This window comes from Pelodiscus sinensis, chromosome 9 (assembly GCF_052426305.1).
Source record: "Pelodiscus sinensis isolate ZL-2025 chromosome 9, ASM5242630v1, whole genome shotgun sequence".
NCBI classification, from domain to species: domain Eukaryota; kingdom Metazoa; phylum Chordata; order Testudines; family Trionychidae; genus Pelodiscus; species Pelodiscus sinensis.
Genome location: NC_143060.1, coordinates 41,002,428 through 41,073,809, shown reverse-complemented (window position 1 = coordinate 41,073,809; position 71,382 = coordinate 41,002,428). Strand labels below are relative to the sequence as shown.

Sequence of the window (71,382 nt, the reverse complement as noted above, 5' to 3'; positions counted from 1 at the left end):
GAAAGCTGGGGAGGGTTAGCCTTCCACTAGTTCGAATTAAGGGGCTACACACCCCTTAATTCGAACTAGTAAGTTCAAACTAGGCTTAGTCCTCGTACAATGAGGTTTACCTAGTTCGAACTAAGCGCTCCGCTAGTTCGAATTAAGTTCGAACTAGCGGAGCGCTAATGTAGCACCTATCAAAGTTAATTCGAACTAACGTCTGTTAGTTCGAATTAACTTTGTAGTGTAGACATACCCAGATAGTGTTTCCCAGGCATGCCCTCCTGCTGCTCCCATTGGCAGTGAGCGGAGCTGCTTCTAGCTCTGTTTCTTCTCCATGAGACAGATCTGGCAGGGAAGCTTGGGGCTGCTCCACCCGACCCAGCAGGAAGCCATCGCTGGCACTCCAACCTTGTGAGGGGAATGCCAACTAAGGCTCCCTGCTGTGAGGCAAGGGAGGGGGTTGGGGGGGCCTAAGTTTGAGCCACAGCTCACCTGCAAGGCATCCGTGAACCCCAGTTTGAGAACCACTGATTTAAATGAAGAAATAATAAAACAAGGCTGAAAGAAATACATCTAAAACATCACACATCAGTTAAACTCCATGTAGACTGATTTCCTAAGATTTCAAGCTAACACCTTTTTTAAAGGGAAAATGTAGGGTACGTCTACACTACAGTGTTATTTTGAAATATCTTATTTCGAAATAGTTAATTTAAAATAAGATATTTTGAAATAACACATCTACACACAAAATGCATTTCAAAATAGCTTTCTGCTATTTTGAAATAGCACATCCACACTGATTGGACGCTGAATCGCATTTAAGGCCAGCTGAAACCAGTTCCAGCAGGGTATCAGGTCAGTAGTTGCTTTGTGTGGCTGCTGCCTGGGGCTATCTGAGGCTTGTGCTTAAAAGGACCCTCCTGGACAGCCAGTTCTCAGCTTTCCTGCTTGCTTGCCAACCTCGCTGAGGGACAGCAAAGCATTTTTATCTCTGCTTCCTTCGGTTGCACTCACTCGGGACACCACAACACTCGGCACCATGGAGCCAAAGCTGCCCCTGGGCACTCTGGTCCTCATTTTGGATGTCTTGCTGCAAGCCTGGCATCAATTGCTGAAGATTGCCTGGCAGCCCAACCCCAAGGCCCTCTTCTGGAACTCTCTGGGGGCCATAGAGGAGCAGCAGCAGCGTCCAGATGCCAGCATGCCCCACTGCATCTGGCGTCCGGACACCAGCAGCGATTGTGGGACTGCATCGTCCTGGAGCACTGGGGTGACCAACAGTGGACCCAGAACTTCAGATGAAGAAGGACACCTTCCTTGAGCTCTATGAGTGGCTCGCCCCTGCTCTGCGGTGATGGGACACGCACATGAGGCCCGCCATTCCCCTCCACAAGTGTGTGGCCATTGCCCTCTGGAAGCTATCCATGCTGGATGGCTGTCGATCCGTGGTGAACCAGTTCGGCATGGGAGATCCATCGTTGGAGAAGTGGGCATGCAGTTATGGCAATCTCCGGCCACTGTGCCAGGAGGGGGTGTGTGAGGAAGGGATGGGCTGCCCTAGGGAAAAGAGGGGGAGGGAGTGCAAGTCCCCTCCACGGGAAGGTTTGGTCTGTCCCACCTGCACTATGGACTGCCTGCAGTGGCCAGGATTGCAGAGGGAGTTGCTCCTGGGAGTGGGGGCGCAAGGCAGTGGCGGGGAAGGAGCACTGTCAGCCACCCTGGCACCCCAATGACTCTCAGTGGTTTTGTGCATCCCTCTGCAGGTGGTCAAGGCCATCAACAGAGTGCTGCTCTGCAGAGTCATCCACCTCACTGATGTGGACGCGGTGATCGAGGGGTTTAGCCCTGCATCCTCCTGGTGCCTCCCCCTTTCCCAACTGCGGGGGGGGGGGCAATCAATGGGACACACATCCCCATCCGTGCCCCGGATTACCAGGCCTCCCTCTACATCAACTGGAAGGGATACTTCTTGGTAATCCTACAGGCTGTGTCTGACCACCAGAGCCAGTTCATGGACATTAACATGGGCTGGTCCGGCAAAGCACACAACGCACGGGTTTAGCGCAACTCTTCCGTGTGCGAAAGGCTGCACGCTAGGACTTTTTTCCCCAACCGCCACATCAGGGTCGGGGACATGGTCATGCCTGTGTGCCTAGTGGGGGATGCGGCCTATTCCCTACAACCCTGGCTGATGAAACCCTACATGGGACACCTTAACCCCTCCCGAAAGGCCTTTAATGCCAAGCTCGGCAGAGCCTGCATCATGGTGGAGGGGGCGTTCAGCCTGTTGAAGGCCCGTTTTAGATGCCTCCTCACCCGCCTGGACCTGTTCAAGCGGAATATTCTGCATGTGGCAGCGTGTTCTGTGCTGCATAATTTGTGCGAAAGGAAGGGGAAGGTTTACCTGCCAGGCTGGATGGCAGAGGCCGACCACTTGGCTGACCTCTACGCGCAGCCCTGCATGGCTGCCAGCTGGGAGGCCCATCAGGGGGCTGTCCATATCTGGGAGGCCCTACAGGAGAGCCTCCACCCGGAGGAGGAGTGAAGTCTCCCTGGTGTGCCCCAGTGGGGCTTTGTGCCTTATTCCACCCTCACATCCTTCCGCTTTTCCCTCCATAACCCCCCTTCCTGATGTAAAATAAAAACACATGTGTTGCCAAAAACAAACTCTTTCTATTGACCATAAATGGAGTGGGGGGGGGAATGAGGCTGGGAGAGAGGAGGGGGAAACCTGAAATGAGGGAGCTGGCAGTGGGAGGCAAGGGGTGGAAGCGGGAGGAGAAGTTCAGGGTTGGAGGTCTTGCCGGTCCACCTGTCTCCCAGCACTGCGGGTGCGGGGGCCTCAGCGTCCCCAGGTGGGAGCAGGTATGGGGGGGGGGGGCGGGAGAGGAAGAAGCGGGAGGGGAGCAGAAGTGGGAGGAGGAGCGCTAGCTGGGGCAGCCTCAGGGGCTGCAGGTAGCAATCTCTGCACCAGGGTCTGCAGGTGGTTGTGGATGGCACGGCCCTGGTCAAGCAGCTCCCACAAGCTCTCCTGCCGCAGCTGCAGGTCTTCATGCACCCAGTACTCCTGGCTGTGGACCTGCCTTCTCAGTAACCCCAGGTGCTGCCACTGGTACTCCTCCTGGTTCCAGGTGAGCCTGCTGGCCTGGGTGCGGGAGGATGTCACGGGTGGGGTGGTGCTCCCTGCACTCGCAGCTGGTGCGGCTGTGGAGAAACAAGAGAAGTGTTCAGTTATCCCTGGGGACACAGTGGGTGAAGCCCAGCCCCACTCTGCAAGGCAAGGACGGCAGGTTTCCACACCATCATGTCCTGCTGTCCCCGGGAGTGTGAGCTGGCCCAGAACTGCACCCATGCCCCTGTGCTGTACATAGTGTGGGGGTGGAGGTGGGGGCGGGGGAGGGATGATGTGCCCTGCCTCTGTGTAGAGGGGGCTTCTGGAGGGAGGGCAGAGTGCAGTGTCCCTCCCCAGGGTCAGGAGCATGTCATGTACCTTCATACATACATGCGTGTGAGAAATGGGCCAGGGCCCCTGTGTGGCACGGCTGTCACGGCACATGCACAGGTTGCTCCGTGATCAATTGTCAGCAAGGCCCATATGCGTGATCCCTGGGTTCCCTCTCCCCTCCTCCGCCCCCCGGTGACATGGCTGCTGTGATGGCTCGGGGGTCATGGGTGAGTGCTATGCTCCCTCCAGGCTCCTGCAACTGCTGGCTGTCGTCCTCCTCCTCATCCTCTGTGCCCTGGTCAGGGCCCTCTACCCCAGGGTTGATGACCACCTGGGGGGCACGGACTGTCTGCCCCCCCCCCAGGATGAGGTCCAGGGCAAGAAAATAGGGGAAGGGGTCTGCCTCTGGTTGGATCTGCCTCCTGTGGTCCTGGCATAGGCCTGCCGCAGCTCCTTTATTTTCATGCGCACTTGCTCCTGGGTGCACATGTAGCCTTTGGTGGCCAGGTTGTCAGCCATCTGTCTGTAGACGGCCACGTTCCTCTGCCTAGTGCAGAGATCATGGACATTGGAGGTATCCCCCCAAACCTCAATCAGGTCCATGATCGCCACACTGGACCTGGAAGGCTCCCGCCTTTTCTGGCCCCTGGCAGGCTCCTGGGAGCTCCCAGAGTGCTCCTGGGGAGCAGTGGAGGGGTGGCTGGCACTGCCTGGCTGGCTCATGCTGGCAACCGGGTCAGGGGCAGCACCTGCAGGCTCTGGGCTGGTAGGCCTGGAGCTGGCACAGGCCCTGTGGCCAAACAGACTCTACCCCTTTAAGGGCTCCGGGGCTGGGGAGGAGGAGAGGAGTTTTCCTGGTTTGGCCAGAGTGGCCATCAGGGCACTCTGGGAAGGGCTGGAGGCCCCTTATTTAAAAATAAGCGTCTACACAGTGCTTATTCGAATTAGCTATTTCCAATTTGGCGCTATTCCTCGTAGAATGAGGTTTACCAAATTTGAACTACGCACTCCACTATTTGGAATTATTTTCAAAATAGCGGTTTGGCTGTATAGATGTTAGGAAAGTTATTTCAAAATATCTTTGCTGTGTGGACATACCCTTAAAAAACAACAATTTCCTGTTACAGACTAACTCGGCTACCCCTATGAAACTTTTTTTTTTAGTTTGTGTGCACACTAAGACCTGGTCTACACTACAAGTGTTGGTTGAACTTAGCCACATTCGACCACCTAGGCCATCTCACTGACTTTAAGTGCCATTAAAGTCGATTTTGATGCTGTTGTTTTTCACAAAAAGTAATGGTAAATTCACCCTTGCATGATCAACTCTAGGGTAGTGCAGATGCAGCGCTGTGAAAGTCAACGTTCTTGGCCTCCAGCAGGTGTCCCACAGTGCCCCGATGTGACTGCTCTGCATAAGCGTGCACAGCACATTTCATTAGGGTGTGCACCCAAATGTACTTTAACCCCCATTAGCCACACCCCTGACCCCTGTTATCTACGCCCCTGACCCCCATTGGCCACACCTCTGGAGGTAACACTCTTGGGGCAAGATGCACACATGACCAGAAGTAAAATGTGTCATGTGACCCCCTCCCCCAGGGCTTTTCCCACCATCCTCCTACCAATAGGGATTAGTTTGGCCCCCACCAAACCCCGCTCATGCGACTATCCTGCAAATGAATTACCCCAATGTGTGTGACATTAACGTGGGGGTGGAGAGGCTGGGGGAAATGTTCCCTCTAAGAGTTTCCTCCCATGAGCAGAATGAATTTTGTGTTGTGCACCAGTACTGAGTTCATGTGGCTTGTTTGGATGTGCCACTGTGACACATAACATATCTCATAAACCTCTACCTTTTCCCTTTGCTGCCATGTCGCCTCCCCTTGCTCCATCAGCTCCCTTGGTTCTTGCTGCCCCTCAACCTCTCACCCTCCTCTGTTGTCCTGACTCCTGCCCTTCTCACTGCCCTCAGCCTTTCTAAGACCTGCCCCCCTCTACCAGCCCTTCTCTCCCCCTTGTGCCCACTCCTCCAGTAGCCCCACTCTGATCATGTGATCTACCCCTCCTCGTCCCCTCTCCTAACAACTTCCTCTACACACCTGCCCTGCCTCTCTCTTCTGGTGCTAGTCCCTCCCCTGCAGGTGTCTGCCCTTCTGCTTCACCCCCAGAATCCCCTGGCACCTGCACCTTCCCTTAGCCCTGCACCCTCCTGGTGTCTCCCCCTTCCCTCACTGCCCCTGCCCCCTTTGCCTTCTTTTTCCCTGATGCCCACCCCCTCACCACCCTCTGCCCCCATTCCCCTCATGCCCCTGTGCCCTCACACGACTTGCTCCATCCGTGCCTTCGTCATACCCACCCCTTCTTTCAAGCCTTCTCCCAGCCCCTCCCCTTCCAACTCCCAATGCCCTTACCGTCTCTTCTCCCAGCATCACCCTGTCCCCCCTCCCACTGACACCTCCCCTCCTGCCCTTTTCCTCATTGTCTCCACTTGACCCCCTGGCATTTGTGTCTCCTCTACCCTGTCCCTTGGTGTCTTCCCCTTTCTTCTCCTGACCTGACCCCCTCCCCTCAGCACAAGCTCCTTCCTCTCCTATCCCTTCCTCTTATTTTCCCCTCCCCTCCCCTCCCCTCTCCTACCTTACTTTTGGCTTCTGCCTTCCAGCTTGCGGGGCTGGGGTCAGAGTTGGCCCAAGCTACAGGCCGGCCAGGTCCTAGCCCGGGGTGCCTCAGGGGTGCTGCACGGTGCTGCCGGGCTGGGCAGGGGCGCCACTGGGTGCATAAGAGGTGCCGTGAGGTGCTGCTGGGATGGGTGTGGGGGGGGCCGGGCTGCAAAAATGGCTTGGGCCGGCGTCTGTAGTCGGGCCTTAACTTCTTCTGGAGCTGGGCCGCACGGTTTTAAAGTCTTGGGCTGTGATGTCACGCCATGCCCGGGCGTCTCCTCTCTCAGCTGTTGCGCGGTGTTTGAGGACGCCGCGTGTGCGCTCTCTCTGCCCCACAGTGCCCCGTAGATGGCCACAGGGAATTTAAAGTGAGGGGCTGCAGAGCCCCGTCACAAATCCCCCTCTTCCTCCAGCAGCTGCTAGCTGGCCCAAGACATTAGTGTGTGCCTGGGCACACCCTGTGTGCATGCCTATGCTGCTCTGGCAGGACTTTCAACTCTGCTGCATCTAGGTATGACGGAGAAGCCCTGGGAAAATTTGAATTTCATTGTTTGTTTGGCCAGCGAGCAGACCTCAGGGCACACCTGACCACAAATGCTCAGGGTCACAAACGAGCTCTAGCATAGTGTGTGCAGGATCCTGGACCTCATTGCTATGTGGGGAGAGGAATCAGTTCAGGTAGTGCTACGAACCAGCAAAAGAAATGCTGATAGCTATGCCAAGGTCACACAGGGCATGGTGGAGAAAGGGTACATAGCAGTGCCTAGCAGTGCCGTATGAAAATAAAGGAGCTGAGACAGTCATGCCAGAAGACAAGGGATGCAAATGGACAGTCTGGATCAGTGCCACACATGTCGCTTCTGTAAGTAGCTGCATTGGATTCTAGCTGGGGATCTGACCTGTTTCCCAGCGCAGTTCAGATATTCCTCCCAAGACACTCCTCTGGCAACAGTGTGTAGGAGGAGGAGGAGAATGCTCAGCAAGCGAGCGGAGTATCCGATCTCACTGACATCCTGGACCTTTTTTAAACTTTGGAACCAATCTCCTCCTCCTGGCAAATAGGGAGAAGGGGGGAGGTGCTGAACACATGGTCACTGAGGCCCTGCCCTGCTGCCATGCCATTGCGGTCCCCCTTTGCCAATGCAGACGCCTAGCTGCAGGAGCTGCTATTTTTTGAAGTTGGAAAAATTTCTCTTGTGATCCACTGATGCCTGTAACACCATTGAGAAGTATCCCTTGTAGTTCATGTACTCTTTGGCAGGGTGGTCAGGTGCCAAAATGGGGTTGTGTTTCATCTATTGCCCCACCAAAGTTCAGGAACCCCACATAGCAAAGCCCTACACCAGTGGTCTCCAACCTTTTTACACCCAAGATCACTTTTTAAATCTCAGAACAGGCGAAGATCTACCGCCCCGCCCCTTCCTTTAAGCCCCGCCCTCTCTATTCTCCTCCTGTCCATCTCTTGCTATCCCCAGCCCTTCCTTACACACTCTGATAAACAGTTTATTTTTAAATTATGCGATACATACAATTAAAATCACGTGTTTATAGTTATGAAATAAATGGTCTTTTTTTATTCATGCTATTTAAATCTAAAATGAAGCATTTATAATTATACATTTTGTGGGGACAGAGTTCTGCGGCTGGGGGCAGGGGAGAGGGAACAGGGTGTTGGGAGGGCAGAGGACAGGATTCTGCAGCTGGGGACAGGGTGCCAGTGGGGAACAGAGTTCGGGGAGTAGGGACGGGAATAGAGACAGAGTTCTGTAGCTGGGGCCAGGAGAATGGGGACAGAGTTCGGGGAGTGGGGACAGGAATGGGGACTGAGTTCTGTAGCTGGGGCCAGGAGAGTGGGGACAGAGTTCTGTAGCAGGGGAGTGGGGACAGCATTCTGTAGCTGGGGACAGGGGAGCAGGGACAGCATTCTGTAGCTGGGGAGTGGGGGCTGGGGAGTGGGGTGCCAGTGGAGGCAGAGAGTCCCCCGCATCTCCCTCCTCCCAGGATTCTCCCCGCCCCCCAGGGAAACCAGTGCGTGCCTGCCCAGGGGGCCGACCCACCCACGCAGGGAAGCCCCACGCACACGCGCCTGCCCTGGGGCCAACTGCCCCCTCCCCCTGTGCAAGGAAGCCCCACATGCGCGCGCCTGCCCCGGGGCCAACCCCCCTGCACGCACTGGGAAACCCCCTGAGCACCTCCCGTGGGGCTGACTCACCCCTCCTCTGTGGTGCAGGGAGCCGATGCTCCCTCCCGCAGTACACCCAGCAGAGCAGCTAGTGCACTTCTGGAATGGCCGGAAATGGCACTAAGATGCGGGACTTCTGAAGCCGACACTACCCCCGTTTTCTTTTGAGGTAAGTAGTGGGGCTTCTGGGAGATGGGAGGGAAATGGGGGCGGGGCGGACAGGACGCCTGGCGAGCGACTGGTCGAGGCCTTGCGATCGACCAGTAGCTCGCGATCGACCTGTTGGTGACGACGGCCCTACACTGTGTCCTGCATGTTTCCTGGAATCACTTCCTTTCATAGCAGATGGGAATTGATTGCTTTGGCTACTTGCACCACAGCGGCCCCCACTGTAGATTTACCCACTCTGAGTTGATTCCCAACAGACCTGTAACTGCCTGATGTTACAAGCTACGCCAGGGCAATTGCCACTCATTTCTCAACTGTCAGAGCTGGTCTCATTCTGGTATTGCTGTGCTTAAGGGCGGGGGAAAGCAATTCACAAAGTTCCATGAAGGTGGTCTTATGGATGCAAAAGTTTTACAGCCACTGGTCATCATCCCATAGCTGCATAACTATGTAGTCCCACCAGTCTGTGCTTATCTCATGGCACCAGAACCAGAGTTTCACTATGTCAAGATGATTGAATGCTGTTGGTATCTGCCAATTGCTCAACTCAAGGGTTTCATACAAGTGTCTGTTCATGGCCTCCTCATATTCTTCCTCCTTCCGGCAGGCCCTGGGTAGGCTCTGGACATATTTCAGTAAAAGGCGTGATATGTTTGTTATAGAACTTTGCTGCTGAATGGTGTCCATCCCTATCCTGCTATGGCATCTAAATAGATAGATAACTAGGGAAAAAAGGATGTGAAAAGATTGTTTGCTGTTGCTTTCCAGCAGGGACAGAGAGAAGAGATGAGTGCATTATGGGAGACTGGCAACATGTACCCAGAACTTCCTGTTGCACAGTTTTGGTCCCATTGGACATTGGAAGACTAACACAAAATGCAAAAAAGCAGCAAGGGCTGTAGGACAGGTACCCTCAGTGCATCACTGTTAAAGTCAATGGTAGGCACCCTACAGGGGATGCACTATGCAGAACTCTCATGCACACTGGGGACATGCACTTTTGACTTTCCAAAAAACAGGTGCTAAAAATCAACCTTAATAAATTCAACCTTATCTCATAATGGGTACGTCTACACTTGCCGAAATTGCTAATGAAGCAGGGATTTAAATATCCTCTGCTTCATTAGCATGTTGCCAGCGTGTTACTCCGCTCAACAGCTGATTTGAACCAGGGAGTGTGCTCCTGGATATGTGTTAGTTTGAATCAAACCCCTTGGTTCGAACTAATCTGTCCAGGAGAGCACTTCCTGGTTTGAATCAGCTGTCGAGCAGAGTAATGTGCTGGCAAGCTCATGCTAATGAAGTGCAGGATATTTAAATCCCCGCTTCATTAGCAATTTCGGTCACCTACATTTGCATCCCTAGCTCGAACTAGGGAGTAAGTGTAGATGCACCCATAATGTAGAAATGGCCTAAGGGAGATTTTAGAAAGATTTCTCAGTGTCGCTAGTATTGATTCAGCACTGCCAGAATTAACAGTGATAGCATCCCTTCCTTGGGCCAGCTGATGATGCTGACAGTCTAATAATCCACTTCTCTGACAGAATACAGTTAGATGATATTGGAAAGTGTCAGAAATGGCAAATAGCCAATTAAAACTGATACTCAGTGTGTGTCTGAAACATTAAACTTTGTCTAATGTAGATAAGCCTTTTAGGTAAAACCAAGCAAATATACTACTATGGTGTTAAGGGACATGAAATGCTGAATTTCAGATGACACAAAACCAAGGCTGTGACCACCTGTTTAACAGCACTTGCCATTATTTGCAAAAGTAAAGTCACTCTGTTGTCATGACTAAGTTGCAGTTTGAGTAGCCACTTTTTGTTCACCTAGTTCCCCTTACTTCAGCTGAGTCTAAATTCTTTACTTCCCCCTCTGAAAGCTTTGTGCAATTTTACTGTATGGTATTATGGATATTCTGTTCACAAAAAATGAAATGATAATGTATAAGTGATTTGTGTCTGTAGTTGTGTAAAGCACTTTAATGCATCTAAAAAGGGCTATAAAAACAATAATCCTGTCAAGTGCATAGAGCAAAGTTGAAATCCCATTGGTTTCCACAGCTTTCATCATAATACACATGTACTCTGGTTGTCAAAGTTGTAACCTGATGCTCATCTTACCCCAAAATAGTTCTATTTCTTTTCCCATCTAGAATTGGCAGCCCAAAATCCACAGCTAACTATAGAAACTGTTCAGATCTAATCTATTAGTGGCTATGTTGTGCCAATGGTAAATAATTACAGAACATTTAACAGCTGAAGAAGTTTTATTAGAATAAGGGAAACAATATTACCTAAAAAACCTCTGTTTTTCTCTCATTGATTCACAGTTGAGCTTCTGCCCAGAACCTCCAACTATTCCATTTTATCTTTGTTCTGAGACAAAGCCATATAAATGGCAGTATTTTTCTCTCAAAATCTCACTTCACCCAAATTTACAACTCTTGGGTCCACGTTATATACACCTACAATCAGTCCTTGTATTTCTACCCTGCCCACAAGTAATTACAGTATGTTACAAAACTCACAAAACTGCACACAAGTATATGAAAAACAGTTTTAAAATGTTGTCACTTATGAGGCATAAAAACTTATAAGTGGCAAGATATCATATGGGCCCAATACACTTATTTATTAAAGTAATGCAGTTTCTATGCAAATGAACACTATACCACATATTGTATTTTAGATAATTATTTAATTATATATATTAACCCATTTTTAAAGATATACACAGTGGGCCAAATCTGGGAGTTATTATGCAGGCAAAACTCATTCAGACTATATACAACTTCTAGGTCTTTGATTAATATTGTAAAAGTGTTTTAGGTTCACTTGGTTAACATTTGACATTATGGGTACGTCTAGACAGCATCCTGCTGTCAGAATAAGCTACACAATTTGTGCTATGAAAATTGCATAGTTTACTCCAAATCTAAATCGAAAGAGCTTATTTTGAAATTTTGCACTGTCTACACAGCGCCAAATTTCAAAATAAGGCACTATTCTGACAAATCCCTTAACTATTACAGGGACGCCAGAATAGTGCGCCCGCTTTTAAAGGTATTCCAAAAGAGCAACGCAGTTTAGACCTATCCTATGTTAAAACATACCTTTCTATTAGAGCTATGACAATTGTACCTATCTGTAAGAGACACTACAATAAAGATGTAATATATTAAACACCAGGTACCTGCTGCTAGGAGATTATTACTTGAAAGTAAGCATGAACAGGTTACATTTTAAAACTACTAGTATTTGCATTTTCTGGGAGAATCTGTTTATTCCCTGATTGTGTATCAGCCTTTCAAAAGCAATACTTCTGAATAGAGCTCAAGTAAAAACACTGCTAAAAGATGCGTGTGAAACTTTGTTTCCTTGAAATACTCGTCAGGCAAAGACTGTATATTTCTCTGGGACCATGTCTGCTGCACAGCAACACTAGTTTGTGAATCTCAATTTCCTCCTGAAATTAAATTTGCCAATAGATCAGCTCTCACAGTGTAGGTTTAATACACGTTGATTGAGCTGATACAGATATTCTAGCAGTTACAGCAGCCAGACTAATTCTCAAACATTCTTAGTGTCTAGATGGATATGTCTAGACCTGTGGTTTTCAACCTGTGATCCACAGATTATGTCTAAGATTTTCAAAGAAGTCCATACTTCTGATTTGAAAATTTTTAGAGGTTTACAAATGAAAAGATTGAAAAACCACAGGTCTAGATATACAATGTTCCATCTTAAGTATCAGAATGTCTGCCTGCCTTGTCCTTTTATAGAGAGGTAGACTATCCAAAAAGTTTAACTATAGTAAGAAATTTCTGCTGTGTGAGATTTACAATTAGTTCTAGTTTAATTACTATAATAGAATGACTTTTAATCTAACGCTGCTTTTCTTCTCCCCTGACACTTTTGTACAAAATATGTGATTAACTTTATTTTATGTAATAAGTGAAAGCATTCAGCGTGTACACATGACAATCTGCTATTATTGTTTTCCCTAAGTTAATAGCCATGTGGGTTCTAGATATTGCGAGTGCTTGGATTCACAACTAGATCAAATTCAGATCAGGTATTCATCATGTCAGTTAGAAGTAAACGTTCCTATAGTTAGGGCACAATATCTCCTCTTCAAATGATGCCTAAAATACTGAAAAATAAACCAGCATGTAAACAGAAACAGGTAGAACTAATCAAAACAATGGCATATTAACTATACACAATTACAACCGATAAATTATATATTCAAGTTTGACTAGAATTTTGTACAGAAAATTAATCTTATTGCAGAATACATGTTGTAGGCTCCGGTCATGTCTTCAGAAGTTCATATAAACCACTTGTGCACAAGTGAAGAAGAGATGGCAAAGGTACTTAAAATACTGAATAGCAGCAAAAGGCCAGGGCTGGATTGTTTCGCAGCAGAGTTCTACAAAGAATAGAAAGGCATGTTATCCTTTTTCAGAAACAGTCAGGCATTGAGGAATTTAATAAATGTGAAAGAACAATTTTATTCACTGTGATTTTCAAAGCATGGTAAATTCCAGAGAACTGCACAACTTGTCTGTTCTCATTAATAAATGTTGACCATGTGGTTTGAGTACTGACTAACCACATAACATACATAAAGGTATTACATAAAGGTATTTATGTAGTGAGATAAAACAAAATGTACTGTATGGGAAGAGTATGTGTGACAGCTTTTTGAACTTTTCTGCAGAACTCAGAATCTGTGCACTAAATTGAGACTTAGTTTAAGGAGGTGAGTTTCAGTGGGATGCCGTGTTCAGTTACCTCCTGCTGAAAAGCAAATATGGTCCTTTAAAGGCAGAGGATTCTGAATAATGAAATATTACAATTATTAAATCTAATCTAAAAAATAACTGTGTATTCCATTTCTAAGCTGTAGGCTAATTCAAAGCAATACTGTTGAAATTCAATATTTGAATTCTCATCAAATTTGATGAGACTGTTTATTTCACTATAATGTCCAATGTTCTCAGCTTTTGGTCTGGACTGAAGGAACTCTGATAGACTCCTCAGATCCCAAACAGACCTAATCAAAATGACATCCACATTTTCAATGTAAGCTGAGTATTAGAAAATAAAACAACAACAGTAAAAGCTAGCTTACCATTTGGTCATCTAAGGGTGATTCCTGTTAAAAAAAATTGGAAACAGTTATTTTCCCCCCGCTACACATTAAATGACTTAAATTACGGTATGGGGGATTGATTCTTCTGAGAAAATGGTTTGAAACTGTTGTAACCTCATGAAGATAAAGCTGCATGGTCAAAAATGGAATAGTGAATCAGGCTTGCCTACTTTATCTAAATATCCTCACTAAACGGAATGAAAGAACAGTTGTTTCCTTTCATTCAGCTACCTTACAGGTCTGGTGACCACAATTCAAGAAGAATGTTAAACTTTCAGATGGTTCAGAGAAGAAGCATGAGAAAGATTAAATGTTTAGAAAAAATGCTTTGTAGTGAAAGAATCAAGGAACTCAATACCTATTTAGTTTATCAAAAGAGAAGGTAAAAGGTTGTCTTGATTACAGTACATATGCAAGCACTCGTGAACAGAAATTTCATAACATAGGGCTCTTCAGTCTACAAACCTATTGTAATGGTGACTGGCAGAACTGAGCCTGGGATCTCTGAATCTTAGAGCATGAGCATCTACTGCATGAGCTAAAAGCTGGATGCCTCTCAGCTAAGCAGACTCATTCTTTTTGTTAATGGTCTAGATTTTACTAGATGGGATAGTACACCACACCCAGAAGGTGTGTTAATTACATTATAACAAGATTCAATGGCAGGGCAAATCCAGTCTGGAAATTAGGCACAAATTGGAACAACTTGTCAAGGGTTATGGTGGATGCTTAGTCACTAGAAAGTTTAAATCCAGATTGGGTGTCTTTTATAAAAGGTACATTGTAGTTCAAACAGAATGAATTCAGGTTAGTCTTACAACATCTGTTATTGCTGGGGGGTCAGACTGAATGATCAGAATAATCCTTTCTGGGCTTTATAATCTAGGGGGGAAAAAGTTTACCAGACCACAGTCAAACAGCCAACTTTTCTGTTTAAGTGACATTTTAGGACAGTAAAAACGAGTGTGCATTTACCAGACTGACTATCTCTGGAGGAAGATGACACCTGTTTTTTTTAAAAAAAGCCATTTGTTCTGTTTCTGTCTTAAAGAAATCTTTTAACAAAGGATATGTCTACACAGCAGGGCTAAAGTTGAATTAAACTACTCAACTTCAGCTATGTCAATTGTATAGCTGAAGTCAAAATAGCTTAATTCTGCTTTTGGTGCTGTCTACACAGCAAGAAATAGAAAGAAGAACACGGTTCCTTTGACTTCCCTTACTCTTTGTGAAATGAGGGTTACCATGAGTCAAAGTAAGAAGTCCTCCAGCTTGACATTATTTCAAAATAAAGGCTAGTAGTATAGATGCGCATTATGTTGTTTTGGAATAACAGCAGTTACTCCAAAATAATGCTGCTGTGTAGATGTACCCATAAGGTCTATATGAGAAGACACAATCCTTGACCAGACTGAAATCAGAAAGAGCTTTGCCCCTGACTGGTACTTTCTTCTGATTAAATGAATGACCACAAGTGGATAAATACAATTGTGTCTCCTTTCATTCCACAGCACTACTTCACGCAAAATTTAACATGAAAAGCGTTGTAATAAAAAGTAAATTGTCTAACCAGCTAGTTGGGGGGCAGGAGAGGAGGTGATAAAAGGTGAGTTATCCTAGAGCCCCATAATCTATCAGCTCTCCTTCAGATGTCAGACTGTGCTAGGAAATGATACTACTCTCTCTTTACAATCAGCCTGTTCTAGTAAGATTTCCTTCTACTGAGAATCAAAAGTACGTCAAGGAGAAAAGTATTCCAACAGAAGATATGTAAGAGTAGATCCAAAACCCATTGAACTCAACGAGAATCTTTCTGTTGACTTGAGTGGCCTTTTAAACCCACACTCTTAAGATGACTGGAGTTCAAAATGACTAGAGACTAGAGATTTTATTGAGAAATGAGACGGTAAAATAGGCATTTTCAAAGGGTAGCCACCATTTTCATAAACACGAAAAGTCATGTTTCACCCACATTTAGGCAAAAACTTCTCTATGTTTGTCAGAAAACCTTCAAAGTTCTTGTAATCAGGCTCACTGATGGTGAGAGGGGAACAGTTGCCCCAGAGCCCAGCAATTCCGGCCGGGACTTCTAGCTGTGACAGCAGTGGCGGCTGGAGTCCTAAGTCACCACCAGAGCCCTGGGTGGCTGTGACAGGACAAGGAGGCAGGGAAGCACTGCACTCTGGACGGCAATGAGGGCTGTCTGCCCTGGTCCCACCTCTTCTGCCTGTGACCCCACCTCACCCCCACCTGCTCAGGGGCCTGCAGAGGCTGTCAGCTCTCCAGCTTGTAATACAAGATGTTTGCTGAATTACAAAAGTGTGCTGTCATTTAATCTTGAAACTGAAAATCCTTAAAGATTTCAGGCCAGAATTAATAGATCTAAGACCTACATCAGATTCTGGGCTATACCTTGTAGGCCTAATCCAAATAATTATAAATCCAAATAAATGTCAGATTAAATCAAAACTTTACATAGGGAGTCATTGTTTCTACAGCATCCTTCCACTACTAAAGCTATTTGATTTAAATATTGTGTCCAGTATTCTCAGACAGTTAACCCCTTTTAAGTAATTCTTAAATCTCCCTCCTCATTACTACATGACTTTAGAATATCCATCTTTTCAGTTTGGTAAATGGCATGTTAGAAGAAAAAACCTGAAAATAGTGCTTACTGGATTTCCTGGTGGAGTGCTTTCCAAGGAAGTTGTATCCTGTGGAAAAAATTAAATACCAGATTTGTTTTATGTAATAGGACTTGACTTAAAATACAGTTGAGCAGTGCTAAAGTCAAATAAGCAGTATGTTCCTGCTGTATGGAATGAAGGACTATAGGGGTACATCTACACAGCAGCAGTATTTCAGAATGACTAATATTATTCTGAAATAACAAAGTGCACATCTACACTACAAGCCTGTGTTTCAAAATAATGTCAAACTGGAGGACTTCTTACTTCAACTCATAGTAACCCTCATTTCACAAGGAGCAAAGGAAGTTCAAGGAAGAGTGCTCTTTCTTCACTTCCTGCTGTACAGACAGCGCCAAAGGCTGAATTAAGTTATTTCGACTTCAGCTACGCAATTGATGTAGCTGAAGTTGCGTAGCTTAATTCGACTTTAGCCCTGCTGTGTAGAGGTACCCTAGGAGTGTAAATTAATTTATCAAACACCCAATGCTAATCTAAAGGAAATCTGAATATAGTATACTGTTTTTAAATAAACATGGAAGTCATTTTTCCTCATGGAAGTATTTTTGATTAATAATCCAAAGTGAATATAGCTCAAATTCTTGAATGGAATATATATATAGAGAGAGCTTTGTCTTCTAATTGTGACATGTTAAAATACTGAGAAGAATGCTAGAGAAACGTGTTGTGTTTAAAAGACATGTTAGAAGACAGCTGTTTCAGGTATCAGCCTCTCATCTCAGTAAAGATTTCTATTACTGGGAGACTAAATTAATTCTTAAATTTTAGGCCAGAATTAATAGATCTAAGATCTACATCAGATTCTACACTATACCTTGTAGGCCTAATCCAAATAATTATTACAGGCTCTAATTACTAAATGTCAGGTTAAATCAAAACTTTACATAGGGAGTGAATTCTACAGCAGGGCTACTCAACATGTGGCCCATGGGCTTAACCACTTTTAAGTAATTCTTAAATCTCCCTCCTCATTACTACATGACTTTAGAATATCCATCTTTTCAGTTTGGTAAATGGCATGTTAGAAGAAAAAACCTGAAGATAGTGCTTACTGGATTTCCTGGTGGAGTGCTTTCCAAGGAAGTTCTATCCTGTGGAAAAAATTAAATACCAGATTTGTTTTATGTAATAGGACTTGACAAAGTATAATTGAACAGTGCTAAAGTCAAATTAGCAGTATGTTCCTGCTGCATGGAATAAAGGACTAAAGGAGAGCATCTACAGAGCAGTGGTATTTCAGAATAACTGATGTTATTCTGAAATAACAGTGTGCATCTACACTACAAGCCTTTATTTCGAAATAATGTCGAGCTGGAGGACTTACTCCAACTCATAGTAGTAAAGGAAGTTGAAGGACAAGTGCTCTTCCTTCACTTCCTGCTGTGTAGACAGCACCAAAAGCTGAATTAAGCTATTTCGACTTTAGCTACTCAATTGAATTTAGTCCTGCTGTGTAGACATACCCTAGGAGTAGCCCCTGCTGGGTCTCTTGTACATTTCAAAAGCAGAAGCCCTTCAGAAGCAGTGAAAGTGGAGACTACTTCAGCCCCCGCTCGCACCATTACCCACCGTGCCTCTACCTGCCTGCAGAGATGGTGCTGGAAGAAACTGGCTTTTAAGCCAGTTCATCCCAGCACCAGCTTCTGCTCCCTGCCTTGCTGACTTTCTGATAGAGGCAGCAAGTGTGTGTGGGGGGGGTGAGGAGGAGGGGAAGTGACTAGTCGCTACACTAGTTGACTAGCCGATAAGTTTATGCTTATTGGATAGTCGACTAGTCACTTACATCCCTATGGGGGACCTGTATTCCATTGCTCTCTTCCCTGCTATCAAAAATGGAGGGGAATTGAACCTGTGTCCCATATATTCCAGCTGAGCTCTCTTTCCACTAGGCAAACAGTTATAAGGTTGGCACAGATATCACCTCCTCTGGTCAGGTTTCAAACAGGACCCAGTCCAGAAGGTAGCCTCTGAGCATGACTGGCAGATTGACCCTGAACACAAGATAAGTAGCTGAACACCTACCTTCCCTTTAGTTTGTGGATTACTGTGTGGCTCATACTGAAGATAGACATGTGGATACCTATATCAGGTAATAGTGTGCATACCAGACACAGAAACTTAGGCATTTGGGGAATGTCTGCTGAAAAAGCTTAGGTGTCATAATTTTAGGCATTTATAAGGTTAGTGGGTGTTTCTGGATTGCAATGAAAGTAAAAACTGAGATTTATGTGCCTAAGTATCTTTGTAAAGCAAAGCCTGAGGCATTATTCAGTGTGAGGTAGGGAAGCAAAATTAGGTCATTATGCCTAGGTTAAGCAAAGCACTTTAACACAAATTTTGCTAGTGAGTGGATGATATTAATTGGATATTAAAGTGAGCTATATATAGCAAAGAGGGTGAGTTAATGGGACTAGAAAATGAAATTTATTTTCAAAAACAGTAGTTATTTTCCTTTACCGAGAAAAAAAAATTAAATAAGATGAACATAAATAGGTTTATACTGAACAAAGCTGAAAGTATTTAGAAGCCTGACTTTGGTTAGAATGACAGTGCCTACTTTTACCTTATGGCTTTAAATCTCAGCAGGCATAAAAATTCCACACTATGACTAATCAACTTAATATACAATAAATGTGTTTTTAGTTATTAAGTGGCATACTGGATCAAAACTGTATTGTAGAGAGTGAGATTTTTAATATCTGTGTTCATATTTTTAGTGTATTTAATTTCAGCAGAATGACCAACATTCTCAGACATTTATCTAGATTAAAGGAATACTTCACTGCATGTTCCAAACAAAGGAAACATGTAATCAAACTATCATCCACATTTTCAAAGAAGCAAATGGCATATTGGGAGAAAACATCGGTCCACCAGAGTGGCAGTCTTATAATATATGAATCCTTAAAATAACAGGTTTCCAGTTTTTAAATGTATTAAAAATATCTGTGATTAAATCTGTGAGGAAAAGTCACCTACAATTAATTTGAGCCAGTCCTCTGTGCAGGTAAAAATTTCACCATTACATGGAGCAACTACAGTAACTTATGAGGTCTCAATACACAGCAGAAAAGTCTGCCTTCAGTAAGAACAAAAACCCAAGTATTTTCAGAAAAGCAGACACTATTTTTTTTCCTGCCAGGAGACAGGAAAGCTATTCTGGTTAATGGAAAAGGACATTGTTGAATGACTGGATTTTTTGTCAGGTGTGATTGATTATATGGGATTAGTTTATAGTGTCATTAGCATTTGAAACCAAAAGAAGTTTGCTAACTGTCAAGAAGATCAAATTTGTACAGAGAAGCATGTCTGAAATCCTTCTGCTTAGCTTGCTGAGACTACTTCCTTTCACCTTCAAATCCAAATATTGGTCTCCAGAGGGTAGTAGTGCATGAGAGGCACCACAGTAAGATAGCCCTAAAATGTATCTTCCACATGACAAGTAATTGATTGATACTATTCAAGTCCAAATAATTTTTATTAAAAAAAAGGTAGCAAATACTGTGAGAGTGCATATTTACCTTTCCACCAGAATGGCTGTGTTTCAAGATGACCCCATTTAACCACCAAGTACAGGTTTAGAGGTCAATCAAGACAATTTGCCATGTAACATCCCCTCATGAGGCTGAATGGTTAAATTGTGTCAGCTGAGGAAGTATGAAGGATGGTGAGTCTAAGCAAGATGTGATAACTCCTGTGGGAGCTAGGTCTGATCAGAAGGTGACATTCTAAACCAGTTCACCATCAAATAACTTTAGTCGCTATGTACCACAAGTGGAGGGGATTTCTGAAACTCCTTGGGAGGAAATACAGCAGAGAATGTGCTAGTACCGGGACATTAGCACTATTGCTGCTTGTGACAGAGGATTCATTCTGTAAAGAAACCCAAAACGAATAATTTCCCTGTGAGAACCATAATTTTACAGGAAGATTTCCCCAAAAATGTAGTACCGTACTGGCTTCGAGGCTAGACTTGCACTCTTGTTGCCCCGTTTCCAGTTCTCCATGCATATGCACCCAGAATATCCTTTCTAGAATGCACTTATAGCAGGATGTGCTCTGTTTTCACTGGATTGATCTGTCTTTGAGCTGTCCATGTCATTAACAGTATTTACTCTGTTCTCAAGATTCAGCACATAAGAGACTCTGAATTCCACTCTAGGCATATCATCTTGGAGCTTTTATCCTAAAAAGCTACTATGTGCTAGGAGTGATTTTAGGGAAACAGGGGAATAAGGTCTAATGACCTTGTACCTCTGCCTCTACTCACTAGTTTAGATGGCAGCTAGACATTTTCTGCTTGCTCTTTTGTCTTAGGCTATGTCTCCTCTACTGAGCTTACTGCATTGCAGCTGTACCAATGCAGCTGCATTGCTGTAAGAGCTCTCGTGTAGCTGTTCTAATCTGATGGGACAGAGCTCTCCTATCAACATATTGTTTTTGTAGATAACATACCTAGGAACTCAAATACTAGCATTACAACACCTTTACTGGAGACAAAATTCTGCATAAAAGAGGATAGATATTGCTTTACCTGTCTATTATAATTCTTTCTTCTCAGAGCATGAGATGTATCCTGTGAAAAGACAATGAAATGAGCTATTAACTCAAGAAAATTCACATGGGCACTCCAGCCCAATATCTTATTTTGGGCTATATTTTTATTTGTTTTGATATCTATAGACCTTTTAGCTTTAAATTAAATGGTATAATACATAATATAAAGGCAAATATGTAAATAATTCTGTTTATGGACTGATTAGAGGCTATTGAAAGGCCAGGTCCACACCTTCAATGTCTATTGACTGCATCAACTGTACAGTGTTCTGGAGTGCTGTTTGAATGAGATAGTTCTATTCCAGTTTGATATGACTAGTTTCAGTCTGATCCAATTCTGCAAGATGAATGGAAACTCAGGGTCCCCCAAACCCCAGAACAGGACCTTACAAGATCAGACCTTCTTCTAAAACTAACTCTTGACAGTAAAATTACTCTTCAAATAAATAAACCAATTGTTCTTTTTCTTAAAGGCATACTACAGTAAGTCCCCTAAATGTGATAAAGAAAGTATGCTTACCCGGGTAAAGACAGGCTTCCCATTTGTGCAATTGGATGAACTCTGTGAAGAAACCAGAACACTATTAGAATCTTGCAGAAGTATCAAGATAGTCCATTCACATATATAAAGGTAAAATTCCCTGGGCCAGATTCTGTACATATTTATACTGGCTTCTACCTACTGAAAAGTCCCAGAGCAGAGCCCTGGTGTGGGAAATGAATACAGGTAGATTTAAATGAATGCTACCTGTGGGTGACACAAGAGCTTGAGGGGCCCATGTGCATATGGATGGTGAGTTCTCAGAGAAATAGCCAGTCAGAGTATATGGGATTGAGTATATATATCTACTAAAAACTGAATTACTATGTGGTGATAAAATTATTTATGTGGAACTTTCAACTGTGCAGCAGCCTTGCAAGCTGGTTGAAGGGGGTCAGTACAAAGCAATGTAATTTCAAATGGCTTCAGTCTTCATATAAACTATCAAATGAACTGAAAATGACAACAAAGCAAAAACTGATACAAATTCTTTACTGGCATAAACTCTATAGCTTCACTGCAATCTTTTTAAATAAAGTTTTATTTGACCATTGTTAAATATCACAAAATACAGGTGTTGTCACTAGAATTGCCAGCTTGCTGGATGAACTGCTGTAGATTTCATCACGAGTCAGAAATCTTTAATTCCAGGACAATTCTGGAGGGTTGGCAACCCTAGTTGTCTCACACAGAATAATTTAGAAACTCCAGTATTCAAATGTTTTTAGGAGTTTTTATTGAGATTTAAAGACATTCCCTTGGTGTTTTCAATGGAAACACTGCAGCACTGTGCTAGTGTCTAGAAACAGAAGTGACCCTTGCTAGCAGTTTTCACAGCTGAATGGAAGGTGAAAGTTAGGTGGTAACTAGTATATAGAACGACGAGTAAATTAGTGCTCATAGAGGCAAGTTGAACAACAATCTAGATATACTGGAGAAAAAAATACTCACCTGATTACAAGCATTGCCACTGCTGACTGAAGAATTTTGTGAACCCTGTAAAGATAACGGAAACCAGTTATATGGCCATCAAAGAGATTGGTTAAATGCAATGAACTAGATTCTGGGGCCTGTAGCTTGGAAATTAAAGTCACCAATAAAAAGCTATGGTAGTGCAAAGAGTTCCTAAAGCCATTTAAGGTTTGTCATCAGGAGTAAAATAAGACAACAGGCAAAATGAGCTATTTCCCTGGCCACTGCCGTAGCTTTATAAGGAAAGTGATCCAACCTCTAAAATAAATAAAACATAAATTATGTCTTTGTGAAAGGGACTGCTTAACTACAGTGTTGTTAAATAAATACAATTGGGTTGTTTTCCTTCGGAGAAGGAAGTATTAGGGAATCGTGAACACTGTGGATCTGACGATAGGTGACTTAAGTATAAACTGAAAATAATAAAAAGGTAAATACTGGAGAGAAATAAACATCTCTTTTTAAATGCTGCACACCACACTTATGTCCAATTTTGAACAGTGGCCACAGAAAGTTTAATTTTTCCAGTAAAAATTCTGTTTAATTCTGGATGTAATTGAAAATGGAGCACTACATGTCTTTATACTTCATTAATATAGTGACTAGTCAAAAGATTAGCATACAAGAACTTGAGAGCTTCAAAGAGGGTAGTTTTTAATTAATGATCTGATGAAGGCTGCAAGATGTTCAACATTCATCTTTGATGAGGAACTATGATCTACAATAGTAATATTCCTTGGAATGCCAAAAATGACAATGGCTCATATATGAGTCAGATAGCAAGATGATATTTCTAACCATAGGGAAACCAAAATGCGTATAACAAAGAATGGGTGAAATCTAAGCCCCTGTGAGGTCAATAAAGATTTGCCATTGACTTCATTGAGCTCAGGATTTCATCCAATATTGGTTACTGGGAACAGAAAAAGGCATTTTCTTCCAGTTTTTACTAGGTTCTAAGGAAACAAAAAACAAATATTTTTTAGTCTTGGGTGGAAATAGCTTTTTTCCCTAAAGAAAGACTGCAAGGCTGCGTCTAGATTGGCATGATTTTCCGGAAATGCTTTTAACGGAAAAGTTTTCCGTTAAAAGCATTTTCGGAACAGAGCGTCTAGATTGGCACGGATGCTTTTCCGCAAAAGCACTTTTTGCAGAAAAGCATCCGTGCCAATCTAGACGTGCTTTTCCGCAAAAAAGCCCCGATTGCCATTTTTGCGATCAGGGCTTTTTTGTGGAAAACAAATCTGAGCTGTCTACACTGGACCTTTTGCGCAAAAGCTTTGCTCAAAAGGGACTTTTGCCTGAACGGAAGCAGAATAGTATTTCCACAAGAAGCACTGATTTCTTACAGTAGGAAGTCAGTGCTTTTGCAGAAATTCAAGCAGCCAGTGTAGACAGCTGGCAAGTTTTTCTAGAAAAGCGGCTGATTTTTCCGGAAAAACTGGCCAGTCTAGACACAGCCCCTGTGTATTGAGAGACGACAGCTGTTTTGAAATATAGGTATAGTAAAATCATAATAGTTTGGAAACTAGCAAAGATCCTGATTTTATAGCTCGTTACAACAATTTGTAACTACTAACTCTTCTTTGTTCTAGTACTGCATGTATTAATTGCCTACTTTGTTTTAAGTGATCTCCTGCAACTTATGTTCATCTCTTATGCTTAACAGTCTGTTCCATCTTGTGTTTAGTTGCGATACTGATTATCTTCCCTGGATATGAAGAAGAGCTCTGTGAAGCTCAAAAAAGTTTTCCGCCAATGGAAGTTGGCCCACTAAAATATACATCAGCCACCTTTTTTCTCTAGTAGCAAAGGCTGCATAGAAAGTTAGAAGTTGAATTACAACTTCATCCTGCAACAAAAATCCCCACACCATAGCTAAGGGATACAATCCAAATTACAGTGAATCGTTCCAGTACCAAGAGACACGCTGGAATAAATTTCCATTTGATGATGGTGGACCTTGAAAGGGTGCAGCACAGATCAGTTGGAGTGACCAATGCAAGGGAGTGGACCTACAAAAGTAGTTCCTTAGGGAAGACAGCAGGAGTCCCATGCTGCCCAGAACAAATCTCAAGGGGGAGTTGCAGGTAACCTTTGCAGAGAATGCCCATGAGTGAAGGAGCTGAGCTCCTCCACCCCTTTCAGTTGAGGGCATGTTGTAAATTGACAGCTGGTTCCCATTGGGCCTCCAAAGAGACTGAGTGGTAAGAAGTGATCCAGTAACAGGCTTGGTGATACTCTTGCCCAGGCTGCATGCCTGAAATGACAGTCCCAGTGTTCCAGACTAAAACCTGGAGGAGTGAGAGGGCCTGGGTTACTCTACTGCTGAGCACAGAGGTGAGCCCCAAAGGAATTATGAGCTAGTATTCTCCACACTAGAGGACACAAGCCTTTCCAAACTCAGGGCCTTGGTCTTGCCAATGTTCTATTCTCTGGTCACTTGTCTTTCAGATCTCTGGTGCTGAGGAGATGCTGCTTCACCAGTGTGCAGAACAGTAAGGGGCCCTCTCTCCTTGTGCTTAAAAGGTGTTGCAAAATATAAAAAATAATGGTGGGATGGCTTCAGTGTAGCCAATGTAATCAGTGTAGACAGAGAGACAAGGTGCCCTTTGGGGGCCAGAGACAAAACTGAGTTTGGGTCCAGCAGAGAAGACTAAACCTCACTACCACTAAGGGGCAGCATTAGTGTTGGGGAGAGGGATCTCTGCGAAGGGATCCCCCATAGACTTCCTTCCCTGCACCTCCTCCTATACGTGTGTATGGGAGTGTGCGCTACAATTTAAGATAAAAGGCTGCCATATAAGTTAGGTGCTCTTCAAATTTTGCACTAAGTCACAGAGGGTACGTCTACACTACAACGTTAATTTGAACTAACTTAGTTCGAATTAGTTAATTCGAACTAAGCTAATTCGAACTAACGCGTCTAGAACTAAAAACTAGTTCGAATTAGCGTTTTGCTAATTCGAACTAGCAAGTCCACATTGAGTGGACCCTGAACAGGGCTTAAGGATGGCCGGAAGCAGTGCCGGCAGGGCATCAGAGGAGGACTTAGAGCGTGGAGATGCTGTCTCAGGCTAGCCGAGGGCTGTGCTTAAAGGGTCCCGACCCCCACCCCGGACAGACAATTCTAAGGGGTGCCCCGCTTGCAAAGCAGTCCTGGCTTGGATTGCCCGGAGTACCCACACTGGGCACATCACACCACTCGGCCATCAGCCCAGCTGCACTTGCCGCAGGCTGCCATCTGGGGAGAGGGGGCAATCGGGGGGCTGCAGGAGAGCTTCCACCCCCAGAAGCCCGCAGAGCCAGCCCAGTCCTCCCCATCGGGGGCTCGTACCCCATTCCTCCCTCACCTCCTTCCACTTACCCTTCCCTAGCTCCCCTTCTTATTGATGTACAAAATAAAGATAACGTTTCTTCCAACATTGACTCTGTCTTTATTGAACAAAACTGGGGGAGACTGGGAAAAGGAGGTGGGAGAGGGGAAGAGAAAGGCTGGGAGAGGGGAGGGCAACTAACATGATCAGGGGTTTGGAACAGGTCCCAGATGAAGAGAGGCTACAGAGACTGGGACTGTTCAGCTTAGAAAAGAGGAGATGGAGCAGGGACAGGATAGAGGTCTCTAAAAGCAGGGGTTGGGTGGAGAGGGTGCATTCAGAAAAGTTCTTCATGAGTTCCCATAAAGAAGGACTAGAGGACACCAAAGGAAAGGAATGGGTAGCAGGCTTCAAACTAGTAAGAGAAAGTTGTTCTTCTTCAGAAAGCAAATAGTTAACCTGTGGAACTCCTTGCTGCAGGAGGCTGTGAAGGCTACAACTAGAACAGAGTTTAAAGGGAAGTGAGATCAAGTCATGGAGGTTGGGTCCATGGTGTAGTCTTAGCCAGGGGGTAGGAGTGGTGTCCCTGCCCAAAGTTTGTGGAAGGCTGGAGAGGGATGGCACGAGACAAATGGCTTGGTCACTGTCTTCGGTCCATCCCCTCCAGGGTCCCTAGGGTTGGCCGCTGTCGGCAAACAGGCTACTGGGCTAGATGGACCTTTGGTCTGACCCAGGACGGCCATTGTAAGCTCAGGGCTCAGGGTCGGGGGTCTCAGTGGACCCCCTTGATTTTCATGCACACCTGCTCCTGGGTGGCCAGGCTGGAAGCTCTCCTGCCCTAGACGGCCACTTTCCTGTGCCTAGTGCGGAGATCGTGGAGGAGGTCCACGATGTCCGCACTAGCCCAGGAAGGTGCCCGCCTCTTGCGGTCCCGGGCAAGCTCCCGGGAGCCGCCAGCCTGGTCCCGGGAAGAGGGGGTGGGCTGGGGGACATCGGGTGGGTGGCTCTGTGCCGTGCCAGGTGCAGGGTCTGCTGGCTGGGTGCTGGCAGGCTTGCACCTGGCACGGGCACCGTAGCCAGCCCGTGCCCCTTTAAGGGGTCCGGGGCCGGGAGGAGGGCATAGAGTTTCCCTGGTGTTGGCCAGAGTGGCCACCAGGGAAACCTGGGGAGGGCTAGCCTCCCACTAGTTCAAATTAAGGGGCTACACACCCCTTAATTCGAACTAGTAAGTTCGAACTAGGCTTAATCCTTGTAATATGAGGTTTTCCTAGTTCGAACTAAGCGCTCCGCTAGTTCGATTCAAATTCGAACTAGCGGAGCGCTAGTGTAGCGGCTATGAATGTTAGTTCGAACTAATGTCCGTTAGTTCGAACTAACATTGTAGTGTAGACATACCCATAGGTACTCTAATGACAGTCAAATTCTCTAAAGTCATGTAAGGATGTTTGTACTTTAAAAAACTAAATCTAATATTAATAAAGAAACCTGATGAGATTTGCACAGATCTTTCAGAGAAATATCATAATTCTGAGTGCAGCATTGTCCCACTTTCTGAGAAAAAGAAATTAAATTTACAACAACATATTCCATTACTATCTACCAGTTTAAGGCAAACCTTAAAAACAATGGGAAAAGGTTACTCACCTGGTGGCAGGGATTGCTGTCGTATGAAGTACCCTGTGTAAAAAGAAACCCAAACTATTCATTTCCTGGCAAAACCACTTATCTTTCCTCCTGAAGCTTCTAGTTTCAGCCTGCCTTTTTCGTTATTTACTCTATTATTTTATCTAGTTTCACTATCCGCACTTTGACTTCATATTTGACTCCCTTTTCCTCCTTATATAGCCAGGTTCTCATTATTCCAGGCCATTCCAGTTCAGGACAGTAGCCAATGTCAGTCTCTCTGGCTCTTTGCATTGTATAATTTCAGACAGAATAATGGAAACAAAAAAGTTCCTACTTTAGTTAATGGGAACAATCCAATTTATAAAAACACTAATTAGCAAATAAAGATAAATCTCTGCATATAGAGGAGGAAAAGTACTTACTTGTCCACAAGCCGAACTGACAACTGAGGAAGACGATTCACCCTGTTGAAAAAATTCTCAACTTATTTTCATTGTAGAAGTAATAGTTGAAGCTGATAGAGCCTGTAAGTTTGTCTGAAGTAGAGACGCATCAGAGGATAGTAAGTTTTCCAATTTATTTCCCTTTATCATGTCATCCTACATTATGGAAAGATTTACCTTTTAAATGAGAGAAGTAGGTATTTATACATTTAGGGCTTGATCCAATGTCCACTGAAGTCAATGGAAAGACTCATTTACAGCAGTGAGGTTTGGGTCCAGGTTAACATTTTCAGAAGCACTTGAATGACTTAGGAACCCAGCTCCCATTTTCAAAAGTGATTCAGGCTACTTTAGAACTTTAATCTATTTGAAAGTCAATGGGATTTAGGCTCTTAAGTGTCTAAGTAACTCTTAAAAATGGCAATTAGGGTCCTTAGTCACCAGGGCACGTCTAGACTACGCACAGCTTCTGAAAGAAGATATGTAAATTTGGCTCAAATTTGCATATCTTCTTCAATTTTTTTCCCCAGGATTAGGCTTTTCTAATATTTGGCCTGTCTACACGGGGCCAAATATCAGAAAAAACCCTCTTTTGAAAGTCCCCTTATTCCTCCTAAAAGGAGGTTTACAGGGGGCTTTTGAAAGAGGGGGATTGTCTGATATTTGGCCCTGTGTAGACAGACCAAATATTGGAAAAGCCTCTTCCGGGAAAAAAAAGGAAGATATGCAAATTCGAGCCGAATTTGCATTTCTTATTTCGGATTCTGAGTGTCATCTAGACGTGCCCCCAGGTACTCTGACATTTCCATCCTGACCATAAGTTGTAAATACACTGAAACAGATGTTACTTTTATGCAATGGCAGCATGTGTATGGAGGGCATTGGGAACACTGCCCAACTAAGTATGCAAGTGCAAACATAGACTACATCTACACAGCAGGGCTAAAGTTGAATTGAGCAATGCAACTTCAGCTATATCAATTGCGTAGCTTAAATCGAAATAGCTTAACTTGGCTTTAGGTGCTGTCTACACAGCAGGAAGTGAAGGAAGAACACTCTTCCTTTGACTTCCCTTACTCCTCATGAAATGAGGGTTACAGGAGACAGAGTAAGAAGTCTTCCAATTCGACATTATTTTGAAATAAAGGCTTGTAGTGTAGACATGCATGATGTTATTTTGGAATAAGGTCAGCTATTCTGAAATAATGCTTCTGTGTAGACGTACCCATAGAGTGTATATGAGAGAGCAAGAGAATATACATTTGCAACTAAATACAAACCACAAACACCATAAATCTTTAGCAGCCTTCTACAGATTGTGGTGTTTGTAATTCATATTTAGTAGCGAGATGTTCTCCACCACCACTCCTCTGGTACATACTGTAGTTAAGGTCTAACCAAAAGTGAAGCCAACATTGATTTTCAGTAGGGCTTGGAGTACTTCCCAAGCCACAAGCTGCAGTGACTATAGACTGCTGTAATTCATATCTTACTGACCCAGGATAAACCCTGTTGGGGATTTGTGAAAAAGGGGTGAGCAAATAGGTCCACCAGGGTTAGACCTGGGTAGGCCACCACAACTATATTTACCTGCAACTAAGTGAATATGAGCGTTTGCAGGTCCTGTTGGCCACGAATTGCTGTTCCCAGCCAATGGGAGCTGTGGGAATGGTGTCCTAGTCCGTCTCACTTCCCACGGATCTCACTGGCTAGGAATGGTGATCCATGGTCAACAGGAACTGCAATCACCAGTACCTGTAGAGACGCAGGTAAATATAGAAGTGGCAGCCTGCCAGGGCTAATCCTAGTGAACCGCTACCATTTTATTGCCCACTCCTGTTCTAAAATGTACCTAGTTCTCACTGATTTAGCCTCCTTTCAAGTAGGACTATATTAATGTGCTCTAGGTCCATTTAGAGCAGTAGTTCTCAACTCATGGTCTGGGGGCCACTTGTGGCCAAATTAGCACACAGCTGTGGCATCCTCCGAACCATACTGTTAGTATATTTTATATATATATTGTAGATGCAGTCCACAGAACACAGACAGCTGCATAGTGGCCCACAATGGTAAGCAGATTGAGAACCACTGATCTACAGTGCACCAGGGCCAACAAGGTTCTATAGTTAACACCCCTCTAGTCCACACATATGTTTCAGGGACCAGCTTGCCATTCCCTGGTGTGGTTTCTGGAGAGGCAGGTACTGTATGTTATTCATGGGACCAGACTTTTCTTATTTTCTGCTCTACACCACTTGCTCCAAAGCTTACCAGCTATCACTGCTCTTCTGGTGAAAATGTACTACTAGCATGTTTGAATACTGTTTAACTGGAAGAAGAAGCCAAGGAAGTGACAGAGACAAATAAGGACACAGAATTTGGCCCATAGATTTTGACATCATTTCAGGACACTAGTGAAGAAGACTGTAGTGATTTGCCTCATGTGGTAACAACTTTAAATCAGCTGCAAACAGCATATCTGCAAATTAGGTTGTTATGCCTAGATTAAGCAAAGCACTTCTGCATTCTGAGCGTTTTGTTTAATTTGTATTCATAAATACATGTCAACATATGGAGTCTGTGTAGTTGTGTGCACCTGAACCTTTAATGAAGTATAAGGTATCTAGGATCCCATCAATTCGATGGCCATCCTTTAGAACAGGGGTGGGAACCTAAGATCTGGGGCCGGATGCTGCCCCTAGCTCACCTGGATCCGGCCCCTGAGACTCGCGGCTCCCCCCAGAATTGGGGAGCCCGCAGTAGTGCTTCAGCCTCTTCCCTGTACCATTCCCATGCAGGGCTGGAGCATACTAAATCTACTAGCATGTCCCTCCCTCCCCCCAGGCTCTGGTGTGAGGGGAACGTATTTCTCCTTCTCAGTCAGGAACCAAGTCAATGAGGGTTGTTGTTTTTTTCCTTTTCACTTGTGCCTAACCTCTGACTGATTTTGCTGTAGTTCACTGACACCCAACCCAAAAAAGGTTCCCCATCCCTGCTTTAGAAGCTGGCTTCAGCTAGTAATTTTTCTTATGAGTGCTAAGGTAAAGAAAGCAACATTCAGGGGGGAAATGGGAGAATGATAAATATTATTTACCTGGCTTTTGAAGGAGGGCTGATTTCTCTAAAGAAGCCAGTTATTTGTTTGTGAAGGGATACATAACATGATCATTGTACAACATTTAAGAACGAATCTAAACACGAATGATTGGTGTTTGAATAACATGGAGAACATGACTAGAATTGCAAAAGGGCTGGAAACTATAGGACAGCTTCCCTAAGCAATGAAAAAAGATGTGTTTCCTTTTTTAAATGTGCTTGTGTAAAATTTGGGGAAGATTGGGGAGAGGGGGCAAAAAAGAAGAAAGAAAAAGAAAGAGGAAATGGAAACTGTTCCAGAATTATTCAGTAAAAAAGTTAGTCCAGGAGTAAAAAGAAGACAGTCTGAATTAATGGTTTGTTGGTTTTTAAGTTAATTGTATGACCCTTAGCAACTTGAGTACACATCTAAGTTGAGGCTAAATTAATATTAATGTGAGACAATACCAAGAAACCATAGAGGCCCTAGCTGTTAATGATCTATTTATAATGTGTTTTGAGGGAATACATTAATACAAAAGGATTTATCCATTACATGACCACAGCTAACTGATGGAGAGCTGATTGGCAGTATTACCCAGCATCCTGTTCTTATTTAACAATAACACAAATAATTGCAGTCAACCCAATGGCTCTATTTGACTTTGGGCCATTTGTGTTGGTTCTCACCAAACGTGAATTTGCTAGAATATTCACAAAGAGTAAATTTGATTACTGTAGATGTTAAAAAAAATACAGCTCACATCACCAATGGTACCAATAGATCACATTTATGTTTTAAAAATTTGGCTGCTTAAAAGCTTGCTGTGCTTTAAAAGCAAAAACAAAACAAAAAACCCTCAAGAAACTCTACAGAACAGGAAAAAGTACATACTTGGCCATTGACAGGGTTGTTCTGTGTGGCAGAAGAGTGAATCTGTAAAGAAAGCATAAATCAGTAATTTTGTTGTAAAAAAGCTTGATTAAATGTCATACCATCTCAGGAAAATAAACCCATTTGTATTGGCTGGATGACGGAAGGAATATGCAGAGAAGAATATACCCCTTCTGTTCCTTTAGGCTACTGTATGGAAAGTTGAGCGTATACGCCTGAGAAAGTGTGGTGAAAGAGTATGGTTTACTTAATGGTAATCAAATCTCCTCCCCAGAGAAAATATACTGAGTGGGCTTGAAGGGATTCATACAGAGGCATAGAGGAGACAAATTCTAATGAACTTTGAGGTTTGTGTATATTCAGTGATCATCCTCCAGTTGCCAGTCTGAGCTAAGAGAATTTCCTAGGAAAATTAGAGTAATGTACCAGCAGGAGGCAAATGTACACACACAGGTTATTTAATTACAAAGGAATCTGAAGTATTTAATCAGAATATTAACCTGATGAGAGTTTTGCTTGAGTCAACAATGTTGAATAAGCCCCTATCTTACTTTTCACCATTGACAGGGAGCAGTGAAGACACATTCTGCCTCATACAGTTTCCCACACTTCTCCAGTGCAGTGGGTGAACTGCAAACTGCTACTCCTCTTGTGTACATCAAACACATGTCCCACCATGGAGAAGGCAGAGCCATGGTTAACTTATACCTCTTCCTATCCTGTCAATCCCTTTTGTGAAGGGGCTGCAATTCTGGTCACCCTTTTCCCTTCAGAGTTCAACACCTCTCCTTTCTCAACAGGCCTATGTAAGAGCCATCCAGAATGCAGCCTTACATTTTTGGTCATTGTGGCTGTGTCTACACTGTACCCATACCTTGAAATAAGCTACACAATTTGAGCTACGCAAATTGCGTAGCTCATTTTGAGTCAATTTTGAAATAGCTTATTCTGTTATTTGGCGCAGTCTACAGTGCCAAATTTCAAAATAAACCATTATTCTGAAATGCCCCTTACTCCTCATGTAGTGAAGTTTACACAGACATCAGAATAGTGAGCCTGTTATATTTTCAAATAATGGGCTTGCTGCAAAGACATGGGATAGTTATTTTGGGATGTCTCCACTATCCCGAAATAGTGCTGCAGTGTAGATGTAGCCTGTAAGAGGCACATCAGGACAAATTGTTAAACCCAGTGGTAAGATGGTACTTACACGTCTACAGATCACGATGTTGTAGGAGGATGAACTCTGCAAAGAAACCCAACAATAATTACTTCTGTGTAATATGGGATGTTTGAATATCAGCATCTCTCAGGAAAAGAAAACTATTTGCATTTATTTACTCAGTGAGGGGAGCGTCTGCTTTTTCCTTATTTTGCCCCTTCTGATCATCACCAGAGACTAAATGAAAGTTCTAAAATGGACGTTTCAGAAAAGTTTAACACAAGAAAAATCAAAACCATAAATAACCTCCCAACCCAACAAAACCCCCTGGCTACGTCTACACTGGCATGATTTTCTGAAAATGCTTTTAACGGAAAACTTTTCCGTTAAAAGCATTTTCGGAAAAGCACATCTAGATTGGCAGGATGCTTTTCCGCAAAAGCACCTTTTGCGGAAAAGCGTCCGTGGCCAATCTAGACGCAGTTTTCCGCAAAAAAGCCCTGATCTCCATTTTCGCGATCAGGGCTTTTTTGCGGAAAACAGTACTGTGCTGTCTACACTGGCCCTTTTGCGCAAAAGTCTTTTGGAAAAAGACTTTTGCCCGAACGGGAGCAACATAGTATTTCCGGAAAAGCACTGACGATCTTACATGAGATCATCAGTGCTTTTCCGGAAATTCAAGCAGCCAATGTAGACAGCTGGCAAGTTTTTCCGCAAAAGCAGATGATTTTGCGAAAAAACTTGCCAGTCTAGACACAGCCCCTCAGAATAATTATGGGGGCAAATTAGTAGATTATATATTGGCCTCTATGAAAGGCATTGCCAAGCCAAAGCAATCTAAAAGAAACTGCCAGGGGAATTGTGTTGCAACCAGAGCATTTTGACACTGTCTGGTTTGTTGAGAAGGGATGGCTCCAACTCGCAATCCTCTCTGAAGGCCCACTACGGGTAGTTTGCAGCCCTGGAGAAGTGTGTGTGTGGAGGGGGGGTCTAGCAGACAATTCCCAAGCTCTTCCTATGGTGATCTAATTCTGCAGAAAGTTCTGTATAAATGACAATGTGGCACCTATGCACTAAGACCATTTTCAAATTTGTGTGTCCAGTGATAGGCTTCCAAATCTATACTATAGGCATCTAAATAAAACTGATGACTTTGAGAGGTAGGGAGCATCTCTAGCGACCACTGATGTTTATGGGAGAAGTGGGTGCTCAGCACCTCTGGAAAAAAAAATCAGGTTAGTTTTCTACAGGTGCCTTCAGCTAAAATTTTGAAACCCGTGTGCCTAAAGGACTTGGGGGCAATCTTTTTTTAAAAAGACAAAAACAACACTCAGGTGCCAATGACTTTCAATAAGAAAAGAGTGTCAAAATACTCCATGTGCTTTTAAACATTTCCCCGTGGGAACATAAGGTTTCCATGTAAAAAGCTTCCTGCTCTGAAGTCAGTCCTCAGGAGACCTAGCCAACATTTGGATAATAGTCTTCTCCCTACGGGACCAACTACACTCTTGTCTCCATTTTTTTAAAATAGTGAGAACATTCCAGTATGTTAAGCACTCCAATTCAGTCTTGCAGCACAATGCAAACACATATATTAGAGTTATACTATGGAGAAATGCCTTACTGCCCTCAGTGAGAAAAATAAAAATAAATATGAGCATGAAGTAGGAAATGAATTTTTAAACTATTGTTTCTCAGCAGTTTTAATGTTTTCTCTTCTATTTAATTGAAACTTAAAACAAATTCAAAATGCTAGTATAATAAATAATAATAAAACAATCTTTCAATTTGGTAATAAGTTATATAGTAGCTAGTAAACTCCACCTCTGGTTACGCAATTGTTTTCCTTCTATATGCCTTGGTTGTCAACCTTAGAATTTACTCAGTCCAGGATATAATTATTACTTTGTAAAAAAGAAGACCCCCCCCCACTTATCATGAAAGGAGCCACCGCCATCCTGAAGAGCTCTCTATTACTTTAGCCATAATAATGCTAACTTTCAACAAAAGTTGCCACACAACAATTAATGGAAGTAGTCAATAAATGCTTTGGTGTGAGTTGGACTAAGAGGCAAGTTAGGTAAAAATACAAGTATTTGGTGGGTGGGAGGGGGAACAAGGAGAAGCAAGTGTACTCACTTGATCACAAGGATTGACTTTTTTCACAACCTGTAAAGAAACCAGAAACCTAGTCATCAGGATTGTTTTAATACATCTTTGTTTCAGACAAAGAAACATGTAAATTACTTGGAAGAGTTGAAAGGTTCCATATTTGCTTCCTTTCGTTCATCCTGTATGGATTTGTGTAGTGCGGGTGGGGTTCCTCCAAAAATTAAAATAAACTAAGTATGTAGACAATTTTCATTTTGAGAAATGTCACATTTTCAGTCAAAGGGCTCTGCTTATTTATAAGGTGGTTACCTGGCCAACAATATCACTCCTATGTGAAGTAAACAACCTTGTTGAAAAACCATTTATTCCTTGTAAGTGTGTCTGTACATCAAACATTATATGGCTTGCTCAATAGATACCTATTTTTATTTGTCTATATACGAGAGGCAAAAACTAGAAGGTGATGACTCCACTGTGCCAGATCCACACTAGACATTTTCATACATTTCTCCCAGTAAGGTGGGCTATCCTCTTGCTAAGACCAGATGATGTACTGCTATAGAATAGGAACAAATTTGTCAGTGAACTGTGGGAAAAAAAGGGTGAGTCCTACCTCTTCTATCACAGGAGCCTTCATACACCCTCACCCTCTCTGCCTGGGCCTTATATGGACATGTAGTATCTGTCTTTTGATCATTTTATCTAGTGTAATGAAAATTCAGGTGAAGCTCCATTCCACCTCCTGACAACAATCCACCCAGAATCCTATGCCACGTCCAAACAGATATGTCACTCTGGTTCTCCAGGTACCATGGACATCCTTCCATGTGAGAGAAACGAGGCACAGGATTTACATTCATAATAGCATGAAATTAGAAATATACAAAACAACCCATGATTACCAGTGGGATTTTGTGGTTCTGTAAAAGAAACCAGAAATCTGATTATTTTGTGCAAGGATTTGTGTCAGCTCTAGTGTAGACAACACCTGACTCTCCCCAAGGGACTATTCCACAGCTGGCAACTGATAGAGCACAATAGTGCTCTGGGCACGACCCCTCTCCTTCCAACACCTGGAATGCTGGCCTTACGGGGCAAGTAACATACTGCATCATTCTATGTACACGAGAAGGTGATGTGCTCTTGCAATATTGGCTCTACATGACATGAGAATCCCAAACTGATGAGCTAGATGAAGAATCTCACACACAGTTCTCAATTTTTAATCACATTCATTTAATTCTTTAAAAGCAAGGCTCCAACAACCATGACTATTAGCCATAATCAAAGCTAAGCACACATTTAGTTAGAGCAGTGCACTGAAGCAAAACTGCAGGGAGAGGTTTCCTCAGCCATAGGACTGGGTTTTTTATGAACCCTTTAAAAGAAACCAGAAACTAGTTATCAGCTGGAAAAGAGTATGCTGTCTGTACAAAGAACATCTATAGGGAGTTTTAATGAGAGGGTTCTAAGTAAGGGGAAACAGTCTTTCAGCAAGATAACTCTAGTTTTGTGTAATGTTTCCAAAGAGAAAGTGACTATGGCCTCTGCTGAGTGCAATACACTTATTTGCCTTTGCTTATCACACATAGAAATATGGATAAAGAATGATTTTGGGGCCCATCATTTAGGGAATATTCAGATAATTTTTCAGCACAAAATAATAAATCTAAAAACTTCTAGGAAGCCTAAAATGGAATTAAACAATGGATAAAATATTGGGGAATCAGTTTCAAAATGCTGTTCCTGCTGCAGATAAAGTCAATGGCAAAGTCACTAATATGTTACTTACATCAATATTGCTGCTCGGGATTCTGTCCCCACTCTGTAAAGAACCCAGAAGTCAATTACTTTTTGATGACGGACTGTTCAAATACTCTGTTTCAAGAACAGAAACCATGCAATGCTTGTGGTATAAAAAAAATTACATAAGATTCAGTTTTCCTTCCTGTTATTCCACTACTCTAGTGGCAGATGCCATACACGCAAAGAAAATGTCATTGTGGAGACTATATTCTGTTTGATTGTATAGAACTTTCAAGGGGTCCAAATAATCATTTATGTGGGCTGTGACAGGTTGGGTACAAGCCTTCATACACCTTAACCCTCTCTCTGCCTGGGCCTTATATGGATGCATAGTATCTGTCCTTTGATCATTTTATCTAGTGTTATGAAAATTTTCAGCTGAAGATCCATTCCACCTCCTAGCAGCAATCAACCCAGAATCATATGCCATGTCCATACAGATATGTCACTCTGATTTGCCAGGTAACATGGACATCCTTCCATATGGAGAAATGAGTAATAGGATTTGCATTCACAATAGCATGACATTATAAATTCATAAGGAAAAAAACTCATGCTTACCAGTGGGAATGTGTGGCGCTGTAAAAGAAACGAAAAATCTGATTACTTTGTGCAAGGATTTGTTTAACTAGCGTACTGTTTCAGAAAAAAGAACTCTATCTTCACTGTACCAACTGCATTATGGAAAGGTTTACCATGTATGAATTCTTTGAAAAGTAAAGAGCAGTGTGTTTACTTTGAAAAGTAAAGAGTAGTGTGTATTCAGTGTTGAATACACAGTAGAAATTATTACACACAGGGTATGTCTAGACTACATCCCTCTGTTGCCAGAGGGCTGTAAATTAGACATACTGACATTTAAATCCCCACTTCATTTGCAATTTCCCGCACTTCATTTGAATAAAAATGGCCACCGCATTTTGCTGAGTCAGCAGTTTGTCAGCAAAAACCGGCTTTCAAGATGGGGATCAGGCGAAAAAGAAAGCCTTTGTCGTCCGATCCTGTAAACCTCGCTTTAAGAGGCATAAGGGATCGGCCGACAAAGGCTTTCTTTGTTGCCCAATCCCTGTCTTGACAGCCGCTTTTTGCAGACAAACTGCTGACTCAGCAAAACACGGTGGCAATTTTTATTCAAATAAAGCGCGGGAGATTTAAATCCCCGCTTCATTTGCAATGTTGGTACGTCTAATTTACATCCCTCTGGCGACAGAGGGATATAGTCTAGACATACCCTTATTTTCCCATAGTGAAAGAATTCTGTTCATTTGAATGGCCATCAAAATGAGTCTGATCCAAAGCCTGCTGCAGTCTGTTGGAGTCTTCTCTTCGCACCTCACAAAATTATGTGTGTGTGGAGCAATGGGGAGAGAATTCTTGTGCTCAGTGAAGTGTCCATAGCCCCATATATTTAATACCCCTCATTTGTGAAAGATGGTCTACTTTTCCATCAGCTGACTACAGCAAGAATAGAGGAATATGAGGATTTAGTACTAAGGAAGGTTACTAGATGTAATTGTAAAAAAAAATATTTTGCCACATTTCATTCTGAAACAAACTGTAAATATTTATTCACCCACTTCTAGGTAGAAATTATTTTAATCTGAAGTTAAGATTTGAGAGTGAATCAGTACAGTAGAACTACAATAGCTGGAATCTAAAGACTGAGGTGAGTTTATTGAAGAAAGCTGCAATAGAAACAGGAAGATGAAGAGGCCTTGTCCAAGGTAGCCATGTGGGATCAACAGGGAATCAGACTACAGTACAATTACAGGATGTTAATCATATACTTGTGATGCAATAACATGCCTGTAACCTGACTGGGACAATTTCATTTCCGTATAATGTCAAATTATTAGATCAATAATATAATCCCGTTCAACAAATGCTTCCACCCAACAACTGGACCTCTGTATCTGAGGGTATGTCTACACTACAGAGTTAGTTTGAACTAACTTAGTTCGAATTAGTTAATTCGAACTAAGCTGATTCGAACTAACGCGTCTAGAACTAAAAACTAGTTCGAATTAACGTTTTGCTAATTCGAACTAGCAAGTCCACATTGAGAGGACCCTGAACAGGGCTTAAGGATGGCCGGAAGCAGTGCCGGCAGGGCATCAGAGGAGGACTTAGAGCGTGGAGATGCTGTCTCAGGCTAGCCGAGGGCTGCGCTTAAAGGGACCCGACCCCCACCCCGGACAGACAGTTCTCAGGGGTGCCCCACTTGAAAACCAGTCCTGGCTTGGAGTGCCCGGAGTGCCCACACTGGGCACATCACAGCACTTGGCCATCAGCCCGGCTGCACTTGCCGCAGGCTGCCATCTGGGGAGAGGGGACAATTGGGGGGCTGCAGGAGAGCTTCCACCCCCAGAAGCCCGCAGAGCCAGCCCAGTCCTCCCCATCGGGGGCTCATACCCCATTCCTCCCTCACTTCCTTCCACTTACTCTTCCCTAGCCCCCCTTCCTGATGTACAAAATAAAGATAACGTTTCTTCCAACATTGACTTTGTCTTTATTGAACAAAACTGGGGGAGACTGGGAAAAGGAGGTGGGAGAGGGGAAGAGAAAGGCTGGAAGAGAGAAGGGCAACTAACATGATCAGGGGTTTGGAACAGGTCCCAGATGAAGAGAGGCTACAGAGACTGGGACTGTTCAGCTTAGAAAAGAGGAGATGGAGCGGGGGTAGGTGGAGAGGGTGCATACAGAAAAGTTCTTCATGAGTTCCCATAAAGGAGGACTAGAGGACACCAAAGGAAAGGAATGGGTAGCAAGCTTCAAACTAGTAAGAGAAAGTTGTTCTTCACAAAGCAAAGAGTCAACCTGTGGAACTCCTTGCTGCAGGAGGCTGTGAAGGCTACAACTAGAACAGAGTTTAAAGGGAAGTGAGATCAAGTGATGGAGGTTGGGTCCATGGAGTAGTCTTAGCCAGGGGGTAGGAGTGGTGTCCCTGCCCAAAGTTTGTGGAAGGCTGGAGAGGGATGGCACGAGACAAATGGCTTGGTCACTGTCTTCGGTCCATCCCCTCCAGGGTCCCTAGGGTTGGCCGCTGTTGGCAGACAGGCTACTGGGCTAGATGGACCTTTGGTCTGACCCAGGACGGCCATTGTAAGCTCAGGGCTCAGGGTCGGGGGTCTCAGTGGACCCCCTTGATTTTCATGCACACCTGCTCCTGGGTGGCCAGGCTGGCAGCTCTCCGGCCCTAGACGGCCACTTTCCTGTGCCTAGTGCGGAGATCGTGGACAAGGTCCACGATGTCTGCACTAGCCCAGGAAGGTGCCCGCCTCTTGCGGTCCCGGGCAAGCTTCCGGGAGCCGCCAGCCTGGTCCCAGGAAGAGGGGGTGGGCTGGGGGACATCGGGTGGGTGGCTCTGTGCCGTGCCAGGTGCAGGGTCTGCTGGCTGGGTGCTGGCAGGCTTGCACCTGACATGGGCACCGTAGCCAGCCCGTGGCCCTTTAAGGGGTCCGGGGCCGGGAGGGGGGCATAGAGTTTCCCTGGTGTTGGCCTGAGTGGCCACCAGGGAAACCTGGGGAGGACTAGCCTCCCACTAGTTCGAATTAAGGGGCTACACAGCCCTTAATTCGAACTAGTAAGTTCGAACTAGGCTTAATCCTCGTAAAATGAGGTTTTCCTAGTTCGAACTAAGCGCTCCGCTAGTTCGATTTAAATTCGAACTAGCGGAGCGCTAGTGTAGCGCCTATGAATGTTAGTTCGAACTAACGTCCGTTAGTTCGAACTAACATTGTAGTGTAGACATACCCTGAGAGTTAAGCATGTGGTTATTCAGAAGCACTTGGATTCGTAACTCTTTAAGTTGCTGAGAAAGAGTACTTACCTCAGGTGGGTAGGGGTTGCTTTCGGGAATGGGCTTTGGCTGTAAGAAAACCAGAAAATATGTTATTTCTTCATAATAAGGAGTAATTTAAAATACAATACTGTTTCATGAAAAGAAACCTCTCTATTTAAGAGTCTGAGGGTATGTCTAGACTACATGGCTCCGTCGACGGAGCCATGTAAACTAGTTTACCCGGCATAGGCAAAGAAGCGGGGATTTAAATAATCCCCGCTTCATTAAAATAAACATGGCCGTTGCGCTGTGCCGACGATCAGCTGATCCGGCACAGCACGGTAGCCTAGATGCGGATCAGTCAGCTGGGGAAGCCTTTGCCGATCGATCCCTTCTGCCTTGTTTCACAGGGATAAGGGATCGGTCAGCAAAGCCTTCCCCAGCCAACTGATCCGCGTCTAGACTACCGCCCTGTGCCGGATCAGCTGATCGTCGGCACAGCACGGCTGTCATTTTTATTTTAATGAAGCGGGAATTATTATATCCCTGCTTCTTTGCCTATGCCGGGTAAACTAGTTTACATGGCTCCGTCGACGGAACCATGTAGTCTAGATATACCCTGAGAGAATGATAATGACTAGCACTGTCACATTATAACATTTTAATATATCTCAAATCATTTTACAAAAGAGACAAGAGTTATTATCCCCATTTTACAGACGGGAGAGTTGATGCACCAAGAGTTAAGCAACTTGCCCAACACCAACAGTAAGTCACCAGAGGCAAGTGGAAGTGAGTCTCAGAAGCCACCCAGGCCTACAGATTCAAGCTGTGCTACAATGCTAAAAATAATTGTGTAACTGTTCCGGGTTGGTCTGGAGTTTAAAATCTAACACCAAGCGTAGAGTATGGAGTTCAGAACTTAAACTCCAGCTCTAGCTGCAAGGTCTACTGCATGTCTCCTCTCATATTCACTGGTCCTTCGGATGGAAGTCCAAAACAGGATGCATATTTCATTTTGTGTCCTTTCATTCACTCCTTTCTATAGGAAGATTCATTATGCAGGTCCTTTGAAAATTAAACTAAACTGAATAGTAGTATGTTCTATTTTGATCATAAAATGATTTTTTCTGGTGAAAAGTTTGTTTTGACTGAAATAAAAAAGGAACATTGCCTGTATCTTTCAGTGGAGTAATTACTCTGACAGGAAGTGATTGTATCGCATATACAGAGGAATTCTTATGAGAGGGAGGACTATGGTATTTGGTTTTTAAAATAGGTAATTTTTACAAACCTAGCAGTATCCTTTTAATACTAAATAGAAAATTGAAGTAGTCATATTTATGTCAATTTAGAGGGAGTGATTTCACCAGCAACAAATCTGAGTAGGGGTTTTCCTACTGTATGTTTAGTGATCATTTCCATACAATAGTGACTCCGTCCCTGCATAACATCCTTATGTCCTATTCCAATTGTTTGTCTGTTCAATATTATGGACCAAATTAATCCATGGTGTCAATTCCATTGGCCTTACACACCAGAGATAAGTTTAGTTCAATTTCATCCTATTGATCTTATAGTTCCCTTTGTAACAATAACTATGGTTAGTAATAGCAAGCATTCTAGGATATCTAAAAATGTATAGACAGCTTTGTAACTATATTGCTCTATCCACAGAGAAGTCAATCTGTTAACAAAAGTTTCCATAATATAACTAATGAGCCCAATGCATCCGACAGCTAGAAAACCAAGTATTTAGTTACTGAGAGATAATATGGAAGATAATTTTGGGCCAGTGCCTCAGCTGGTGTAAATTAGTATAGGTTCATTCAAGTTAAAGTTGATATGCCAATTTACACCTAGGAGAGAATCTGGCCTTTTAAATTCAACAGAGAATGAATGTTTTACCTTTATAATATCATTACCCGAGGAGACAGACTGTGAAGCATAAAAAAACCCACAATTATTTACTTAGAAAAGAGTTTGACAAGTTTAATTCAGTACCTATAAGATAAGAAGCAGTAATAGCTATAAGGTCTTCTTAGATTGCCAAACCATGAAACATTTGAAAGAAAAATGTTTGGTAATGAAAATTAACAAATAACATAATTAATGAATAACACAGGAAACAGACTACTGGGAACACAAGAGGGAAAAAAGTTATGTAACCCAATTGCTGCCATTGTTTATAGCACAATACCAGATATTTCTGCAAGTTTCATAACACAACAAATTAAATGCTGAGAAGAAACTTTCAATTCATTGTAGTAACAAATCCAGTTGAAATGTTCAGTAGTGTGAAATGATTGTTTGAAATAGCAGGTGACAGCATAAAATTAGATTCTGATCCCCTTAAACAGAGATAGAAACATCAGAAGAACATACAAGACTGTAGGAACAGAGCTAGATGGAAGTAATGGAATTCTCTGTATGAACAGAAATGTTTTTATGAAGTTTAAAATGGTTACCAGGAACTTTCCATCCATACACCTTTCCATATGGAAGAATCAGAAGAAACTCCTCTATGTAAACTTCTTCTTTTTATTCTGAGCATCAAACTAGTGAAAAATCTTTCTGGTGAAAATATTGTGTTTCCAAATAGAAAATATCTGCTGACCACTTGCAGAAAAATGATTAACCCATCATTTTAACTAGGAAGAAGGAAACTAACAGATGGAACTATTCAGTACCCCATAAATGCAGCATTATCTGCTGAAATCATTTGCACTAGTCATCATAAAATCCTATAACTGGAAGGGACCTGAAAAGGTCATCGAATCCAGTCCCTTGCCCTCACAGCAGGACCAAGCACAGTCTAGATCATCTCTGATAGAGGTCTACCCAACCTGTTCTTAAATATCTCCAGTGATGGAGATTCTACAACCTCCCTAGGCAATTTATTCCAGTGTTTAACCACACTGACTATTAGGAACTTTTTCCTAATGTCCAATCTAAACTTCCCTTGCTGCAATTTAAGCCCATTGCTTCTTGTCAGAGGCCAATGAGAACAATTTTTCTCCCTCCTCCTTGTAACACCCTTTTAGATACTTGTAAACTGGTATCATGTCCCCCCTTATTCTCCTCTTTTCTAAACTAAAGAAGCTCAGTTCTTTCAGTCTCCCTCACAGCTCATGTTCTCTAAGCCTTTAATCATTTTTTTGCTCTTCTCTGGATCCTCTCCAATTTCTCCATATAATTCTTGAAATGTGCCCAAATTGGGACACAATACTCCAACTGAGGCCTACTCAGTGCAGAATAGAGAGGAAGAATGATTTCTTGTGTTTTGCTCACAACACTCCTGATAATGCATCCCAGAGTCATGTTTGCTTTTCTTGCAACAGCGTCACACTGTTGACTCATGTTTAGCTTGTGGTCCACTATGACCCCTAGATCTTTCTACAGTTCTCCTTCCTAGACAGTCACTTCCCATTCTGTGTGTGAAACTGATTGTTCTTTGCTAAGTGGAACACTTTGCATTTGTCCTTATTAAACTTCATCCTGTTTACCTCAGACCAGTTTGCCCAGATCATTTTGAATTATGACCCTATCCTACAAAGCACTTGCAACCCTCCCAGCTTGTTATCATCCGCAAACTTAATAAGCGTAGTCTCTCTGCCATCATCAAAATCGTTGATGAAGATAATGAACAGAACCAGTCCCAAAACAGACCCCTGCAGAACCCCACTTGTTATGCCCTTCCAGCATGATTGTGAACTGTTAATAACTACTCTGAGAACAGTTATCCAGCCACTTATGCACCCATCTTATATTAGCCCCGTCTAGGTTATATTTTTGTAGTTAATTGATAAGAAGGTCAAGCAAGACTGTGTCAAATGCCTTACTAAAGTGTAGATATACCATGTCTACTGCTTCTCTCTTATCTACAAGGCTTGATATCCTATGAAAGAAAGCTATCAGATTGGTTTGACATAATTTGTTCTTTACAAATCGATGCTAGCTGTTACCTATCACCTTATCTTCCAGATGTTTGCAAATGGATTCCTTAATTACTTACTCCATTATCTTCCCTGGCACAGAAGTTAAACTGACTGGTCTATAGTTTCCTGGGTTGTTCTTATTTCCCTTTTTATAGATGGGCACTATATTTGCTCTTTTCCAGTCTTCTGGAATCTCTCTCAACTTTCATGATGTTTCAAAGATGATAGCTAAAGGCTCAGATACCGCCTCTATCAGGATATTACCTAATAGTGTCAGTACATCCCTTTCAGAGGTCCTCCCATGGATTTCCTCACAAAAGAGCAACATTTTGGCCTACTTCTTTAGTTACCAAGTTGTATAGCAAGTGGAAGCTCTAAATACAGTAAAGAATGTGTGCTTACCTGACCATAGGAAAGGCCAGTGTTCTGAGAAATAGTATTCTGTAAACAAACCACGCACCAGTTATTTCTTTGTAAAATGACATTGCAATAGAATATCTTTTTTTGAAAGGGAAACCTATGCAGAGTTCTATTTGGTGAAGCAGAGGACAGGGGAAGATATAAATATTAATGTACAAATATTCAGTTACATCTGAAGAAATTCAGAGTAATTCCTCTGACTTCAGTCAAACTACTCTGGATTTACTCCTAGGTTACTGAGATCATATCCTTCCAACATTCAATTACATTACATCATGTGTAAGTTTTATGGATGGTGTTCTTTTGAAATGAAAGTCTCCATTCATCTGTTTAGGTCATGATCCAGCACAGAGTGTAAATACATGCCAAACTTTAAGCCTGGAGTGGAAGTAGTCCCATTATAAACAATGCATTACTAAATCAGGGCTTTAGTTCTCAGTAGGCATCAGAGAAAGTGCCATCTTTCTGATGAAAATATTCTGCTTGTTTCAATGGTATTCAAAATAAAAACAGAAAATGTCATTTCAATATAATTATAAGAAAAGTGGAAAAAAGGGAAGTTGATAGTACGCAAGTGCTCTAGATTAATACAAACATAAAAAAGCATTGCTAAAAGAATCAACTCATATTATGGGACTGGTTATTGAGCCATGCAAAGGGAACTCTACCAAGAAAAGAAGGAATCAATGGTGCAGGGTGTGTGACATACTGCACAATTTGGGATGGATGACAATATTTAAAAGAAGAATCCTAAAAACAGACGGTATGTGATTAGGAATAATACAAAGAGCATCATCTCAGATGAAGGTAGGGAATAGTTATGAAGACTATGGAAAAGGGTATAGAAACTAAAAACTATGGTTGCCTTTCTTATTTAGAAATATGTTTTTGACCAGTGTTCCCTCTAAGGCACATGGCATCACAGGTGATTAATCAGCCTCACCCAGGCCGAGGCTCAGGGCTCGGTGAGAACACTGGTGTTGACATACCAGACCACTAACGAATCAGGAGGTTACACAGTGACTATTGACAATTAGAATATCCTTCTAAGTCAGTAACCATACCACATCTTTGTGCTTGCTCAGCTGAGATAATTTTGTTTCAGAATAATGCTAACTAACCTCACACATCCTCTAGCTCCTGCCTCATCTTCATCCAAAGTAATATAATTCTGCAGCACAACAACTATAATGGATCTACTACAACTTGCAATAAAGTGTTGAGTTATTGAGTAGCATTTTGTAAGAAAACATCAAATACAGAGGCATATGACTACTTACATCTTTACAGCCATATTTGCTGTATACTCCATCCCTGCCCTGCAGAGGAAACAGAAAACAGTTATTTTGTTATTATTTTAATCACTAGGCACAAGTACAAAGAACCTCAACTCTGACTGATCCTCATGTCTGGGAAATGCAAGAGATTATGTTCCCCCTTCTCCCTCCCTCCTAGTTCTGCACTGTACCTCCACAAGAGGGCTAGGCACATTCTGGTCCGAAATAAACTAACATGCTGGTATTAACAGAAATGTTTCTGACAGATTTTGTAAATAGATTATTTAATAGAAAAATAATTTAAATTAGATTTAAAAAAAGCTCCCACATTATATCTGCAGCTTGCCACTGTCTCCTGGTGTGGTCTTTCAAGGGCCCTCTTCTTCTCCTAACTGACTACTCTTAGCTTGCTCTCAGTCAGGTCAGCTCTTGGACCTGCACCTTTAATTAAGTTTAGCAGTCTGTTTCACTCTCTTGGCTGTGTTCATGGAGGCAGCCTCATGTAGATTGCTTCTTTGGTGTCCCAGGGTTTTCTGCCTTCTCTGTCTTGTCTGTACTCTCCCCTTTATAGCAGTTATAGTTTCCTCTATTGATTGCAGTGTGTGCACCTTCCTCTATAACTGCTTGCTTGTCAACAGGAAAGACTCTCTTCCTCGTTCTGATTATATTCTGTATGGGGTTTGTTGAGGCTCATTACACAGTCAAATATTGTAGTATTTTGTTGGTTCATGTAACTCCAATAGCTCACTCTGACTAGAAATATAAGTGAACAAAACACAAAATGTCTAGAACCATCATGAATGGTGAAAAATAGTGCATATTTTAAAGTCTTTTAATATTAACAAACATACACAAGCAAGGCTGTTTTTTTAAAGAAAAGGGAAATACTGATTACTAAATTTTATTTTGTCTTCGATGTATCCAAATTTCATACACAAATGTATTTTATTTACTCCAGCCTCTCATGATAGGAATGTTTCAGATGTTCTCCTGTGAGATGCTCTGAAAAGACTGCAGCGGGAATTAAGTGTGTTTTGTGCCTTATTGGATAATTGCATTTACCTACGATTTTTAACCTGACAGTGTCCCTTTGATACAAAAAGGAATATAAAAAGGAAGTAGCCATATTTATTGTAGAGTTACTGCTGCTGAATTCTGTGGTCTGTTGCAAATCAGAATACAGCAACTGGCACAGTTTATGGAAGTTGTAAGTCTGTGAACTGTACGGCATCCTTGCTCTCTGATTAGTTGAGTCATATTACTGGAGAACATTGTCAAATCATCTCTTAGCTTTTCTATATTACTTCTGCTGTAAAACAAGAGCTCCCATGTTAACACTAATGTAACTGATAACTAAGCATTGTACAGCACCATTGTACAGCATACTGAGCCCTGTGACTGCAGGGCTGCGCTCCTGGCCCCCTGATTGCAGGGCTCTGCAGCCGCCCTGCCTTTTCTCCCCCACCCCTGCTTCTCTCCCTTCCTCCCTTCCTAAGCGTGCCACAAATGAGCTACTGAGCACTCTGGAAGCTTTGGGAAGGTGAGGGAGAAGTTGCTGAGCTTGGAGCCTTGCTTTTCCCTATGAATGCTCCAGCCCTGAAGTGCCTATGGGGATGCCAAGACACAGATGTTGCCGGATAACATAAGTCTGGACTATAGAGGTTCAATCTATAGTTAAAATAGTCACACCGGGACAAAATTAATTGAAGATGGAAAAATTGCTTACTGGGGCACATCCACTTGTTTTACCTCCTGCATAAATGACTCCAACCTGAAAGACAGAAAGACAGACAGAAAGAAAATGTCAGTTATTTCTATCCTTTATAAAACATGGGAAAAGAAACCTACAATTTTCAGCACCATATATGTTGTCTCCATCCAGCCATATGTGGAGACTGGGAATACATACATGCAGATGTAATCATAGAGTTTGAGTCAGTAACTGTGAAACCCCATATGATGAGATTATAGAATCATAGAATACTAGGACTGGAAGGGACCGTGAGAGGTCATCGAGTCCAGTCCCCTGCCCTAATGGTAGGACTCAGTACTGTCTAGACTATCCCTGATAGACATTTATCTAACCTACTCTTAAATATCTCCCGAGATGGAGATTCCACAACCTCTCTGGGCAATTTATTCCAGTGTTTAATCACCCTAACAGGAACTTTTTCCTAATGTCCAACTTAAACTTCCCTTGCTGCAGTTTAAGCCCATTGCTTCTTGTTCTATCCTCAGAGGCCAGGAATAACAAGTTTTCTCTCTCCTCCTTGTGACACCCTTTTAGATACCTGAAAACCGCTATCATGTCCCCTCTCAATCTTCTCTTTTCCAAACTAAACAAGCCCATTTCTTTCAGTCTTCCTATATAAGTCATGTTCTCTAGACCTTTAATCATTCTTGTTGCTCTTCTCTGAACCTTCTCCAATTTCTCCATATAATTCTTGAAATGTGCCCAAATTGGGACACAATACTCCAGCTGAGGCCTACTCAGCACAGAGTAGAGCGGAAGAATGACTTCTTGTGTCTTGCTCACAACACACCTGTTAATGCATCCTAGAATCATGTTGGCTTTTTTTGCAACAGCATCACACTGTTGACTCATACTTAGTTTGTGGTCCACAATAACCCCTAGATCCTTTTCTGCCGTACTCCTTCCTAGATAAACACTTCCCATTCTGTATGTGTGAAACTGATTGTTCCTTCCTAAGTGGAGCACTTTGCATTTGTCCTTATTAAACTTCATCCTGTTTACCTCAGACCATTACTCCAATTTGTCCAGATCATTTTGAATTATGACTCTGTCCTCCAAAGCAGTTGCAACCCCTCCAAGCTTGGTATCATTTGAAAACTGAATAAGCGTATTCTCTATGATGATATCTAGATCGTTGATGAAGATATTGAACAGAACTGGTCCCAAAACGGACCCTACCGAACCCCACTTGTTACTTCTTTCCAGCAGGATTGTGAACCATTAATAACTACTCTCTGGGAATGGTTATCCAGCCAGTTATGCACCCACCTTATAGTAGCCCCATTTAAGTTGTATTTGCCTAGTTTATTGATAAGACTATCATGCAAGACCATATCAAATGCCTTACTAAAGTCTAGGTATACCAGGTCTACTGCTTCTCCCTTAACCACAAGACTTGTTATCCTATCAAAGAAAGCTATCAGATTGGTTTAACATGATTTGTTCTTTACAAATCCATGCTGGCTGGTAACCTTATTATCTTCCAAGTGTTTGCAGATGAATTCCTTAATTACTTGCTCCATTATCTTTCCTGGCACAGAAGTTAAACTGACTGGTCTGTAGTTTCCGGAGTTGTTTTAATTTCCCTTTTTATAGATAGGCACTATATTGGCCTTTTCCCAATCTTCTGGAATCTCTCCTGTCTTCCATGATTTTCCAAAGATGATAGCTAATCCAAAAATGAGATTGACTGGAACAATTCAATTTCAGTAGGATAAACTCAGACATCTTCTCAATAGCCAGACAACCTTACCCTTTGGCATATAGCTCTTCATCAATCGCCTCACAATGGAAGTAGAGAACTAATTCTACCTGAGAATTATTAAAAATTGCATTGAGGTGAAACCCTCTACAAACTAGAATAAAAGGGCTAAATTGCGTGTTGTCCTGTAAGGAAATAAATATTTAAGAAACTAGAAATAATTGATTTCCTTGTAACAAGGCTTGCAACTAAGCTATTGATTTAGGACCAGAGAATTACCTTTGTTTACTTCTCTAGTGATGTAAAAGACAAGAACAGGTTCCACTTTCCATTATGTCTCCATCCATTCTCCTGCCCTTCACCTCAGGAGAATTTCCCTCCTTCAATTTGAGATTTTAGAAGATAGGGGCAGAAGCAGCCAAAAGCAGCACTTGTGGAGAGGCCCTTGCAGTAAGCGGAATGCAGATCAACTATGTAAATAAATAAACCAACTAAAATACTTTTGAGAAATAGCTCATACAACTATTGCAATCCAGTGAGGAACCTTGTATCCCCTATAAAGATAACAGTAATTTCTTTGTGGAAGGACTTGTTAGAATACCACACCATTTTAGAAAAATAATCTTCCTGCAATTTCCTGTGTTGTAAGGTGAAGGGTAAGAGAAGTTTCATATTCTGTTTTGTCTGCTTTTAATCTATTGTTCCATACTAGAAGGGCTTAATATACAGGCAGTCCCTGACTTACGCGGATCCGACTTATGTCGGATCCGCACTTACGAACGGGGCTTTCTCGCCCCGGAGCTCACAGGCAGCGATCAGCCACCTCGAGCTACGGGGCGAGAAAAGCTGCTCCCGGTGCCCCGGTCTGCTGGGGACCGTCTCCAGCAGACCAGGGGCATCGGGAGCAAACCCACAGCAGCGGCGGGTTCCTGCGCTTCTGAGGCTTTGCCAGAGCAAAGCCTCAGAAGCGCGGGAACCCGCCGCTGCTGCGGGTTTGCTCGCGGTGCCTCTGGTCTGCTGGAGACCGTCTCCAGAGCAAAGCCTCAGAAGCGCGGGGACCCCACTGCGGCTGCGGGTTTGCTCCCGGTGCCCCTGGTCTGCTGGGGACCATCTACAGCAAACCAGGGGCACCGGGAGCAAAGCGGTCCGGCCACAGCAAAGCCTAAGAGGCGAGGCACCCCCCGCTGCCGCTTTGCTCCCTGTGTCCCTGGTCTGCTGGGGGGGGGCGCAGCTAGTGCGCCCCCCCCAGCAGACCAGGCTTTTGTTGTGGACCCTGGGGCAGAGCAGCTGGGGCGCTGCCGGTTGGTCCCGCAGCGCCGCTCTGGGCACTACTGGACCAACCCAGCAGCACCCCAAGTGCTCTGCCCCAGGCGTCCTGATCAGCCGCTGCTGGTCAGTTTCAGCAGTGGCTGAATCAGGACTCCTGGGGCAGAGCAGCTGGGGTGCTGCTGGGTTGGTCCAGTAGCACCGAGGAGCGGTGCTACTGGAGCAACCCAGCAGCACCCCAGCTGCTCTGCCCCAGACGTCCCCAAGTCAGCCGTTGCTGAAACTGACCAGCGCTGACTACACGAAGTCTGAGGCACAGTTGCTCTGCCCCGGGCTTCCTGGAATAAGCTGCTGATCAGTTTCAGCAGCAGCTGACTTGGGGTTCTTAAGTTGAATCTGTATGTAAGTCAGAACTGGTGGTCAGTTTCAGCAGCGGCTGAATCTGGACGCCAGTTCCGACTTACATACAGATTCAACTTAAGAACAAACCTACAGTCCCTATCTTGTACGTAACCCGGGGACTGCCTGTAATGATAAAAGAATTCTCTTTACCTGAATCATCAGAAATGACTCCTCCCCCCAAACAACTTGCAGGGATATTTTACCTGAACAAGTTATATGGAGCCTAATCCAAACCCCAGTGAGGTCACTGGAAAATCACTCATTGACTTCAGTGAGTTTTGGGTCAGGTCCACATAGTATGGAAAAGAGAAAGTCTAATGAAAGTGAGCTGTCGAAGGCTGTAGTAATTTAACACCTCTCCTTCAGGAATCAGAAAGAGTTCCTAAGCGTAAGCAAAATCCAGGAAAAAATCCATATAAATAAAACATTCCAGTCCAAACCCCTGTCCAGACACATGGTGAAAAGAAAGAGAAAATAGAATAATTATTACTTGAAACTGAAGATGTAGGAAAGCAGTATTTGCTATGTAAAAGTGTTGCTTAAGAAATACTGATTCAGAAAGTGTCACAATACCTGGGTATAACTGGAATCAACAATGTTTGGGTATAGGGTATGAGTGAAAAGTGTTCCAAAATAACTCACTAATAAATACACTAAATATAACCATAGTTTTTATCAGTTCAAGCCAATAGAGATAAAATAAAGATGAATTTGACCCTGTGGGTTTAAAAAGGTTGTATCTATTAGGAAGGAAATTAAGTGCAAATATAATTGTGACAAAAATCAACCTGAATTAAAAAGATGTACCGTGAATTATCGTATATAACCCGCACTTGTGTATAACCTGTGGCTTTTCCTGATTGTGTAGAAAAAGTCTTAGATAACCCACGGATGAATGTAACCCATGGGTTCTATACGCTAATTCACGGAGATTGCATATACCAGCTGCCAGCGGGGGGAACAGAAAGCATAGCGCAGGCACACTGGCCGGCCTGCGGGAAAGGAGCTGCACTCGCCCCCATGCACTGTGCAGCCGCAGCAAGGCACAACCCACCCTCCTCCGAGCGAGGGAGCAGAGAGTGCAGTGCAGGCACCCTGGCTGGCCTGTGGGGCGTGGTGGGAGCCGCACTTGCCCCCAGACACCACTTGAGTAAAAATAAATGTGTATACCCCACAGACATGTATAACCCGCGAGGGGGGCAGGATTTGTAAAAACATGTATAACCCTCTGATTATATATGCTAATTTACAGTAAATTGTTTAATAATAACACAGATATAACTACACTCAGGCTACGTCTACACTACAGGCTTCTTGTGCAAGAAGGTTTTTGCACAAAAACCTTGTAGTGTAGACGTAGCCTCAGAGTTTAAAAGGGCTGATAGAATAGACAATGAAATCAAAAGCAGTCCTGCATTAAAGGGTCATGCATTGTGCACTGGAGACGGTGTTGCAAATATTATTGAATTTAGTGAATTTCTAGGATGTTAGGCAAGTTTTGTAACATTTTTTTAAATGAATGAGAAGGAGAAAGTGAAAATGGCTAAAAACAAAAGAGAAACTGCAAATTCTCCTTTTACTGTACAAGCTGAATAAAAAATTAGTAGCTAGGTAAGGAGTGAAAGAGCAAATTAGATTTATAGAATAATTTCATTTTTATAATGGCAGATAGTTATGAACATTACAAATAAGGAAACAGGGGTTTATTTATTGTTTTGTTGACAGTATCAGCTTAATGTTGGGTTGATAAAGCAGAGGTGGCCATATTTGTTGTGGGGCTATGGATGGATGAGGTTTAAGTGCAACAACAAGTTAGCCTGCAATTACCACCCATTTGTGAGTCAGTAACTGGAATCCCCGAGCTTTCTGACAGAGACATGTTTTAGCACAGTGTTGAGTAACAGCAGTCTCAATCTCTATCTCTATAATTTAAATACTCCACTATATGAAGAGCTACACTGGGGCAAAATTATAAATAGAGTAGTATTAGGGTAATTACCTGACCAATAGAACTGGTCTTGGAGGAACCAGAGGATCCAATCTGTAAACAAATAAAAAATACGTATATATTTTGTAGAAGACTAGTTCTATATAATATACTGCTTCTGGGGGAAAAAAGAACTACCTAGTAGAACAAAATAGAACAGGGAACATTTTTTGGTCATTTCATTGCACCAACCTATACTATTCAAAAGTTTACTACAGAAAGCTTAACTTCCCCATTCCATATAAACACACTTAAATGTACATATTGATCTTCAGTGGGGTTATATTGGGATTGTTCCATTTATATCAATGGAACGATGCTAAATTATATCAGCTAAAGTTTCAGACTTGTGTCTAATGCTCAGCACTAGAAATGAGCTTGAGCTGGTAAATTCTTCTGAATGTTCATGTTCAAAAGCAAAATGACAGTACACAGCTATTTAAGAGTCCTGCATTAAAGGGATCATACATTGTGCACTGGAGATGGTGTTGCAAATATTATTAAATTAAGTGAATGCAAAGGACGTTAGGCAAATTTCGTAACATTTTTAAATGAATGAGAAGAAGAAAATGAAAATGGCTAAAAACTTAAAATTCTCCTTTTATTGTATAAACTGAATAAAAAATAGGTAGCTACTAAAGGGATAAAAGAGCAAATTAGATACATAGAATCATTGTTAATAATTCCAGATAGCATTAACACTACACATAAGGAAATAAAGATTTATTTACTATTTTTTGACAGTATCAGCTTTATGCTGGGTTGATAAACAGAGATGGCCATATTTGTTGAGAGGCTATGGATGGATAAGGTCTAAAATGTAACAACAAGTTCACCTACATTAACCATCCATTTGTGAGTCGGTAACTAGAATCCCTGAGCTTTCTGACAAAGACATGTTTTAGCACAGTGTTGAGTAACAGCAGTCTCAATCTCTATCTCTATAATTTAAATATGCCACTATATGAAGAGCTACACTGGGGCAAAATTATAAATAGGGTGGTGTTTGGGCAATTACCTGAACAACAGAACCGACCTGAGAGGAACCAGGAATCTGTAAAGAAATAAGAAATTACTTATTAATTTTGTAGAGGACTAATTCTATATAATCTACGAATTCGGAGGGGCAGGGAAAACTACTTTGTGGAATGAAATAGAACAGGAGACATTTTTGGTCATTTCATTCTACCGACCTATACTATTCAAAAGTTTACTACAGAGAGCTTACTATAGTTGCTGGGATCAAGAAAAGCAAAACAAAAGACATGTTCATTGATCTATTACCAACATATTTTGTTCAATTTCACACAAAGTTTATAATATACTGAAAGGAAAGTTTCAGAATATGTAAGATATGTGATATTGGTGGAATGATAAAGCCTGATAAGGAAAGTATGCTGGCAGCAGAAAGCCTTAAGGTGAGCTGACTTTAGAAAGAAACATTTACAGGATATAGCAGGAATGAAAAATAGACATCTAGAAGTTTTGATGGATTATTCACTCCCAGGCAAATTATCAAATGGAACTGAGCAAGAAATTGGCTATACTACAGAATGTAGGTCAGCTTCTGTGATGACCTGTAATGCCATTGCTCTCGTGGCACTTCCTGCTGGATATCAAAGAATTAGCTCATTCCAGCACAAGTGTGCTCTTCTGAGGTGGCCTGTCATCCACGATTATCTACCTCTTTTGCCTCCACTATGCTGGAGCTTGCATCCTTCCCAAACTGTAGTGTCCTTTCCCTTGCGCTTCCGCCTCGGGTAGTGTCCATTCCAGGGTTCCTCCCCTCTGGGGAACTGGTAATGCTATACCAGATGCTTGGTCCTGCTGTGAGGACAGGGGACTGGACGTGATGATCTCTTGAGGTCCCTTCCAGTTCTAGTATTCTATGAACCCCATCACTCACCTTAGTGACCCACTTCAGTCTCTAGTCTCGCCTGTTCCTTGAGGGGCAAATTGCAGTCTGAATGGTCCACTCTCATCACTGGCAAGGGGGATGGACCTACTGCCTAGTTCTCCACTGGCTACAACTATGCAGCCCTAGTATCCCTTTGGGCCCCCTTTGTCAGGGCCTAGGCCCAGGAGTTAGGTCAGAGCCCTGCTGGTTCTCTTGCCTCTCCCAGAACTGTTCTGTCCATGGTAATATCCTTTTAAGCAGCCAGTCAGTCTCTCTCAAGCCTGGAGGAGAGACTAAGCTATCTGCCCAGCAACCCTTTTTATAGAGCTAGCTTGGCTCTGATTGGTTGCCTTCAGCCTCTTTCTGATTGGGGCCTCCCTCAGCCTTCTCCAAGGGTTGTTTTAACCTCTTGTTTTTCAGTGTGAGGCAACCACCACATCACACTGTCAAAGCTATCACAAGTAGAAACATTCTTAAAAGTTCTGATGAATGGGAGGGGGGGAGTAATTATTTCTTCTGCTGCAACAGTTCAAATCTAAAAGAGACAAACTCTAAGTAAGCAATTCTTGTTATTTGTGAATGGCAACAGTGAATTAGTGCTCTCTGGAGAAGAAATATTTACCAGGATGCATCCACCACTGGTTGAGTAAGTTCCTCCTTTCTGTAAGAAAAAGCAGAATTCAGTTACTTCTTCTTAAAGGGCTCATATTGTTTCAGGAAAAAAACCCAGTCTTTTTTACATGGTTGATTTGAGTGAAGAACCAGAAGAGTTTGTTTCTATTCTCTCACCCTCCTCTATGTAATGGCCTGATATGAGAATTGTTAGGGTGTCTCTCTGGGTATGGCCAGACTGTGAGGATCTATTGGAAAAAGATACGCAAAATGTGGAGCGCATTTTGCGTATCTTTTTCTGATACTTTTGTCAGAAGAGGCTTTTCTGAAATTTAGCCCATCTAGACTGGGCCAAATTTCAGAAAAAATCCCTCTTTTGAAAGCTCCCTTCTTCCTCGTGGAACAAGGAATACAGAAGCTTCCGAAAGAGTGCGTTTGCTTTTCTGCAAAAAAAAGCGGAAGAGCAAATGTGTTCCCTGGATGTGGCAGAGTTTTTTCAGGATATCTCTTCCCAAAGTCTAGCCGTAGCCTCTGAAAATAAAAACAAATTGAATTATGATGCATTCAGATTTGAGTATAAACCCTAGCTAATGTCAACTTTTGGTGAAAGGGTTTAAATAGTATTGTCCATGTCTCACTATAGCATCAGTAGAATGAATGAACCAGAACTTGCTGGATGAGGAGTATAAAGGATGGGAATTCTAAAGTTGGGATAACTAAAGCTTCAAATTAATGCCCGTACTTTAGAAGTCAATCTGTCTTATTAAGATTTCCTGTGAAAGTCACATTGAACATTCATGAGAAAAATATTTATGCACACAGTGATATCCTTTTTTAAATGCTCCCACAAAACATACAATGAACACAATGCATGTAAATAGTAAAAGATACTGTGGCAAATTGTAGAGAAATAGTCTTACTTTGGTACAGTCCATCTCTATCAAAATCCGTGAACCCTATAAAGAAAACAGAAGAAGCCAGTAAAAGTATTATCCTTTTCCTGGGAAGAAACTTCTATTTGGTGTTGAGACGAAGGACCAGAGAAAGATGTTCACTCTTGGTTAGATCATTATCTGATGCAAACCAACATTGCTTGATTGAGCTCAGTGGGACAATGGTGATTTACAGCGTGGAAGCTCTGGTCCCATGGTTTAGTCTTCCTTCACCTCATCTCCCTGCACTAGGAGAATGTTTACTATGAGGAGGGCTTTGAAAATAAAACTTAACTGGATACTTACACTTTCATTTCTAAGAATGCCCCACTGTAGTCACCTAATCCCTTCGAGCTGGGGTTATGATGTGCCTTATGCCCCTTGCATCACCTGACTCTACAATTTAACCCCTCTTCCTTTCCTTGTATGGCATTCATTGGCTAGAATGACTAGATTTTGCATCTCAGTTTCCTTGCTATCAGATAGGATAATAATATTTTACTGTTAACTAACTCAGGGTATTGTGAGGATTAAGTATGTAGGGTCACATTTTCCCAAAGCAAACACTGATTTTGTCTGACTTAGTTTATGGGTGCCCAACTTGAAACACCTCAGATGGGGGCCATTGTCGGGGACTTCCGCATTTATTTATACTACTTAGGGATAGATATACTGAAAACATACCTTCTTCCTATTCCTTCTTTCTGTGACTTTGGCTGACCGAGAAAGTTTAGGAGTGACACTTTTGCTGTGAACTCCAGTCCAGAAGTTCTCTGAATCCTTGACAACTGTTGCTCTGAAGGGAAAATAAAATCAGTGTGATTTACATTCACTAGCCAATTATATTTCAGTATATTCTGAAATAAAGTCACAAGATTTCTTTTGACTGATAAAACTCACTCTTGTCAGAGTTATTTGAAAATGTATGATTTTCAGTATGAATTTCTGCTGCAACTTTCAAGAAAAAGTGCAAGAAAAAAAATTGATGGCTATGTAATTAATCTTAGACTCATTTGTATTTTGTGATTCCTATAATAATGTCAAGCATCATTTTAAGGATCAACAAAACAGAACTTTAGAAGGTACAGAAGAGGAATGAAGCCTTCTTGGAGAAGCACAGACTCCTTTGTGGATATCCACTGACATATCCATCAGGTTTGGAGAGGCCTTTGCAGACTTTCACATTCACATAGTTTCAACCTATGATTGAAGCCTGGTTTTGAAGGGACCAGAGAGACTAGATGACCATACAGCAAAAGATTTACTTCATTTGTGTGTCTTTTTGCTCCTCTTTGTATGTGCAAGGACTTAAGGAAGCTACCGATTTGACTTTTCTATCATACGCTTTAGAATTTAGAAATTTAATATCTCAGTTGTTTCAAATTAATTTTGACTAACACTTGGCATACATATTGTTATCCCAGATGTTATTTTTTGTTGTTGTTAATCAATATGCCACACTAATTAAAGTTACAAAAAACATGGCATCAATTTGGCTTTAGAAGATTTCTTCACTCAATCAGTATGTGCCTTAGGATCATTTTCACAAAAAAGGCATGAAAAAAAGTTGCTGAGAAGAGCTTATGAAAATGCCAGGATTAAACAGACAAAACCAAACCAGCAGTGGTGTTTAAAATTAGTCTTGAAAGATTTCCACCTCTAATTATTATTTTTCCTTCCTCTATATTAAAGAAATGATTTTACTAAAAAAAAAAAGCAAATGTTTTCATCAGTCAAACAACAACGAGCAGTCCTGTGGCACATTAGAGAAATATATAGAATCATGAGCTTTTCACGGGTAAAACCCATTTCATTGGAAGCTCATGATTCTATATATTTGTGTTAGTTTCTAAGGTGCCACAGGACTATTCATTGTTTCTTAAATTACAGACTAACACGGATTTGTTTTTATAGGTGTCATATTAAGGTCTGAGCCTTTTTCATATATGGGACTTCTCACATGCATATAGTTTCTCACAACATAAGGAATGGGGACCTAAAGGGTAAAAATTGCTTTCTGAACCAGGGTTCACTAGTAATGCTCTGGACCTGCATGGAATTATGTATGATTAGAGGTTTGTAGCACCGGGCCTCATATTCAGTAGTTACTTTTAACAAAGCTTATATCAAAATAGTGGTGGTTTTATTATATTTATACAATGGGAAGCTTATGCAAACAATGAGACAAAGCTATTTCAGGGGCAATATATGGAGAGTAAAGAATGACTATACTAGAATGAAAGTGCAGACCTAAGGAACCCATGTTGAATTGTCCCATGAAAATAAAATACCAAAGCAAAAATGGTGATGGATTTATGCACAAGCTAAATAAAATTAAGGCCTCAGATTATGAGGAGCTTCTAAATACAAACAATGACAAGTTTTTACTTGCATCTTTGCCTATGTATCGATATATATTCAAATATAAAACCCTGTTACTTCTATTTTCATTGTCCTTTCTGTGAGGAAAATACACATTTTTTTTTAGTAATGCTATGGGGCCTCTTAAACTTGACATAGCTTAGGACCTCAGCATGTCTTAATCCGGCCCTGAGTACAATATATACCTAAATTGGATACTCTTGATGTCTGAAGGCGCAATCCAAGTTGTTGTAACTTCGTACTTCACCTCTGAATTTGTGTGGCTTACTGCTGAATTCTGTAATAAAAATAAATATAAAAAGTGAAGGTATTTTTAACTTCTATGTATTTGCATATATTAGTAAAAGAATTTGGCTGCTACACCATGGGCAAGGTTGCAGATTTTTCAAGGTGTGTGAAAACTCACAGACACCGTGATTTCTCTGTCTGTGTATGATTTCAGTAAAAACCCCATGGAAGAGGGTAATTCCAGGGTGCGAGGAGAAGAGAAGGGTTTGGAGAGTGAGCCCTTCCAGCACTCACTCCCCCCAGCAGCAGCTCCTATGCCACAGGATTGGGCCCAGATCCCTGCTGCCGTTATGTTCTGGCACATGGGTTCACAGCTCCACTCAGATTTGGCCCAGATGCTCCTCTCTCATGGTGGGAGTGGCTAGGCCAAATCTGAGTAGTGGTGTGGTGACCTGGTGCATGGGGTTGTGCCCAGAATCCACGTTCCCTCTGTGTCCCTGCCCCCATGACTTTACACTCTATTTCCTCTTATGCTCATGAATTTTTATTAAACTTACTATGAATGCTCTATGATTTTTGTAAAAAATTACCATGACAAATGGTATTTCACCACCTCAAGAAGTCAGAACTTTGGATCTATACCTCCTCCAAAAGATAGCACATCTATCAGCATAGAAAAGCCCCCTAGTACCATGCTGAAACATTTATTCAGTACTAAGGCCAGGTCTATACTAGGGGAAAAAGTCAACCTAAGAAATGCAACTCTAGCTATGTGAATAAAGTAGCTGGACTCAACGTACCGTACGCTGAATTTCTGCAGAGTCCCCAATGTGGGAGGTCAATGGGAGAAACTCTCCCATTGACTTCCCTTAATCCTTGTGACCTGGTGGACTACCGGGGTTGATGGGGGTGCCATCAGCAGTTGATTTAGTGGGTCCTTACTAGACCCACTAAATCAAACCCCGGGAGATCAATCTCCAGAGAGTCGATCTCCGGTTAAGTAGGGATGGGCCCTAAGAATTGGGCCACATGCCACAAATATTTTACTATGATTTTGCCATTGATTCTGCAATACTGTGCATAAAAATCAAAGGTCCTGAATTGCATCCAAATATATCTTCTAGTCACTGAATTCCAGTAACTGTGAAGTCCGACATATCATATAATGAACAGGCTTGGAAAGTACAGAATCATAGAATTGAAAGGGAACTGGAGATGTCATCTAGTCCAATCCCTGACACTCATGGCAGGATTAAGTATATCTATACCATTCTGACAGGTGTGATAGACCACAAACAGGTGAACTGTCCTAATGATTTGTCTGAACAAGAATACTTTTGTGAGTCAGAATCCTGGAATGCTGATATAACTTCACAGATATTGCATAATGAAAAATTTATGCTTCTTTTGATCACTATTGATAGAAGTAACTTACATACTAAACAAATTAAATAACTAATTTGAAAGTGAGCACATACCGAATAATTATAACATGCTAGGGCTTGCGTGTTTGAATCTGTAATTTTAAATGAACCCACAGGAGTATCTCCTTCAAGTTCTCGAGCCTGTAGATTAAATTCTTGAAAACCTTGCTCTGCAATTCCCTTTAGAGTCACTGAGAAAACAGACATTTTAAGAAATATTAGTTTCATATGTAGTGGAGCTGTCTTAAATAATACTTAACATCACATTTCCCTTGCATTAAAGTGTCCTGCATCTTCAAAAATGCCTCATGTGCCTTTTTATATATTTTAAATGTTATGTCTAACTGCAATTATTATTAGCAATACCGAGACTGACAAGGAGGAAAAGAAACAAAGGTAGCATAGGCATATTACTAAAGACATTTGTGAAGTAACTCAACAGCCCATATAATTTACAAACTTTAACCAGCTTCAAAAAGCAATACAAATCCTTTACAAAGTGAACTGTAAAACTGAAACCTTCCTATTTATCCAACCTGTACCTTGTGTGCATTCAGGGTGTGTCTAGACTACAGTGCTTTTTCGAAAAAAAGTGGCCTTTTTTCAAAAAACTTCCCCTGCATCTAGACTGCTGTGGCGTTCTTTCGCAAGTAAATAGAAAGAACATGGCAGTTTTCTCAATCGCAGAAAACCTCGTTTTACGAGGAATAACGCCTTTTTTCGAAGTGCTCTTGTAAGTATGTAATGCAAACTGCTTTTTCAAAAGAGAGCATCCAGACTGCCTAGGTCCACTCTTTTGAAAAAGTGTCCTGCTTTTTCAAAAGTACTGGTTGTAGTCTAGATGCTCTTTTTTGAAAAAGCCTCTTTCGAAAGAGGCTTTCAATCTAGACGTAGCCTCAGAGTCCTACCTACTGGTTGTAATGAAAAAGATTTTCTACTTTTAGCCGATAGATTGCAGAGCCTGTAGGGCCTAGCAGGTGATGAGAGAGAGACAGAGACAGAGAGATGGTTTTTCTTCTCTTCTGCTGAGTTCCAGCAGTAGGGGCCAGTGTTTTGTTAGCTAAGTTCCAACTGCTGAATCTTCACTTTCAATGAGGTGCAAGCCAGGAAAAAATCCAACCCGGCTCTCTGATCCTAGGCTGCTGAGTTTGCAGAGTTGCAAGTTAGGACACAGAGTGATTTACTCAGGGTATATCTACACTACCCCGCTAGTTCGAACTAGCGGGGTAATGTAGGCATACCGCACTTCAAATGAAGCCCGGGATTTGAATTTCCCGGGCTTCATTTGCTTAAGCGGGGCGCCGCCATTTTTAAAACCCCGCTGGTTCGAACCCCATGCTACACGGGGCACGAACTAGGTAGTTCGAACTAGGCTTCCTAGTTCGAACTACTGTTACTCCTCATTCCACGAGGAGTAACGGTAGTTCGAACTAGGAAGCCTAGTTCGAACTACCTAGTTCATGTCCCGTGTAGCCGCGCTGCACGGGGTTTGAACCAGCGGGGTTTTAAAAATGGCGGCGCCCCGCTTATGCAAATGAAGCCCGGGAAACTCCCGGGCTTCATTTGCAAGTGCGGTTGCCTACATTACCCCGCTAGTTCGAACTGTAGTGTAGACATACCCTCATTTATTATTTTGTTTGTCATTGAATGAATCAAGAGAAAATAAACAGAGCACTGCCAATGCCATTTTTGAAGAGTCACTTTGCAAAACAAAACCATACTTTAAAGGAACGCAGACAAGCTTTTATTATTATAAATATATTCTGGTAATGACAACAAAGTACTAGTCCTCTTCTCCCCCGCAGATAACAGAAAGCCTGGTCCCTTTCCCAAAGAATTTGTCTTAAAAACAAAGGTGGCCAGCTGAATGATAGAGGACCATGGGGACAACATACAAATCAAGCTTAAGGTAGTGATTGGCCACATCTTGATAATACGGTACTTGAGCAAATATTTTAAAAATATAGCAAACAGTCTCCAATTAATTTTCAACCTGGCCATAATTAGTCAACTAACTTCTTGCAGGTGGCATGGTGGAAAAGGGAGTTGAAGGAAGAAAGAGTAGTGTCCTAGAGACCAACTCAGGGGATAGGCATTTCTTACTTTGGGAAGCCGTGTAAAGCACAGAAGTGGCTATAAAAGAAGCAGATAAAGAGCATGTCTCTGGCAAAGCAAGGGATAACGTAAAAAGAGGTAAGTACAGAGGAGCAGTGAGAGGCAGAATTATGCAGGGTTTTGAAGGAAAGCATAGGATCCATAAATCTGAAGCATTGGAAAGTAGGAAAGCAGTGGCAGGATTTAAATAAGGCAAGGACAGAGCCTAGAGGGAGAGAAAAGGAAGATCTTAGCAGCTGCGAGTCCCTCAGATTGTTTTACTGTTTCTTAATATTGTTAGAATGTGATGGGAATTTTCTCCAACACCTAAATGTTCCTTTAAAATCCACCATCGTTTTGTTGTCAAGAATTATTTTAAAACTCATGGCCATTTTTGAGTGGGGTCCAACTATGAGTGCTGAGAATCAGGCCTGGGTTCTGCACTTCTTGTGGCTTCGGAGAGAGAGAGATTCTTACTCCTGCTCTGTCCCCTTAAAAGAGCCAGAACCGCGTTCCTTCTGAGGACCACTTTCAAAACTTGGCATAGAAGACATGCTGAGGGCAGGAATGGTGGAAGGAAGAATGTGTTGGGTGGGACTGTAGCATGCAGAACTGTGGACACTGGGTTGCTAGCTCTCACAAAAAAAGAAAAAAGACAATTCACCCATCTATAGGTGTATTTCTTAAATCCCCAGCTGGTGGAATAAAGATTGCAGGAGAATCTTTGTTTGTTTGTTTTTTTTAAATGAAAGTTTCTAGCCCTCTCAGTTGTTCAGAAAAGCTTGAAAACCTGAATGGAGCATGGCTTACAGACTTCAGAAACCAGAAGGCATATAAAAATATCCCAATGCATTATTTTTAGTAAGATCTCATGACTTTTCATCCATGCTCATGGAATGTCGAAGTCTGGGTCATGCGTGTTGAATGCCGGTGGCTGGCAGTAATGAGAGTCTGAGCAGTGCTGCGGTTCACCAAGGTGCAGGAAGGCTGCTGTAACCTAAACAGGGAAGTCTAAATTATACCAGGAGTTCTCCCAGCCCAGGGAAGGTGCAAAGGAATGTAAATTGTGAGTGGTAATTCTGGGCCTCAGAGGCACAACAGATAAGTACCACTGTTGGAGTTCTAACTCATTTAACTTTATAGGCCATTTTTATGGTGATGCAGGAGTGTAACAACTTGAGGGTCGGTCCCTTTTCTTCTGCACAGCACTCTACACACAACCAGTGTTCAACAAATGAAAGGAAACCAAATGAATAATAGCACAGCCCAATTTTGCCAGTTGACTTTAGTTTCATCACAGACATCGCAGAATGGAGCGAAATCATGGTTGCCCAATAAGAAAGGGGAAAGCATCTTTCCATGCAGAGAGGTAAGATATGACTTGAGTATGGGCAAGTGCGGATGTAAAAAAAGGACTATATTGTAGAGGTGCTGCAGAAGGAAGTCAGGTGGAATTTTGGTGCAGGCTGAATACAATAGGAGAAGAACAGTGAAAGAGTGTATGGGAAAAAGGACACAACCTCTTTAAGTGGACAGGCAAGAGTCCACAACCTGCAGCCAGAGGATAATTAAGGAGGCCCTGCCCATCTTGAGGGTTGAGCCATATGAATAGGAACAAGACTAGAAGCAAAACAGGGGAGAAGATAGGCAGGATGCAGTGTCTAGTCATTTCTTTGTCAGGCCTTGGAGACAGGTTTTACCTGATCCTGAGACTTAGGTGTGGACAATACATTTGGAAGCCCTGAACTTGGGGCTGGTGAACTGTTTATTGTAAAGATTCCTGGCCTGAAATGTGATTAAAACAAGAGGGCATTTTGTTAAAATATGGAAGCTCCTTCTTGCCCCTGAGACCTACTGCTGCTCTGCTTAGGGAAATTAAGGAGGGAAATTAAAGAAGAGTACACCAAGCTGCAAGAGGGCACTCAAGGACAACTTGCACCTTTACCTGGAGACAGAGTTTTTAAATGAGTTATACAGTTTACCTTGGATTTCGTTTCCTGGAGCATATTTATCGGAAGATAGAGCAATAATATATGGTGGAGTGGATTGCTGTGGTTCACCTCCATGCTCTGGTAGCATAGTATCACAATCTATTGTAGAGATTCCATGTAGTAAACAAAGGACTCTTGGCAAAAATGCCCCACACAGCACAATCACGAAGAAGGGATATCTGCCCATCTCTGGAAAAACAGAAAGCATAGAGGAGTTGTTATGGCTATGTGTACACTTAAAATGCAACAATAGTGCAGCTGAGCCCCTGTAGTGCTTCAGCGTGGCACTTACTATAGCAACAAGAGAGGTAACAGTCCACTTACAAGAGAAGCAGTAGCTAAGTCGATGTGTGAATTCTATACAGGGTCTTGGGTCAGATTAAGTATGTCACTTGGGCATGTGGATTTTTGACACCACGGAGCAATATAGCTGAGCTCATCTGACTTTCTAGCATAGGCCAGCCTTTCTTTTATCAAACTTGTGCTGTCTATCCCAGGAGTTAGGCTGGTTTAACTACTTCTTGTGGGTGTGGATTTTTCACACACGTGAGAATGTAGCTTTGCTAATGTAACTTTTCACTGTAGACAGCCCCTATCAACAGATGTTGTACTTGCATCCATTCCCCAGACCAGAAAACCTAAACCAGAATAAACCTAAAACGTTTGATTTCCATCGCATTCATATTTTTGCAGAAAACAAGTTAACACAAAAGGGCCTATAAATATTTATCACACCAGTTCAGTACATGATCTTAACTAATATTTACTCTTAGACAATGAGCTTCCTTTAATTGAAGGCTCCAATTCTTTGGTTTTGTGATGGTCTCTCAAAATTAGAAAGAGACTTTTACTAACTCCCCAGGTTTGTGGATCTAGAGTTTTGGTTCATGGCCCTCTATAGTCAAATCACATCCAGTTTAAAACCCCCAGGCCCTCAGCATGCTTCTTGTTAAGAAAAGTCATGTCTGGTGGGGTCTCTTCCCATCCCTTCCACTGGCAAATGCTTGGCACGTTTTTTTTCTTAAATCTTTTATTTAACTCATAGTTTGTTGGGGGGGGGGGGGGGTTGTTACTGTATTTAGCCTGGATAAATTAAGATTAAATAACACTCAGAAGTTCAACTTCAGAAAAAAAAATGATGTGGAGCACTAGTGAAAATACATCCATGTCGTAGAGAACTTCAATAAGACAAAAAGTTGGGGAAGAAGGAAGTATTCTTGTAAATCACTCCAGTGCTGGCACTAATGATACCGTCTCTTGAAGAATACGGAGAACATTTTCCAGAAGTTTGTAAAATTAGACTTTATTGCCCAACTGTCTAAGCAATCTTGATTTTGAGCCATATCAACACATAATTTGATGAGGTCATTAAATCTTATGAATATTCTACTTTGTGCCCACTATACAGTGCTGATGCACTGTGAAATTACAAATGATCTTTAAAAGCCCTCCCTATTTCTCACATCTGGCTGTTGGTAGGTTCTCTTTGGCTTACATGTACAGCTGCAGAATAAATCAAAAAGGAGAAATTGGATCAAGATTTTTTAATGAGGACTGCACTGAGGGACCAGCAGGGGGAACATCTTTGCCCAACTTGCTGCAGCTTTGCCCAACCACCAGCCTTACCCATTCACCCGCACTGTCAAGCCCTGGAGTCCCCTCTCACCTCTAGTGGAAGAGAGGCTGGTGAACAAGAATTTGGCCAGCAGTAGAACCCACTAATAATGATGGGAGGGACGAGACAGAGAATATGGGGCAATTTGACCTTAAAAAAAAAGTAGGGACGCCTGCTGAAGGATTAAATCCACTTTAAAAATGGGACAGCTGGTCACCCTAAACATGTCTAAAGCAATGGCATGTTTTTTAAAGAGGAGACTCTCTCTCAAAACTTTCCTGCAAAATGCCATTTAAATGGAAATCTTGTAAGTAGTATGATCAGATACATTCAGGAGGGTGCAGTTATTAACTTTCCTGTGACAATTTTGACTCGCCCCACTTCTTATTAACATTTAACTACAGCATGCGGTGCTATTGTATTAACTGTTGTGATCATCAGTAATTTAATGTGAACTTGTCTTTGTGTTGTTGAGATTCGTCTTTCTGAGTCACATCACAGGTAGAAGTGGATTGGTTTCTAATTAGCTGCTTTGTTTTTAAGCATAGCCATCATGCCATTTAAATTAGCTGACATTAGAAAATTCACCCTAACATATTCTGTGGCTGTTCTTCAGTGAGATGTACTCTGGTCTGTCATGCAAAAAAATTGGGCTTCAGTCTCTTATTTTCTCATTTTCTGGATTCTAAGGAGCTAGGGACCAAGGCAGCCTGCTGATTATTAGAGTTAAGGGCTTCCCTCTGCTTCAGTCCTGTGATCCTTCAGATGAAAAGCAGTGCAAAGAACTTGTAAAGAGAAGTCCATTAATTCTGGCTAGGAGAGAAACCCATGACATGGCATCTTGGGGTGTGGACTTTTGTTGACAAAACTATACCTGTGTCTACACTGCCACTGAGTTCTGTCAACATAATGTCGACAGAACTCAGCAGTTTTGTCGATGGCTGTAAACCTCATTCTATGAGGAATAACACCTTTTATCAACAGAGTTCTGTCGACAGAAGGCGTTTTTGCATCTACACTGTCCTTTGTGTCTACACTGTCATGTCGACAAAGCAGCTTGCTTTGTTGACAGAACTGGATGTAGTCTAAACGCTCTTTGTCGACAGAAGCTTTGTTGACAAAAGCCTGTAGTCTAGACTTACCCTCGGAGAGCTAGGTTAAATATGAGTAAAAATAGTGGGATATCTTAACATGCTATTAAATTCCAAGCCTGGACTAGGTATCCCAAATGAAAAAATAACTCCCATGGCAACTTTACTTTAGGACAGAGATTCCAGTGAAATAATGCTCTCTTGCTGGCATCAAGCTATAATTTTCTCCATGAAAACATCTTTCTGCTACAAATTAATATTTGTCAAATTCAAACCGGCAAAATGTTTAGAGAAAAGTGTTATTTTCATGCTTCTAAGAGGGCTTCTCCCCCCCCAAAAAAAACATTAATTGTGCCCTCAGGTACATATGCATCTGTAGTATCTCCTGTTCTATACTGTTCATATCTGATGGCAAAATTCTAATTCTTTGCCTTGTTATTCCCATTCTGGATACACTCTCTTCTAAATACAAACATTCCCCTCTCTACAGTCTCTAATCCCTTGCCTTTTGAAACCTCTATTCACATTTAATTTAGCATAACTCCACACCAATGGAAGTCTTCTTGTAGATATATTTAATTAGTAAAATATCGACCCTTCCACTACCCCACATCTGGGGGGCTCAGATATAGACAATTTGATGGCTTTATTCTCATTGTCCCATAGAATCTTGGGAAAGACTAAAATTGTTTAAAAACAAAGCCTTAAACAATAATGAACAATATCACTTTGATTAAATTGAAACATTTTCCTTTGAAAAATAGCCTTGAGGAGCTCTTCCATGCTTGCAATTTAGGTGTCTATCTAAAGCTCCCCAAACCAAGAGACACTCTTCTCCGAGACTCATTCTTTTCAAACATCCTTCTCTTTCCCATGTTAATCCTAAATCCTCTGTGTTAGCCATAAATACACGCTAAAACCTTTGAGAACAAATAGCACCTGATCAGAGTGCATCTTCCCTCCAAAATCCTAGCAAGGTACCTTATTTGTTGAGTCCTGATCAGTGAACAATCTCTCGTCCCTCTGTAGTCAGGGTGAAACAGCTGCAGCTGTGAAGTGCAACAACCTGAGCAAAGAGAGAGAAATCAAGGCAGAAGAGGGAAGATCCACCAATCACAGACAGGGAGGGGGAAAGAAAGCAGCCAATCAGTGACACTGACATCTCCACCTTGGAAATTAGGACACAACAGATGGAATTGTCCCAACCAGATGGAGTAATAACAACTCATACTGATCACAAATGAGTCACGCTTTCTCTGACTTTAAAACCATGACTGCTATTGGGATACATAGAACTGCTGAGAGGTGATGGCTTAAAGCAAAATTGATTGGCTATGAGAAAACATACATATAAGAGACATTAATATTTCACAAGGATCGCAAGTTCTCTGTCCCTTCAGACTTCAGCTTTTTTACAGCAGGGAACATTCAAATCAGTTATGTGTATGTGTATGCTAGTTAGTACCTCCTGCTTCCTCCCTCTCCCGCAGATCCAAATAAGTATGGATTGTGTCACCTGAAATTTAAAAAAAAGGCTTTGTGGGAAGGTATAATGCTAGCAGTGTCATGACAGTGCACAATTCATAATTAAGTGGTACCATAAAGCTAGTTACATGCCTGTCTTTGCTATAATATTGGTAAGACATTGTACAAAGGCAGATAGATGAGACTTAGGTCGTTAGGTCATGAGACTCTGGCTGTAAACACCGTATCTTGATCCTCTAAGGAATATAAGTACATCAGAAGCAGGAAGCCTGCTAAACAGCCAGTGGGACCCCTGGACGATTGAGATACAAAAGGAGCACTTAAAGATGATAAAGTCATTGCAGAGAAACTAAATGAATTCTTTGTTTCAGTCTTCATGGCTGAGGATGTTAGGGAGATTCCCAAATCTGACCCGTCGTTTGTAGGTGACAAATCTGAGGACTTGCCACAGATTGAAGTGTTATTAGAGGAGGTTATGGAATTAATTGATAAACTTAACAGTAACAAGTCACTGGGACTGGGTGGAATTCACCCAAGAATTCTGAAAAAACTCAAATGTGAAATTGCGGAACTATTAACTATGGTATGTAACCTATTCTTTAATTCAGCTTCTGTACCCAATGACTGGAAGATAGCTAATGTAACGGCAATATTTAAAAAGGGCTCTAGGGGCGATCCCGGCAATTAGAGACCAGTAAGTCTAACGTCAGTACCGGGCTAATTAGTTGAAACAATAATAAAGAATAAAATTTTCAGACACATAGAAGAACGTAATTTGTTGGGCAAAAGTCAATATGGCTTCTGAAAAGGGAAATCATATCTTACTAATCTATTAGGATATGTCTACACTAGCCCCCTAGTTCGAACTAGGGAGGCTAATGAGGGCGACCGAAATTGCAAATGTAGCACGGGATTTAAATATCCTGTGCTTCATTAGCATGTTCCCAGGCAGTCACCATTTTGGAAACTGACTAGCCCAGAATAACTGCCTGCGTCTACACGTGAGAGTGAAATGGGAGTTTGAAGTAAACCCCTTAACTCTAATTAGCTGTTACTCCTCATGGAATGAGGTGTAACAGCTAATTCGAGTTAAGGGGTTTACTTCGAACTCCCATTTCACTCTCACGTGTAGACGCAGGCAGTTATTCTGGGCTAGTCAGTTTCCAAAATGGCGATCACCCGGGAACATGCTAATGAAGCGCGGGATATTTAAATCCCACGCTTCATTTGCAATTTCTATCACCCTCATTAGCCTCCCTAGTTCAAACTAGGGGGCTAGTGTAGACATATCCTTAGAGTTCTTTAAAGGGGCCAAGGGTGATCCAGTAGATATAATATACTTAGATTTCCAGAAAGCCTTTGACAAGGCCCCTCACCAAAGGCTCTTAAGTAAATTAAGTTGTCATGGGATAAGAGGGAAGATCCTTTCATGGACTGAGAACTGGTTAAAAAACAGGAAACAAAGGGTAGGAATAAATGGTAATTTTTTAGAAAGGAGAGGGGTAACTAGTGGTGTTCCCCAAAGGTCAGTCCTAGGACCAGTCCTATTCAACTTATTCATAAATGATCTGGAGAAAGGGGTAAACAGTGAGGTGGCAAAGTTTGCAGACGATACAAAACTGCTCAAGGTAGTTAAGACCAAAGCAGACTATGAAGAACTTCAAAAAGATCTCACAAAACTAAGTGACTGGGCAACAAAATGGCAAATGAAACTGAATGTGGATAAATGTAACGTAATGCACATCAGAAAAAACAACCCCAACTAGACATATAATATGATGGGGGCTAATTTAGCTACAAATAATCAGGAATGAGATCTTGGAGTCATTGTGGATAGTTCTTTGAAGACGTCCATGCAGTGTGCAGTGGCAGTCAAAAAAGCAAACAGAATGTTAGGAATCATTAAAAAAAGGGATAGAGCATAAGACGAAGAATATCTTATTGTCCTTACATAAATCCATGGTATGCCCACATCTTGAATACTGTGTACTGATGTGGACTCCTCATCTCAAAAAAGATATACTGGCATTAGAAAAAGTTCAGAGAAGGGCAACTAAAATGATTAGGGGTTTGGAATGAGTCCCTTATGAGGAGAGATTAAAGAGAATAGGACTTTTCAGCTTGGAAAGAAGGAGACTAAGGGGGGATATGATGGAGGCCTAAAAAATCATGAGTGGTGTGGAGAAAGTGAAGAAGTAAAAGTTATTTACTTGTTCCCATAATATAAGAACTAGGGGCCACCAAATGCAATTAATGGACAGCAGGTTTAAAACAAATAAATG

The 71,382-nt window shown here is 42.3% G+C and overlaps 1 protein-coding gene across 1 annotated transcript; it reads right to left on the bottom strand.

The window, feature by feature from the left end:
- Nucleotides 1-10,699: 10,699 nt before the first annotated feature.
- Nucleotides 10,700-68,750, bottom strand: LOC102451418 (uncharacterized). The gene is made up of 29 exons (XM_025182964.3): nt 68,597-68,750; nt 64,901-65,098; nt 60,879-61,015; nt 59,358-59,449; nt 57,475-57,586; nt 56,779-56,814; nt 55,869-55,907; nt 54,368-54,403; nt 53,362-53,403; nt 47,966-48,010; nt 46,243-46,281; nt 44,945-44,983; nt 42,513-42,542; nt 40,653-40,691; nt 37,385-37,402; nt 36,810-36,842; nt 35,920-35,937; nt 35,045-35,074; nt 32,954-32,989; nt 31,744-31,785; nt 27,753-27,794; nt 27,349-27,381; nt 22,367-22,411; nt 21,395-21,436; nt 20,852-20,893; nt 17,370-17,408; nt 16,285-16,323; nt 13,589-13,612; nt 10,700-12,883 (listed from the first exon to the last, which is right to left on the bottom strand). The coding sequence occupies exons 2-29, from the start codon at nt 65,094-65,096 to the stop codon at nt 12,782-12,784; spliced, it is 1,467 nt and encodes a 488-aa protein (XP_025038749.3). The 5' UTR covers nt 65,097-65,098; nt 68,597-68,750; the 3' UTR covers nt 10,700-12,781.
- Between the last annotated feature and the right edge of the window lie 2,632 nt (nt 68,751-71,382).

What these genes read in the sequence shown, in the direction of transcription:
- LOC102451418 (XM_025182964.3), bottom strand. Translation starts at nt 65,096, where the DNA reads ATGGGCAGATATCCCTTCTTCGTGATTGTGCTGTGTGGGGCATTTTTG. An exon ending in ACATCGTGATCTGTAGACGT is followed by an intron (nt 31,786 to 32,953) that starts GTAAGTACCATC and finishes CTTTCTTTACAG; the next exon opens with ATTCACTCTTCTGCCACACA. An exon ending in GTGGCAATGCTTGTAATCAG is followed by an intron (nt 21,437 to 22,366) that starts GTGAGTATTTTT and finishes GTTTCTTCACAG; the next exon opens with AGTTCATCCAATTGCACAAA.